At 33.0% G+C, this 72,089-nt stretch overlaps 2 protein-coding genes across 4 annotated transcripts; one reads left to right on the forward strand and one right to left on the reverse strand.

The window, feature by feature from the left end:
• Nucleotides 1–12,175: 12,175 nt before the first annotated feature.
• LOC110997903 (lachesin) lies at nt 12,176–53,573 on the forward strand. Of its 2 annotated transcripts, XM_022266272.2 has the most exons (11): nt 12,180–12,403; nt 22,910–23,028; nt 24,790–24,896; nt 34,641–34,848; nt 37,065–37,226; nt 43,237–43,365; nt 47,911–48,085; nt 49,423–49,532; nt 49,762–49,824; nt 50,362–50,532; nt 52,433–53,573. In XM_022266272.2, the coding sequence occupies exons 2-11, from the start codon at nt 22,950–22,952 to the stop codon at nt 52,525–52,527; spliced, it is 1,299 nt and encodes a 432-aa protein (XP_022121964.2). In that variant the 5' UTR covers nt 12,180–12,403; nt 22,910–22,949; the 3' UTR covers nt 52,528–53,573. The 2 variants fall into 2 exon arrangements, with proteins under 2 accessions (XP_022121965.2, XP_022121964.2); XM_022266273.2 differs by lacking the exon at nt 50,362–50,532 and having other exon boundaries at nt 12,176–12,403.
• Nucleotides 43,530–45,943, reverse strand: LOC123690017 (phospholipase A1 VesT1.02-like). 2 transcript variants are annotated; one of them, XM_045632419.1, is made up of 4 exons: nt 45,245–45,438; nt 44,870–45,022; nt 44,572–44,722; nt 43,530–44,241 (listed from the first exon to the last, which is right to left on the reverse strand). In XM_045632419.1, exons 1-4 carry the CDS (start codon nt 45,354–45,356, stop codon nt 43,569–43,571), a joined length of 1,089 nt encoding a protein of 362 aa, XP_045488375.1. In that variant the 5' UTR covers nt 45,357–45,438; the 3' UTR covers nt 43,530–43,568. The 2 variants fall into 2 exon arrangements, 1 of the variants encoding a protein (XP_045488375.1); XR_006750861.1 differs by lacking the exon at nt 45,245–45,438 and adding an exon at nt 45,602–45,943 and having other exon boundaries at nt 44,143–44,241.
• Nucleotides 53,574–72,089: the final 18,516 nt, after the last annotated feature.

Below are 72,089 nucleotides of genomic sequence, written 5' to 3' on the forward strand. Positions count from 1 at the left end.
ATATAGAAACCTTCTTCAGGGTATAAGAATAAATAAATAAATAGTACAATATTTAAATCGGTCCAGCCGTCTTCGAGTTTTGAGCTAAGCAACATATATTATTTTATTTTATAGAGACTTGTTGTATTTGTACTTCAATTTAAAAATTAATATCAAAATTAATATCAGCTTAACATTCCCGTTGTTCCTGTGTGAAACTATCCTTCTTTATCATTAATTGTGAGTGTTATTTAGTTTGAGTAAATATAGGATATAAAGAGATATATAGGTACCTATATCTACTGTTAATTATATGATATAATGATACTGTGATACCAAATCGATTTTTCAATGTAATACATAATTTATGATATATAATATTATTATATGCGATAATAATATTATATAGTAAGTGGTAGTGTAGTGGAGTAGAAGTGAAATAAGTGTGCAAGTGTCCTCATAATAGTGGACAGCGTGTTTTGTATATGTTGCAAACTTAAACTTCTCAAAATCATATTCTAATTAAAATATTTTACAGAAATTTAATATATTTGTTTGTTAATTATGCGATTGACTGTTCAATATGATTTAGGCCTAATTAAATATGTTTTCGTGTCAAAACCGAAGCATCGCGTAACAAGTCACGTATCGGTTTTACTGGCGGCTCAGCTGCGGCGCTCCCGAGCAATTGCAAAAAAACACACTTTAATATTTCATCTCTTTTCATCCTCATTCATAAGGGAATCGATATATTTTAAATTCTAATTCGACCAAACTCAATGCCTTTTACAACAGCAATCGATTCCGTTGAATATAAAGTGGCTGAGGCTCGATTGCTTCTCTCCCTTGAGAGTGTGAGTGGTGTGGTGAGTGGCGAAAATTAACTTACGAGTCAAACGTTTCAATGCAAAAAAATCTAATAATATGTGGTCTGCGTTTCAACTTGTATGCAGTATGCTAACTATGTATTAAATTAAAAATATTTCTTTTGAAATATGCTTTTTCAATTTTGAAATAAATCCCTCGTGAAGGCAAGGCCCGTATTGAGGGAGTTGCAATTACAACAGGAACCGCTCCAATCAGTGCTCCACATTGCGATACCAAGATATTGTTCCTCAATTATTTTATGAAAAAAAACATAAAATTAATTTGATTCAATCATGACTTTTTCCATAAGTGAACCACATGTTTTGATATTCAATCTGTCATAAAATTATTATTAAATATTAATTAGTTTCCGAAATGTGCGTTGACAACTAAATATAACATAACATTGAAATAACGATCACAATGCCGCGGTAAACGAACAGGTTGCACTAATTGTCTAATCTCTAAACAATGACCAATGACAACAGAATCGGCGGAGTTCGAAATATGCTAGTTTCAATGCGGAAAGGCTGAAACATTAATTTTGAACTGTGCACATATCATGTGAAACGTGTTTCGAATTTGAATGTGGCTGACCGATACATAAATGTAAATAAGTTCGATAATGCCAGGGGTAGTTATGTCTATATAGGGTTGGTACAATGTTGGCCCAGGCTGGCCGGACTGAGCGCGCTCATTTCGTATTCCCGCTGCCGTCGAACCGTACTCTATCGAGCGATTCAACTGGATTCGGTATTTAAAGTTCGTGTATTTTCTTAGGATATAAGAAACGGACTAATATTTCGTATCAAACAAAATCAGCACAAAACACTTTAAGCCGACTATTTATATGAAAAAAGATATGTCCAAAAGTCAACAATATTTATTAATCAAAATATCGGCGCCATCTTATTTATGTAATCCTTTTTTATACACGTATTATGGCATATTGATTTCTTAATGCCGCTTCATTTTGATCCCCTAAAAGGCCCAACCAGGATGATAATATAATGATTACCATAACCGAATCCGTTAAGCGGTTGCTTAGCATAAATTAAGTGAGAATTCACGTTGAAATTTACGAGTTACATTTGTATGAATACACCATAATTTAGTCGGTAGTTCTGTGAGAGTGACTGTTACGCCCCGCTCACGTAAATTGTAAAATATAGCAAAATGTTATTTCAACCTGAAGGTGGATTATTGCGGTAACGAGAAATTTCTAACTGACATTGCGAACGGATGCACGTACAGAGATCCCGATGCACTTAGTACTGGAGTCTTCGCCTCTAATGTAGAAGGCAGTATTTCGCCATTCTAGTTACTGGAAAGTAACCCTTGTTGTAAAAAAAATAGGGTTCGCGTCTTAGTCATACTTTCACAACTTTTCATCTAATGCCCCCGGTGATAAAGGTTGTAAGATTACAGAGTGGCTCTCGGAATAGCATCTTTATGGGTAAGAGTATAAATTGTGATATTTAGACGAATTAGTGCGGAGCGTATTCTGCTTTTAAATGAGTGGAAAAGTGCCTTGGAGGTCTGCGAGGAGGAGAGTCGACTCTAAATGCGTCGAGAGAAAGAAATTCCCATATACGAGTATTTATTTAGTTAGTTAAGGCCTTTTACCTATAATTGTAAAAACCCAGTTTCTAAAAGCTGGTTATATCATTTTTTAATTAAAAATATAGAAATTATTATAAATAATTCGTCATTTTGACGTGTACGCTTTTTATTTTTATATCGTCATTTAGTATTCATTAAGTTTATAGGTTACGTTTTGTAGGTTCTTATTTATGAAGTATTAGGCTAATTAAATTAAGAATATTATACATTTTAATAATACTATAGAATATGTGGTAATTACAAGTCACAATATATTAAAAGAGTGAGAGTTACACCGTAAGGAACAAAAATTGCAAATTGAAAATAATTTGTTAGAAATTGGGCAAGGTTGCAAAAGGCTTCCAAGGCAAGGCCGACTCATTCATCAGTCGCCACGGATTAAGCACTGCTGACGCGCCCTGGATAGTTGGCACAGTATTTTAGATGAGTGAATCATGGACGTCGTTTGCGGGCTCAATGTGTGGCCGATATGTGTTTCGTTAAATTTGACTTATAAGAGAAAAGTAATTGTTAGTATATGTTACTTTTAACAATTAGTTTAATAAATACACGAAACTTTAGATTATCTTTCTCCTTGTGCTTGAGACGATGTAAGTGTCTGGAAATTATTTAGTTTGGAAGTCTCTACAATAATAATAACAGAAAAATAACAATGTGGACAAAATATACAGAGTAATAGAAGCTTATGTTAATAAATTCAACAAATTATTACGCACACATTTTAATCCGGTGGTAATTAATATTCCTAACAGGTGTGGCTCTCTTTTGTCGGTCATTTGTATTTAATATTATCACCTGAACTGTGTTATTCGCTTGTAGCTTTAAGCTTCTATAAAATATGTTTTAACATCGATTCTACATCGCGTAGCAAAACGCTCTGAGCTACAGCTCTGTGGGCTACGAAAGGGTTACGATTTTTCAATTAATACTAGTCATTGGTTTCTTAAATTGTTTTACTATAACATATTTAAATGACATTCAAATACGAATTCGTACCAAAGGACCAGCATGTTATAATATTGTAGCATTCACAGTGATTGGAAAATTGACCCAATTACTGAACATAATTGCTAGCCAGGTGGAGCATTATTGGGCCTTAACGAAAATTGCGCTGCCGCATTATTGTGTGTTGAATTATCGTTATAATTATGACATACATGGTTTTGTAATAATTTAATGGGAGCAATAGTACCTGGCAAATGTTAAAATTATTATTTTATATGTTTTTTAAGCAAGAGCCATATACGTTTATAAATTTAAGTTAAATCTTAGTTCGTTACTTGAAGAACAATTGAAATATTGCAGAATCTTTTTGTTTAATTTTCTTTTTGTTTAAAACTGTTTAAGTTTTACAATGAGATTTGAACGATAGCTACGTTTAAAATACTCTTGTTTCTTCAATCTATTTGAAGATTGAATCAGCATAATAACAATAAGTTAGTAGATACGGTATTGACGTCAGGGCCCAGAAAAAGGCGTTCAAAAGGATCTCCATCTTAGTCAGGAGAAGACACTTGAAACGCGTTCGTCAATGTGCACTCAAGTTATTGCTTCTGAGGCGACCTGAAACCCTTGTACCACGAACGCAAAGAAGTTTCAAAAAGCAAGGTACTGTCGCTTACAAAACAAGTTGTTATACTTACATCGCGGGTTGCATAGGACTTAAAATTTGCGCTCCTTTAAGAGTGAGCATTGAACTTTCAATAAAATATATTTTACATGTGAAATGAAGTGTAAAATAAAACTTTAGCTGCGGGAGTGGTTGGATGTAAGTGCGAGGATGCATTATGCAGTCGGTGTCGATAGAATTACTGTAAGTCTGCATCATCATAAACTAAGTTTGGCTAATGCGAGGGAGTTTTGCGACAAATCTACTTTAAGTTTTGCCATTTATTTTCTACTAGGGGTAAGTTAAAACTGTGAGGTACCCTAATCTTCTTTGATAAGTTAGTTTGAGATGAGCTATGTAGTAATTATAATATATAAAAGGCTTTTACTATGCCATCTTATATACTACCGGATTACATACCAGGTCTGCCTATAATGTACGTTCACGTATTTAATGTGCAAATAGAAGCTTCAGCTATGGTTCGAACGCAGGACCTAATGTTGAGAATCGCTCTCTTAAGAACTTGGGTAACGCTATTCGTAAATGAACAGCACACATAAATAACACATAGCCTTACTATATTTATTAATAATTACCAAACAATGCCTCCAGTATCAAATACAGTTCGGCAGAATAGTGATTCATAGCGATAGGTGAGTGTAGTCATCAATTTGAGACCGTTTGATGTCGATATTACATCTCGCAAGTCAGCTTCTCTCCACAAAGCGGGTCTTAAACAAAAGCCTCCATGTCCTGATATTCTGAGATGAGATATTGAATATAGTTTGATTTGTATTACCTTGTGTCTTAGAACTTGAGTGTCTCAAAGGAAATTCTCCAATTATTTGTAAATTAATATTAATTATTGCCGAAACTTTCTATATTAGGTAATGTGAAATCATTTTCTAATTGTTCAAGCCTATTCTTATAATTGATTACGATTGCGATACTAAATTGAAATCATAATTAACGTTCTCGTAGAGCTTCATTATTTACCTAAAACATTTATTTCTACCAGAATAAATTAATTTCTATTTCTAACGTCTGTGTTGTAGTTTGTTTTCGATCAATGAAGTTAACGTGATATCGATTAAAAACTCTTCATAATTAACAGAATAGGATAATCGCTAAACATGTGAAGGGATCACGCTTAGTGCATAAGATAATATCAAATATATCACTTTTATTACATACGCCCTTTGCCTACATAGCATGGCTGAATTAAATTTATTCAATACGATATTTTGGTGTGCTGTATTTTATATACTAGCAGTTAATTTGGTATATTTGCTAAAGTCAGTGTAAGTTAAGTCAAAGTTACATCGTTATTTGGCTACATAATAATGGCAATATGTCATTCTCGAAAGTTTGCTATTGCAAAGTCTGCCCCCTTGGGATAGTCCAGTCGTGGTATTGAACTTCCATCCCACCGAAGTATAAGAGTGATGAAATAGAGAATGTAGTTCACACAGCTACATGCAATAGTTATATAACTCCTGTGATTACTCTGAATATAGATTAGCTTGAATTTGTCTGAAATCTTAGATACGTTATGTATATTTATTAATTTTCAAAAAAGCCGGTATTAAGAAACTTTTATTATTGTGATATTCATACTATGTACGATTACAGTGTATTTAGAATTATATCATCGTATCATTGAGAATGGTTCCACTTAATTAAAATGCAAGTTGGTAGGATAAGATTATATTTTTATTTTACTAAATTAATTTATGTACAATCTCAAGTTAGGAGCGTGTCTACGTCGGCAAAGTCATATCTATATTTATAAAAATATCAAACTATTTTAATATTATGTATTGCAATACATAATATTAAAATTTTATCGATAGATTCCTTGTTCTATTATTGTAAACATAAAATAAATGGGGAGCTACACTTTAAACATGTAAATTCTCCAAATTAATGTCGTAAATAAGATTTTAATTAATTGATAGCCTATTGTATCGAGGCGACAGACGCGGTGCATTCCTGTGGGAACAGTGTGCAATTGTGCTTATTGTGGTTTATACCAGGCTTTTAATTAGACAACTCAATCATTTTAAAAATGCAATATTTTTTTTATTTGATATTAATTCAGTCTACTTTACCAGACTAACACGCCTATATAGTCCGTCTCACTCTAACGCGTGCGGCTGCACCAGTGCCGGTTACGCTACGTCACCTCATCAGAGAGATGTGAATACGCAGTATGTGCTCTGTCCCAGTCTAACGCATCTGCGCTACGTCACCGATCACGACCGACCGATGATGTCGTATTCTTTTGTCCTGCTCAAACGCGTATTGGCCGCACCAATATTACGTCATCGTGTGTTAGGTTTTCATTTTCATTACGGGATTTTTGATTCGGTCGCCGCGCTCAAAGTCTAACCCAACGAAAGCATTTAGGGTTAGAGGTTTATTGTTCCTGCCCCCTGAAAATGATAATGATGTTATATTATACCTAGTGTAACAATGTAATATGACAATAAAATATTTATTGCGTTCTTTAAACCTCGAAAAGCACAGTAGAACAATATTTTACATTCATATGAATCTAAAATAAGCTTTCTGGTTATTGTTAACATATTCCTTTGGTGAATTAGTAATTGTCAAACATTCGCGATATGTAGATGGTATAATGGAGACATACGACTCGCAAAGTTAATTATGCCATGCCAATTTGTTTGTGCACTTAAGGTATATTATGTAATATGAGAAACTATTTTTGAGCACTTCGTCATATTTAGAAGAAATTCTCGTCTAAACTCATTTATATTGTTTATTTGTCGTTAATAATTGTGATGTTAAATGAGATTTAAATTACGGTACAAATTTGAGAAACTTATATGAATATAGCTATATTCTTAAAACCAGTCCAGAATCAGTTAAGACTTTTCAACTTATAATATGTAGTTAAAGTCATGTGTATATGGTATATTGGCTATTTAACTTATAACATTATAAGTTAAATAGCCAATATATGTAATGTAGTTCGGAATATACCTCCACAGAAATGTAGTGGGTTATGACAGGAATGCTCGCGCGGATTATAGTAAATATTCCACTAGATGGGATTTGCTTTAGTTAACGCGCGGTTCTAATTATTGTCATTTCACAATTCGCTACTACTGCACTATTTATGTGGGAAAAAATAATTTTAGTACTAATAAGCTATAAGGGCTAATTTTGGTTTAAGCCGTCTTTGATCAGTTTTTTTAACAAAAGTCACAGGGAAAAGTAAAAAATAAGAAACAATGGTTTTCTAATAATTTTACGTATATTCTTCTTTTCATTACCGTTGTGGACCGATCTGTATGTTTTGCCGTCAGGCTAATAATAGTCAGTCAATTCAGAATATTTACTGAAATGGCACTTGAAAAATTGTTACTAGTTCTTGACCCTATACCTACCGCCGATCTGATCTTGCTACGAATTTTTAGACCTTGTATTTACCCGATTTTTCCTCTACAATTTTGGACTCTATATACGAAAACGTTAATAACTTCAAACTTATAAAAATTAAAATATAATGAGCATAATATGTATAGTTTAACGAGTTAGGAGATTATAACAAAAATGTTATAAATTTCTAATGACAATTACTTTTATCCATTCAAATGATTAACTCTTATACATCAAAGTACTGAGGAAAGAGAAGGCTGATTAATAAAAAGTCGTCGCTAATATGTAGCGACGACTTGTTATGAATTAACAAATATTATGAGTAATAAATTTAAAATCAGCAAATATTTTTTGAAGTTAAGAATACTAAAAGCTGAAATATACTTATATTGAAGAGGGTGTGATAAATATATTATTAACCATTTCGTAGCGGCGGCCATCTTAGATTTACAATGGTACCGAATGTATTAAATTATGTATATTGTCATCAGAATTTCAGGTTACCAAATATCAGATATATCAATTAATCAATAAGAATCAAATTTTCTATTACTACGCAAACGAAGTAACTTTTAAATGGATCTCTCTTAACTGAATGTTCTGAGATTGTTAGAAGACATTTCATTCAAACTGAATAAAATGTTTTGTTATTGATACAAGAGTAAGTCGTGATTTTTGACCGTTTAAGAGAGGTTCTATCACATACTATAAAATTGGAATTTTCATAAAGTTACACACATTTTAGGATACTAAAAAAATTTCTGGCTTTTTTAAGACTTTATAAAAATTGCCATAGCTGTAGATGATGAAAAATAATGGACACTCAATGCACGAGGGTTCGCGAGTATGTTGCCGGCATCAATTTCATTATTAAAGTAGTCCTATAATAACATTTAAAACTAATAGCTAATGTAGTATAATTAAATTTATGTCGTTTACGATAAATATAAATGATTAAATCAAAATAATTTGTCAATTCGGTTCTGAAATAAATTTGCGAATATCGACACTTCTGTTACAGCTTCGGCTCTGATTTGACGTTAATTGCTAACGATTTGGTTACAGCAGCGCTAAAATGTCGCTTTAATATTGTTGAATTAATTTATTGAAGTATTTTGTGTGAGTAGTGCATATACGCAGTGTACTGTAAATGTGTATTTTAAGTTATAATATGTATTAGTTATCTTAGAATCTCCGCCACTTTGAAAGGAAGCGCGCAATGAAAAATACAGCAATATACATTAAATAAATGTCTTCTAGTTGAGTACTTTTTTCGAGATGACATAAAAAACGTGTGGAGCACGTACAGACTCGAGCGGTAACGCAAGTTTGGCTCTGTACATTGAGAGCAAACAACGTATATTGCGAGAGAACGTCGCGGTATTTGCTACAGTGGCTAATGAATAGTCTATGGATAGCCTAACACTAACCAACATAAACTCTAAATTAAAAAAAACTACTTTAACATGCATTTGTCGCGCTCCTAAACAAGACTACTATGGTTATTATTAATACAAACTACAGCAGTTTTCTAATGTTATATCTTGTAAAATAAAGAGAATAAACTTTTGTTTAATAACACCGACTCACTAAAAAATTCCGTTGTTATTCTTAAAAATAGAGTATCATTAACTTTTCTGACGTGCATTAATAGCTCATGGTACTTTATTTCATTAAGTGAATAAAGCAGCATTTTATTAAAACAGTGTTTCGCTGTCGAGCTTAGCAGGTGATATCGACAAATTAGATTGATACAGCAGTACTGTACTGAATTGCACTCAATTGAAATATACGATATTGCAGCCGCAAGAGTTAGCTTCTCTGTCTTTTACATAAATTCATTTGCTTATTCTCTCACAATATTTATATATAGAAAAGAAATCTCTTTAAAATTATACACCAATTTTGTAGTATTTAAAATGTAGGTTTTTACAAAATTGAATGTTTACCTACCATTATTTATATTTAAAGCTATCGTATGATTCTACTTCTTATAGCTGGATCATACAGGTTTATGATGAAGGATGTATAGCATAATTGAGTGGCACATTAGCCTCCAATTCTGAGATAAGCGAGCCTCGGTGAGCGCCTACAATGCTATCTCTCTAATGCGAGCCACAACTAGTGACACGGCCTCAAAAGACGTGTGGCCTTCCCGACCCGAATGGCTACACTAATTTATTACTTTATAAGTTTGTATATATTCAAAGACGAAAGGTAAGCCATCTTTATAGAAATCAAATTTAGAAATGGTTAAATAAAAAATTAAAACAAATTCAATAAGTTTGTTCTCTGTGGTCCCCTCATATCAACGGATTGGCGAAGAGACTTAGTTCTGCAGCTTACGCGGTTAAAAAAATTCGCTCACTGACTGATGTCGATACAGCTAAACTTGTTTATTTTAGTTACTTTCACAGCTTAATGACTTATGGCTTATTGTTATGGGGTCACGCTGCTGATGTCGAATCTGTTTTCATTCTGCAGAAGAGGGCTATTCGTGCAATCTATAATTTAAAATGTAGGGAATCTCTGAGAGATAAATTCAAAGAAATAAATATACTTACCTTTCCCTCGCAATATATTTATGAAAATATTATGTTTGTATACAAAAATAGTGATAAATATACTAGATTAGAACATACGCACAATGTCAATACTCGGAACAAACTCAGGCTGCAATTTCCCCGTACTAGACTATGTAAAGTTAGTAATTCTTTTTTGGGAAAAGGGATACTCTTCTTTAATAAAATCCCAGAGGCGCTTTTATCTCTGCCTTTTAATAAATTTAAGAAATGTATTAAAGAAAAGCTGTGTAAAAAGGCTTACTATAAAGTTATTGATTATCTAGTTGATAAAAGGGTCTGGGACTAGTGCTGGGCGGGCTACCTCTCATTAATTTGATACATTTGTTTTAAATATTTTTTGATGATTTGCTTTTTTAAAAGAGTACCGAGAGTTTTTTACGCCGGCTATTTCTCTCGGCCTACACCCTCTGTCTTCTTTGCCGATGAGTAGGGATGCCTACAAGTTCGAATTGATTGACGTGGAATAAGTGATACCTAGATGATCTTATGTTCCAAAATAAACGTATTTTATTTTTAACGGTCACGGATACTATCTACCAGGTGCCAACTTAAATCATAAATTAATATTATGTTTGTATTATACATCTTTATAACTATTATATTTTTAAATTAATAAATTTGTAAAAAATATGTGTCTCGACTACAAACATCGTGACCAATTAAACAAGGTGGGCGAAAAATTTATATAATAGTTTAGTATTTGAATTAGGGTTTATTATACCGTTAATTAAATGAAAAAGAATAATTTTGAATACTGTACCAGTCACCTGTGGCTTCGACTCTGTGCCATTGTCGTAACGGTTTCACTTAAAAGCTTCAAGCAATGCGCAATAAAAAAATCAATATAAGTCATAACTCTACTAAAAGCTAACATTGATTCTACTAACCGAACATAAAACACAATTAAATAGAATAACAAAAAATATGTAAATGACTGCATGAAACCAGTTTGTACAAGTTGATTCCAGTTTCAAACATTGGTTTTGATTAAAAGCACCAACTGCAGTTCGCGGGAAAATGTGTTTTTAGTGAAAATTGTTGTTGCAATTTACTATTTTACTTTGTCCATGCTTCGCGGCTAAAGTGATGTTATCTTTTATTATTTTGGCGCGAAACTCCCACTAACCGGTTCGTGTGTGCGTTAAGTGGCCATTATGTGGCTATTTTAAGGCAATTCTTCTTTATAATGTTCCTAGATTTCGTTAATGTTATGCATCGAGGGGTTATGCATTGAGAACCTCCTTCAAAGAGCCTTCGAACTCTGTGCACAGGCATGAATGTTAATAACGTAAATAAGCAGTAAGTACACAAAATCAGGTTAAATTACTGTACAGTTAATTAAGCGAAAACGCTTGAACCCTGTGAATTTCATACAAAGGACAATACAATCTAATTATACGCTTACGCTCGGCTCTGGCGAAACAATAGAAATATGCCAAATTATAGTTAGCGTTTATAATCTAGCTAACTAGCTTTTCAATGCTTCTTATTCCAAGGGACCCTGTTTATTTATGATACAATTGTGCTTTTTTTCGGTTCACCTTCGTTTTTTTCGTTTTTACTGCGTCGAATTAATTAATATAAAAACTTAATTAAAACTAGCGGACTTCCACCATTCCACGGTTTAACCGCAATGTTGTTTTTAAATTAAAATAAAGTGTGCATATTAAATACAAATAAAAATATTTGTAACTGACAGAAATTGAAACGGCACAAGATCGAGGGGTTGTTATAACACAGATGTCTAAAAGTGTGAAAGGATCGCCGCAGTACGAAACAAAAGCTCCGTACACTTGATAAAGAAAGTGCAATTATGAACACCGCATATGAAAAAGTGAAGCCGTGAAATTGGGTATTGTGCGCTACGGCTATTCACGGGATCCGGATGGTTCCATCACCTTTGACAAAAGGCGTAAAGGATGTTACCGCAAAATGTATCCAAAAATCGAGGTAATGGAGCGCGGTGCAGCCCACTGCAAGGGTTGAACGACCGAACGCATGCGCGATGCCTTTTCAGGCTAAATTACCCAAAGACCTGTCTTAGTTCGCGCTCATTCTAACTGCGATCAAATTTCGATCTTACTATGTAACCGCCTGTATCCTTTGCCGCCAGGCGCCATGTTCCACTGAGGCAGCCGCCAGCCGGCGGGAGTCACAGTTCGCCGTGAGGCTTCGATCGTTTCGCGCGTGTCGTTAACACGAGCTTTTCCGCTTACTTAAAACTTTCGAAACTTTTTCACGTCGTCATCAAAGCCAGTGTTCTTGTTGGTGAATCGTTAATGAGAAAACTTAATGGATTTTAAACTGTGCTTGTGGAATGTTAACATTGTTTGAGGTATGCATTGATTCGATATTTATATAATATATTTATATTTAGGAATTTTAGGACGGTTTAGGTGAAGGGCCCATAAGAATTTATTTATAATTTACATGATCTTTATATATATCATTAAAATTGCCCTTTAAATAAAATTGTAAATAATTTATGAGTTCTTACAACGATTTCGATACTTATTATTATTCGACATATTTACGAAGAAATTAAAATATAAGATACTGATTCTACATATATATAGATAATAGAAAATCATCTAACTTATAAACAACTGCGCTATTCGCAAATAAGATATATTTAAAAAAGTTAACTATATAGTTAAGAATTAAATTACAGCCGTCAAAAAACAATATAATTATCATCGAAAATGCTGCGTTAATACAAAGAAAACAATTCATATTGGATTGTTTTTAATATAATAAAAAACAGCATTTTCTTCAAATTATGTTAATTTCATAGAATTATAGGTTTTTTTAGGGGGCAAACGGGCAGGAGGCTCACCTGATGTTAAGTGATACCGCCGCCCATGGATACTGCCAATGCCAGTGCGTTGCAGGCCTTTCAAGAATCTACCTACGCTCTTTTCTTCGTCGAATGTGTCGAATAGGGTCGGAAATACTTCAGCTGAATTATAGCCGATTTCTTTTCAAATCATATTTTGCTAAACTTGGTCAGCGGAAAAAGGAAGATAACAAGATAAGACATTCAAAACCTAACTTACCTTATCTTGTATAGGATCAAAATATGTATCCATATTGTTTCATTGCTGCACATTTCTAATCTTCTGGTGATCTCTTCAAATCGCTTCAGGCATCGTCTGAATTGCTCAGTGTACATGATTAAGGCTACTAAAAAAGATCCAGGCCTATTTGTTATTCAATAATTAAAACAATATTTTGATGTTTAACAAGTGTACATTATGCTCCCTATATGAATAAACGTGATTTTGACTAATGATTTTAGTTAGGAATATATTCATATATTCAAACAATTTACCAGGAGTACAGACACACACAGCCGTTTCAAGTACACAGGCGCTGATTAAAGATTTGAGTTGGGGCCTGGTGCTACCGGTGACCTCGGAACTGGTGCTTCTCTTCAGCTAATAAGTATCGCAATACAGCGAGGAACCAGTGTTGAAGATACACTGCCACAAAGACTAATCTTCTTAAATTTGTTTTAATATTCCATTTATTACTTTTGAACTATTATTATTATTGCTATGTAGGTAATTAATAAACTATTTTTTTATTATTTATTAGAAACTACACTCAAGACACGCATAGCGTGCGCAATAAATCCAATTTTATAAAAGCGTTCTACTTGCTAAACAAATCTCCAATTTTGAAAATAATTATGCCACCTTTGAAATGAACAAAATGTTCAAGGCAATAAAACATTGACGCATTTATAGTTTTCTTTTGTTTTGGTGCTGACTTCTGTAATTCGATTTTTAATCGTAATATTGACTCAAGGAAATCTAACATATATTTACGTGTAGTTTAAATACCCTTAAAGCTAATTACGTCTGTTTATCACGTAATATATATAACGTGGCAGATACTCATGGATATTATTAGCTCTGACAGACACACAATGGCGGCAGGTGAGTGCTGACACACCAGACACAGCTAATGCATTTGAGTTGTCCCGATTTAATCAAAGTGCTTCATATATTTTGGGATATTATATAGCTTGATAAATTTTTGCTTAATTGAGTAACCGGAATTCGATAGGTACGGACGATGTTCGTTAGGAGCGATTTTTTTTTCTTTAAATATTAAAAACAATGAAAATATTATAAATACTTTTGTATTTCAAATAATATGAATGTGTTCTTAAGACTAAACCATTTAGTTAAAGTTAAAAAGGCACTGCTAGTCTCACATCGCATTCAAATCCAGAACAGTATTATTAAAAAAGTAAAATGTATAACAATAGAAAATAAAACTTTCCGGTTCGACACATGAATCGTACATTTAAAGCTCAAAGCTAGAAAAAGCTTGACAAATCAGTTCCCTCGTGGCTGAAAGTGAATGGGTCGGCACAATACTGCCCGCTTCCCCCGAGGTACCGACATTTGCTACAACTTCTAAGTTCACTCCTCAATTCGAAATTCGTCTATCCGTTCATTTACATGACTTTAAATATACATAATATGCACGAAATATTTGTAAAGGATTTTCGAGTATACAATAGCTAACTCTGCTGTGACCAGTGCTCTCTGACCTCGAAAGAATAGTTCTTGGAAGTTGAGCATGGGAAGCATCATTGCAATGGTAAAGTGTATTTGAGCATGCTAAGGCCCACAAGGGCTACAGCGCCTATATACTGGCTTGGCCTTGGCTGTACAAAGCCATTGATGATGTTGATGTTGATTGAGTATATAGTAATCTTATGCTATGTGCATTTTACAGTTTATTAATTGCTTTAGTAAGCTATTGTTTAAATGTCATTTTTCCCACAAATAACGCAAACACCGAGTCGTTATTTAATAATTTTATGTGTAACTAAATGTGTATTTATTTGATGGTGAAGCGTTAATAAAGAAGTAAACCACAAAGACTTTCTGTATTTAAAAACTATTTAAATATAATACAAATCAAGGAATAATATTTTTACTCGAATTAGTATAATATGAGATATTAAGGTTCATATCTTTATAATAACTTCCTACAATGAGTTTTTTTTTGCTAATTAAATTAAAGATAGCGTCTAGCGTCGAAAAACTGATGAAATTTTTTTCATGTTCAACTAACAGAGGTAAGATTAAATTTATCGTTGAGGAATTTAATATCATACACATGATGTCAACACTGCGTCAGTGAGGGCATGGGGTGTGATTACTTTCTTACTATAAAAGCCTTATCAAGTTGAAGTTTGTAAAATATTTCAACAAGTATTTGAAATTATTCACATTTTAATAAAATTACTAATGTATCGCCTTCTTCCACCATCTTGGCATGAAAAGTAGTGGTTCAGTAATTAATCGGAAGCGTTAAAAAATTTGTCGACCACGAATGAATAGCATTCACTTCGATTCAAGTAGAATTTCATTCTTGTGGCACTTGACCGTATTTCCACATAAAATGCTTCTGTAATTGAGAAAAAAGCTTTGAAAACTTTCCTTATCCTCATTTACCGGGATCCTAACGACTCTAAACTCTTACAACTTACGTCTGACCTGGGAAAATTTACGCTCAACTAGCAATTTACTTGTCGGGAAATACAACATTAATTCTACAGTAACAAAAGTTAAATTGCAATGAATATATTAGATAATAATATATAAAACATCAAATTTTCAGAGGAATATGAGCACATGGCGAGTGTTTCATAGTAATTTGTCTTCTCTATTCTGATTAATTCATCAATGTCACTCTGAAATCGCTGAAGATAATTAGAAAAATTGTAGACTTGTTATGAAATTAATAACAACTTATGGATTACAGTTTATATCAATTATTTTCACTATTAGGGAAGTTCATAATTGATATCAGTTTTATAAAAACATTTTTAACGCTTGACACGATAAAATTTTGGTTGTCTGTGAAGTCGGTTTGCAGACGATACTAATACGTGATTACGTCATAAGAAGTCTGTCTTCGTTAATTCAATTTTTTTTACTTTAAATGATTTTTTTTAACTTACCTTGGATTTTGCAGAACCCAAAAATATTCTGTGGTTTGTTAGTCCAGTTATCTCTCATATTGATCATAAGTTAAAAATAATTCGGCCGAGCTACATTTGAGTCTTGGCCTAGAATCATTAATTTTCCATTCATTTCTTTCGATAATTTTAATTTCAAAAAGTAGGTATCAGTTTTCGATCTCTGACATGTGTCGTTGATTGTTGGTATGTGACCTGACTGTATCCTCACCATGTTTAGGATTGATATTCGGTCGCGTATATTGGGCGTTCAAAAAAGTAAAGTTAATAGTTTTTTATTTATTAAAAAAAATATAAATAAATTATATATATAATTATAATACTAACGCGAAATTTATAATTGTATGTATTTAATAATATTTAAAATAATCCAAGAAAGATGCCGTTACGTAAACAAAACAGTGAAAGTATATGTACGTCTTACTTACTTGTTTTAACTTCAATGTTTGCTTAATCGAGTTATTCTTGCTTCGGTTTTAAGTACGAAAGATAACATGGAAGTGTAATACTTTTGTTATATTATAAAAGCTTTGTGTTTGGCAATACTCATTATAAAATACTTTTTAAATTATGGATTTCTCGCTTCTGTCTCTGCGCGGATTATAATAATACAATACGATTGTTTCTACTGTCTAGAAGATATTATGCATATATATATTTATATTAAATCAATTTATCTTTTGAAGATAACTACTTTTAAATACATTCCGTAGATAATTGGCATGGAGACACTCGTGGGAACTGACTTTTTTTATATTTTATTCTGAAGAAATTCAAAATGAGAAGATTAGTACTAGAGGCAAGTAATATAACGTAGACACTAACAGTAATTATTATGTGACGAAATACCGTCGAGTTTAATCAAGGCCCAGTCTAATAACGCCAGAGGAACGACCGTCCTAGAGAAGTGATTACGAGCTTACACGACTACTATACAGGCGACTTACTCTAAGTAGCACTACGACACATAAGTGGGTGCTCTGAAATATACGATAGCTGACTTTTTCATTATAATTATTTGCTCTGTGTTATAGCGCAATTAAATATCAAACTATAACATTTTTATTCAAGTTAAATAGTAGTCAAAAGTCAGTTAATGAAATTATTATTTAAAGAAAACACTTTTTTAACGGATTGAAGCTATGTCTTATTATAAACTTATACATAGCTTCAATCCGTTTTATTACATACGCTTATGTACGTATCATTACATACTCTTAACCAACCGAAATTACTTGCGAAAGAAAAAAGATTCTTCCCAAAATTGGTACGCCAAGCCCTTGAAATCAAAAAACACCCCAATTTCAATAGAGAAGACGGCCTAAAACTATCAAACAACTGGGATTCAATAGTATCCAAATTAGAATCTCAAGACAAATAATCCGCGAAAATAGAGGACACTGTGAGTAATTTCTGCAAAAACCCTTCATCTTTTAGTCGATATCAACTCCGGGGAAATAAATACAAATAATATAAATTTTTATACAGCTGTGATACTTCAGTCACTGTGACCCACGCTGTAAAGCACGCAAAACGTAGACAAAATTTTAAATGATGTAAAAAAGTAAGTTTTAAATAACACTTTAATCCGTTAAAAAAGTGTTTTCTTTAAAAGTGTAAAAGTTATGTTATTATAAGACAATACTATGTGAAAGTATTATTAAAAAATGATACATTGCGAAAATATTAAAAATTAGTTTCATCTAAAACTGTTGAGATGTAATAAAGGAATTTCCCGGTATTGCGGGAAAAATGAAATATAGCTGACGTGAGGTGGAAGCGGCGCCATTTTATATTTCAAACGGGACAGCGGACTGCCTCGAAATGAGCAATTATTTTTATTGGTCATGTTCACAATTGGTTTTGTTCGTGCTTGTCGTAGTAATGTCCGAACTGCAACGTTGTGCCATGGCAGCAGCATAATGTTGTTAAATAACTAGACAATGATGAATAATAGCTAAGTCATATTTTAAATTCAATCAATTCCTTATCATGTTTCCAGATTTAAATCAGGATCATAATAGGTATTATTTTACGAGGTTAAATAATATCTACATAAAATGGAGGTTATCTACAGAATTACAGGGAAATTATAATTTCGTTGAATTGTGTCTGCGCCCAATTCATATAGAATTGCTATTGTAATTTACAGAAAAAAGATAAAAGCTAGATTATACTGTATTTTAGCAATCATTAATGTTTTGAATGCTGCGATTCGTAGATTAAATATACCAAGATTAGGATCTAATATTAACATTTGTTTTAATTTTATTTAATTCAGATTGAATAAAACGCTCAATTGTCAAATTAATGAATGCATTACCTATTTCTTAAATGATTAATGAATTCAAAAGAATAATTTTACTTGAAACGCAAAATATAAAAATATAATGAAGCGTTTCCTCGCAGCAAAGAAAACAGTATTTATATTGCTCATTTCCTCACAGAAAAGGGACATTTAGACAATTTCACGAAACGGGGTGTGGTGTTTTTCTGTAAAAAATTATCATCGCACAAAATAAGAAGTAAATCGCAAGCAATTTTTCTTTACTTTTACACGCAGCGACAATAAAAGCTGACGGGCTGGGACAATCCTCCGTATATCATTGTTCCTCGCCTTCAAACTTTTAATGCGTAAATAACGTGTACGACTACATGTTGGACATTTAATGGTATCGTTTATATGTTTATATTATGGTATATATGGTTCAAAAGTAATATTACAGTAAAGAAAATCTGTATTGATTTTTTTTCATAATTGTACTTATAAACAATGTGTATGTACGAGCCAAGGTACATTTTACTCACACATGCTTTATAAGCGTGGCGATTACTCAATTCCTCCAAAATACAAATTCAAATTCAAATTCAAAATTTATTTATTCATGTAGGTAACAAAGTACACTTATGAACGTCAAAAAAAGAACACCAGTTTAGCCAGACGAAGGCACACTCTTCTACATTGTATTAATTTGTTACATAGCATTTAACATTCAATTGTTCCGCATAATATGCTCTATTATTTAAAGCACCCCGATGACTTAGGCACCTACGGTATCATACTTCTTTGCATCGACAATTTTAAAAGGTTAATTAAACAAATGCAGGAACGAATAAGCAAATCGTTTATATATCGTCGCTATTCTTGTGCACATAAAACATTTATACCCATGAAAAACTCAATGAATCTGTTTATGAATACGTGGAATAATATGGAATCAGCTTAATGTATTAAAATCGTTTGATAAACCCATTCAATTGCACGTCCTAAAAATCAATTTACGCCTTAAAGGTTTAATGGTTACAAGCGTTAGTACCATGAATCTCCGAGTCATGGTCGTTATTACCCACCGATCGAACTCCTAATAGCATTATTTACAGAAAATCACGTCTTTATAAAATTTCAAAAGCTCTCCAGATATCGAGAGCGCTTCAGGTTTTCCAATGATTAAAGCTTGTATCGATTTTGATGTTACATTGTACTTCTTTTATTAGCTAACAGATTCTCCCTATGTAATTAATTAGTTCAATATTTTAAATATTTCAATATATATTTGTAGATGACTGTTAATTACTTACCTTTCGTCTTGTTTCATCTGTATTTCGTGTGCTTTTTTGAATTTCATGGTAGGTAATAGTTATAACTTTATGCTAATTTCAAGTAAAAGGTCAAAAGACAGATCAAAAGGAAACAAAGGGATATGCTAGTTAAAAACGTAATATTTACATAAATATTAAATCTTAATATTTTAATTGATTATGACAGAAGATAATACATTAAAGGATAAAGCAAAAGTCAGAAGATTTTAGTCGGAAACGGAACATGTAGTAAATGTAAGGAATTCAGAAAGGAGGTGCGGTCATATTGGGAACAAAAAAATAAATTTTGTGTGCTTATTAAGTTTAGGTTTCAGTAATGAATAACATTCAACAACACGAAATTAAACTTTTTAATATGCTGACAGACAAAGAGAATAGAACACATGACGCGATATATGAGAGGCAGTTGACAATTGACATAACCTTCATCTAACAACTCCCAGTAGTGAATTCACTTAATAATTGGCCGAACTCGATGTTGAAAACAGATAATGCCGATATTTTACGTCGATTTAGCTAATGACCTATAGTTGCAAAATTGCACATATTACAAAAACCCTTTATTCGAAATTAAATATTTTATATTACATAAATCCAGTTTGCCTCATATCATAATTATTAATTTCAACATTGTAACTGAAATTACAAGTTGTTGTGTATATATTCCTAAATTACCACACAGTTACATACTGATACTCTGACTTAACACTGACCGACTTGAGATCGGTACTTGTAATGACCGATATCTTGCAGCCTTAATTTAAACGATTGAGATGGGATCCAAAATTCACTTTAAAACCACTCCTTGTTGTCAAACGTTCCCACAGGAATTCAACAGTGCCAATTCGAAAGTTGTTCATAAAACAGAGAACGTGGAGACGGACATTTTTTTATACTTAAACATGTTTTGTCTATCAGATAGTAATACTTTTTTGGTTTATTAAAAAAATATAGTAATTATTGTTAATCGATTCTTCGTAGGTTTCAGAACCGATTTAATATTCTTTAGCGTAAGATAAACATCCGATACCACACAAAGGTATTATCAATAAAGATTGTGGATTCAGCCCGCGGTCTCGGAGCCATTTTGTGCGACAAATCTCATTCTCGCGACTGCGGACCGAGAGCGGTAAACATTATTTTGCAAGTATTTGGACAAAACTCTTTTTATGCGTATAGAACATAAGTTAAATGATGATAGGATTTTTCTATTTATTTTAATAAAACTTAATAATCTATCAACTTATTGGAGGAAATTCACTACACGCTTATTTGCGCATTAAAACAGATTAGAAATAAAAAAAGAGTGTGTGTACTTTTGTTTTGTTATGTACACGCGTTAGAATTCATGCTTTTTTGGAGTATGGGAAAAAAATAAATAAAATGCAGTAGTGATTAACGATAAATATTAAAATTAATCAATATCATCATCACCGTGATATATAAAATTGATTTAAAAACACAAAAGGTACTTAATATTTATTTATTCACACTTACACTAAATATAAAAATACTAGAACATACAACTTGAACATAGATATCGATTTCCATGCCACCTAGACCTAACTTTACTATGTCGAATTTAGGTGTTGGTTAAGCGCGCATCGTAAAAATTCACTCTCATAATTTTTCTCCATCGCGCCAAAAGAAGTATAACTTCAAAAATATCTTACATTTCCACTTGACCAATATTCCCAGGTAAGCCCATCTTAATCAGTTGTATAGATTGATATTTAATTTTACATTTGCAGTTAGAAATATATTATGTTAAGTATTTTATGCATAGTGTACAGACATGTGTTTGAAATGACGCAATAGTTCGCCATGTGATTAAGATATTAGATATTACATATTGTAATGCTCTCGCTGATATGAGTTATTGGATTTAATCCTAGAAACCATGTTATTGCATGACAGAGAATTGATGAAATTAATCCCTGTAATGCGCAAATGATATCTATTCAATACGTTAGTATCACGAGTCATTTGTTAGAAAGCAAACACAGAAACATTCGCGTAAAGAAAAACAATGTAAACTACAATTATTATTATATAGCAAATTGTTATTGTTTGGTTATAGGCGAAAATAAATGGTAATGTTTTGCCTGAGTTCCGACCGCAATGAGCCAACACAAAGGCTCCTAAGTAGCCTTAAACGTTTGATCTCAACGATGGACCGGAGACAGACGTGACCGGCGCAAGTTATAGGTTGTTGTTTTTGTTTTAAGCTAAAATCAACTACGTATTTAAAACCAAAACAGCGATAGAACTTCAAACTGACAAAAGATATAAACATATTTTAACTATGAATGCAACTTCACTAGCTTAACGACTATATCAAATTTCATAAAAAATATCTCAATTTACATCTATATGAGCTAGGCGATTTATAAATTAAGCAAAAAGAAATTGCATTAAAATTTCTCTGGCCTTATTACACGAAGACGATAAAAATCAATAAGTCATTTGTGATCGCTGAATATTATGACTTGTTCTTTTCGGAAGTCAACCCTCGCTCCGTGCTCAGAAATTTGATTTATACGAAGATCAAATTCAATTGTGTCAAACGAGAAATTGACTAAAAATTCAAGTGTCGGCTGAGGCGTTGTAACGACAGATATCTCGTCTCACTTCTCGACGCGTTATACAAATGTGTCAAATATCGCTGTCACGTGTGACAGACAAATTTATTTTAAGCTTTTATCCATTGCGAATTCTCCATATTATTAAATTTTCCACATGACTCTATGAATAGAAGACTAGTAGTTGTATATAGTATATAGGATTCGTTTGTACGTTTAAATTAATAATAACAAAGTTGGACTGTTAAAGACTGACTTAAAAATAAGTTCGTGAAAAAGTTTATTAACGATTTCCAATTTCTGGATTGACAATTTAAATCTAATTATAGGTCAATTTACTTTCTATTTGCTGAACGATGCTTTGAAAAGGTAGCACAAAGAAATTTCCTATAAAGACTGTCCATAGACTTACGTCATATAATACATTTTTTATTATTTCCTTAGAAATTTGGGGTTCTTCTTTAATAATTTCAGTTTCACGAGTTGATATAATAATATCGCGATAAATCTTTAACACTCTATCTGCACTTTGTCTTTAAATATAAGTGCATAGGTTAGAAATAGCATTTGAGTCTCAAATTAACTTTCTCTCTTGCAAATAAACGATTTATTATTATAATTGCGTAAAAAAATATTTATAATTTATTTCCTACAGCGATGCGGTGGTGGCGGTGAGCAGTGAGCGGGCATGCAGGATGAGCACGGGCGGGAGACGCGCGCCCGGCCGGACTGTTTTCATCGCACTCATACAGATCATCACTATTATATGCCAAGGTACGTAATACATTTGGAAAATATATGTACGTAACTTCTGCTGGATATCACTATAGTACATTTGCTACATTGCTAAGGACATTTAAGATACTGCGAACCTTTTATAGAGAGAGGCAGGTCAATTAAAGTTCGCAAATAATACGTGGCAAGAATTTTATTTCTAAATAAACGTAATCACGTGGGTGATTACTTTATCTAGTGTTGGTGTAACTAGATTTCGTGTGAACTCAAAGATAACCCGTTAACAGGTTAACTAACTTTCAGTTACAAATTACTAACTTTTCAAATAAAACCAAGTCAAAGGGAGCACTCTAATGAAGACAATATTTTGAAGGGTGGTAACTTCAGTAATTAAATCTCGCTCATATCTCGCAGCGTGTCTTTGAACAACTTCGTCTATATTAGGTGCGGTGTCAATCAATTCAGGTTTCACCTTAATAGTTGAGACTTTGGAATTTTGTGGTTTGCGGCTTACGTCTAATCTAAGGTCCGTAATCAAAGTTGTATATTAAGCACTGGTTCTAGATTTGAGTAGATTGTATTCTAAAAAGAGATTAGCTAAAATGTAGCAAAACTTATAATTTCACCAGTGTGTCTTTCTCTACCCGCTTTAGTGACAAACGCAATCACCGCGGCGCAAGGATTACGAATCTATGTATACAGTACACAGTGGAGGTTAGCCGTTAGGATCGAGTTGCTCAGGTCTGTGCGTAATATATACAATTATCATATACAATTGTCGACCTGTATTTTTTGTATCTGTCGATTTCAGTCGACAATTTTCACTATTAATTACCAACAAAATGCTTAGCTGTAGATAGGAAATCTATCTAGCATTTTCTTTAACGTCTTTTTGTATTATGTATTAGTTTATGATTATTGTCAATTGTCATGTATTTATTATAGTTATTCACTATATCGGTGAATACTTTAAAAAAGAACTATTCATTAACATTTAATCATTTTCTCTTGTAGAAAATAAGAAAGTTATTTATAAAAAACTTAACAGCAGAAACCAGAAAATAAGTGTTAGAACAAAAATATACACAAGAATCTCTTCTCACTAGCATACTACTCACGGGAATCTTAGAAGGTTGGTCATGTTGACCGGGATTTCTAAGCAACTGGCAAGACCTATATACAATGAGTCTATATGCTTTTAAAAGTTGTTAAAGATTTTAGCTGAACATTAAAAACAAAACACTGTTTGAAGTTAATTGATTCAAATTTGCGGGGTACTAGTACGTACGTAGTAAGTACGACCTGAGTTGTTAATACTGACATGCCTTTAGTATTATTTAAGTAACTAAAATTATTATTCTTACCTGAAGTATTAGCATATATTTAAATTAGTATTTTAATTGATACCTACAATCTTACCACATGCTGTTGTTGGACCTACTGGTCACTGACTTAGGAAGCATGAGACAACAGCATTTTACTGATTAGTGCTGAAGAGCATACAATATATATTATTCTAAAACAGGATGGATACATTAGGATAAGGAGGAGTTCCCTAGCAAAACAAAACATCATCCATTTCAGATATTATTGTTGCATGTTTAATATGTTAATGTTACACAATATTTCATGAATAATGAATCAAGAATTACTACTACTAGTAGAAAATGTTGACATTCTAAAATTTTGAATGTCTCCATAGTGGTTATTATTATATTATAAAATTAATTGTGTCTGCAATCAAAGTATTTTTTGTTAGTTTTTATGAATATAGTTATGTGATTTAATGTACTGTTTCAGTTCTGACGGAGGAGCCTCGTTTCTCGGAGCCCATCCCGAATGTGACTGTTGCGCTCGGTCGTGATGCGAACTTACCCTGCGTAGTAGAACATCTTGGCAATTATAAGGTAAACAGCTTCTTATGGACTATTGTAGCAATGCCCTTTATGCTATCGTCAATTACAACAAAATTTTACTTAATCAATAATTACTTTAAACATTTGTTGAACCTAAGTGAAGATTGTAGTTTAGTGCAATATATTGTCTACTGCCCTTAATGCGGATAAAGAAAAAGCTGTGATTTCTCAAAAACAGAATTATAAAAGATAATAAAGAAATATCGCGTTTATTCACAATCTTCTAAGTTATATTTTATGTTATTTCTACTTTATATACCTACTACTTATGCTTATTAACGAAATTAAGTTAAAGTAAATGTAAATATTACCATATTATTACCTATTAGAAACCTGTTTCTTGATCGTCTTGCTTTTCAACATAGGCCCCCCCAAGTGTTCTTTGCTTGCTTTCCTCATCCGTGTCGCTCCTGCCACTTTTTTAATATAACATTCCCATATACGATGTTGCAAACGATATCTTACTATTAATGACTTGTGAGTGAAATAGCGTGGAACGTATTATAAAACTTATATTCATAAGGTCTCATTCAAATTCAAATTGCGGGATCTCATAAATATAAGGAAAAAATCCATTGAACGAGTGGTTTATTGAAACCAATAAATAGCACTTACTAACCCCGCAATATACATTCACTATTGAAATTGCGTCGTTATTCAGATCACACCTAACTTATTGCAGATTATAACAATACTGTTTTATTTCTCCACGCGTCGAAGATTAACTTTTTATTTCTTTTAACAATTGTTGCTTTATATATTTGTAACGAAACACACACACACTTTAATCTAGAATCAAAATTATAAAATTATTGCATAAGGTAAATCAATACTAATATTAAAAAGGGAAAATATTTATATTATATTTTAAATGTCTATAGACTATTTATTTTTCCAATATTTACTTTTATTCTATTTATACGTTTCGTTTCGTTGCACAAAACAGTTCAATTAAAATATTTGTACACAATTAAAAAGGACACCTGAATCAGCTAATTACAGTTAGTACGACATTTTTGGATGCGATGTGGACAGCTTATTCTTATTTAAAGGAAGATAGAGAAGAAGATTAGCGGTTAGCGACAGGAAGTGAATTCCATAGCCTCTGTGGAGGCCCTTAGATCACCAAGAAAGGAAGAGTTAGCTCTCTTATTACGTAGATATTAAATAGCATGGTAACTTTTCCAGGTTAGATTTCTTAATCACTTCATTTTCTCTGTCCCTATGTCCCTTTGTATGCTTAAATCTTTGAAACTTCGCAACGGATTTTGATGGGGTTTTTGTATAGATAGAGTGATTCAAGAGGAAGGTTTATATGTATAATAACATCCATTAAATAGTGGAGAAGTACTGTTATTTTTGAGGTTTCTAATGTGATGTCGTAAATAATTACATTTTTTCCGCTTACATTGCTAACGCAGGCTGAAACTTACGAGTTTTATCAAAATAATGTACTAAGTATTGTACACATTGAAAAGTCCGTGATGGTATATGTCTATCTCTTATGGATAACCCACATTTTTATATACCACGTTCACAGGTTTTCTGTAGTGTATTTAGTATCAGCATTGCTCCCGTGCGAAGCCGGGGCGGGTCGCTAGTTATGTATAATTTACAATATTGAATTGCTAACCTAAGTGCAACCAGGAGATCCTGGATTTGGTTACCCGCCGAAAAATTAAACTGCAATGGCAGGATTTTATCTATATATGAAGCCAATATCTAAAACTTATAATTTATATATATAGAATACATCGAATATAAGGATAGAATAATTGTTAACATTGATCGCATTCGTGTGTACTCTACCAAAATCTTCATTAAGCCAATTGAATATTCTCTGCAATGAGCTCGGATGAGCTGTTATAATACTTCTTGAGACATTACTTGAGAGTGTAATAACATCGCTACTGTTTTAGACAAGTGTGGTTTGAGACTTTAAATTTCTAGACCGACTAAATTAAGATCGCTTTGTTTCAATGTTTATAATGCATTATGTGCATTTTGGGACAAGTCAACCATCAATTGAGGTGTTTTTGTTGCAGCAATGAAAAAGACGGAGCAGTCCATATGGTGATATTAAAAGTATACACTCGAAGGTCCTAAGTTTTTATTTAATCGTTCGCAATAAATTGTGTAGTTGAGTGAAGATTTCCCAGAGGAAGACTCGTCAACCAGCGATCATCTACTCTAGACGTACCTGCTTATACAATTTAGACAGACAGACTGACTTTCCACTTTCCTTACGGTGGGTGCGATTTTTTTAAATCACACCCACCGTAAGTTAATATACTGCCATCTTAAAATTTTGGGTCTTATGTCCATGCTCTTTATGAGGTTTAAGTTTTTTGCTCTTTGCCTGTTTTACATTTTTTTCTTCATAGTTTGAATTTTCGATGTTCTTATATAATTGATCCGCATCAATTGTGTAAAATTTGTGAAGCCATATTTTCTTGTTTATTTTAAGTTAACATGCTATTTTAGAAGATATATTAATAAGAAATAATAAATATGTTATTTTTTATCAAGAAAGTAGGTACTGTGATATTTTGATTAGTAAATTTGTGATTTAATACGCATCACACCAAGCAGTTCTTCATTGGACTGATGATGTTATTCATCGCAAGACTGATCTGCTGACTCAAAATACCCATCTTATATTTTAAATACGAGCACAAAAATTGATGGGATTTCAGAAATGCGATATTATATTTTCTTAGTTGTGTTTTTAGTTTAGTGGCCAACCGTAAAGGACCCAAGTGAATAGTAATTACAATGGTCCATATTGTTAAAAAATGGCGAATAAATCAGTGCTGTATTGTCGGTAGATTTCCCTCGGGTTGAACGGGGCACTGAAGCATCTACATGTTCACTACTGCTTTATTGTTTTATTCATGGCCGAAACTCGTCGGCTTTTGGTAAATCTACGATAATTATTTAGAAGTTTGAGTACGCCTGGGTTTCTAGAAGCTATATCCTCCAATCTACCGTCTCCAGATCTCCAGATTGACAATCGCCAACGATTGACAACTAATAAATTATGTTTGTAACTTTATCTTAAAATCATAATGATTGTGATGACAGTTGACCTAATAATAGAGGCTTGAAAGGAGTCCATTGGAATATTTGAGTATAACCCAAAGCTATTTTGCAATCTGACTGTAAAGCGTACGTCAGTTGTTCAAAACTCGATCGAACTTGCAAATAAATTCCACGTCTGGGTATCTAAACGGTACGGCGGTGTATTTAATGCTGAAACAATTCCATGTGAACCTGGACGTAGCAATGCAGCCAATTAAATTATTCATGAGCGTCGGACGTTGTCGTTTAGATAATAATTACAGATTTCCGCTTATCCGTTTATAATTTAGCTTTAAGCTATTTTAGGCCGATATTTGCGCGACCTTTCACAAATATTTGACTATTTATCAGAGTGAAATTTATTGTATTTTTAAAAATTATATATTGAAATTAATATATTGTATTTTATCAATATTTGAAACTTAAAACTTATTCAAACACCGAGGTGACTTAAATAAATGAATAGCAGAATAATTAATTGTATAAATATTCTGGTTGGATCCGAGACAAAAGGTGTCAAATTGCCGCTTATTCTTCGCTTTAATTGTTCTTTATAACAAGGCATAATTAAATGTATTGAAACGCTGCTATTGTACTTCACACCACATACTGTTCCAGTCCCCATTCGGACACGAATTTGACCCATTTGTTCGTCCGTCGTAAACCTTTCGATATAATTGTATGCATCTTGCGGATTAAGATTTTTTTTAAATTTAATTTTGCCCAAAATTTTTTTACGTTTTATTGGATGTTCTTCGTTCTACGTAATCAATAACCATAATATTCTGTCTGGCGATCTTTTATCTTAATATATATTATAAATCACGTGTCACTTTGTTTGTCCGCTATGGACTCCTAAACTATCGAAGCGATATCAATCAAATTTGCACACCGTGTACAGTTTGATCTAACTTAAAAGATAGGATAGCTAACATCTCAATTTATACTCACAATATTATTTTATTGCAAATATTTGTTTATTATTTTATACAATTCTAACAGATGGCGCTGCGTTAAAAGTACCAACGTTTCACATAAGTTCTCCTACCGTTTCCCTTGAATAGTTTACTACTATGTAAAGTTACAAAAACCTTAGCCCCAGCAACGCTTCGCCGAGTCTGCTAGTTAGTATATATTATTTCAACGGCAAGGAAAAAACGAAACTACAAACATATATTTAGCCTCAGATTTCTGTATCAGTTTCATGATCATTTCTTTCACCGTTTGTGCGAATGTTAAATTACAGACACATAGTCCATCGGTGCCGGGGATCGAACCTTCTACCTTAGGGATGAGAGTCGCACGCCGAAGCCGCTAGGCAAACACTGCTCAAGGCTGCGGGAAGTCTATTTCTAACATAAATATGATTTGTACTAGTTTATTAACATAACTCCAGCTTGTTATTTTTGAGTTGTAATTGATTAGAGCGAAACTGCCAAAACCGCAAAGCAGAGCAGGGTGATAAGTTGTCGGAGGAATAAACAGGGTGTCAAATTTCACCCCTGCACTAATTAAACCGGGAGGGAGGGCCTAATTCACGCGAATGGGGCGATACACATTTGTTCGCGACCATCCAAACTGTGTACGTTAGCTAAATAGACTACTACTGTGTTGATAATTGCTTGTTTACTCGCCAATAAATGTCAACAAATAATACGAGTACTCATAGGTTTTTATTTTGTAATTCTCAACATTTATTTGTGTGTAGCTGTGCAATTTCATAAAATTTGTAAGCGGCGGATACATTTGTTTGCCCAAATTATAATTAGGAAAGGATATATAATTGAGGCAGAGAAAGAGTGAAAAGGAAAGTGCTTACCTGTTGAATTGTACGCGGCCGCCTGGCGAGAGCTATTGGGTTGACGTGGGCTGAAGTTAAGTTCTTGGCTCAAGAAACAAAGCGCCCTCTGCCCCAGCTAGAGGAGAAATTGAAATAAGTCATTGTATTGAGTATGCTGATGAAATAGATGAATTAAATATTTATCCATAAAAATTTAGTAGAATTTCACGCGCGGATATACTGTAACGGGACGTCGTATATACATATTGAAGGCAAACAGCTGGAAAATATCAGAGCCTCGTCTAGGATTATTTATCTGTTGTTAGTGAATAAAAACTGATCATATGAAACATGCATGTTGTTATCTGTAAATACTATGAATTTTAACATAATGGACAAATCCTTAGAGCTTTTTTCAATAAATTTATCAACACACATAACATCAACAAGAATATCTTAGTTAAACGCTGTTATGTATTGTTTATGTATTTATACACGTGGACCCGATAGACGGTATCCTGTACACACATCGTAAATACAAATTTGAAACTTAAAAAGCAAACAAAAAACTACTAATTACAAATAATTTGAACTATTCTCGATTCCGTTTAAATACTCATCAAGATCCACCTATAAATTGTATTACGGCTATGTTGGGGAAGATTCGATCGTCTTGGTCGTGGCATAGTTAATGATAATATAAGCTACTAGAAGATCGTAATAAAAATACCAAGCGATCAACTTCAAAACTTCTAATTGTTAAATTTTCAATCATACTTAACCGTATATAAAATTCCGTTTAGCTGTCGGTTAGGTTTTGTCATACCATTTTTAACAAATGCACGGCTAGACTGATGTTTTGACTGATACATTTTTTGTTTTTCAGTTTGCTGTGATTTGTTATACCACGTTTTATGTCACGTCACATCATGACGACTTTCTTTCTATATATATAGATTGGCACGAATGATTAGATTAGAATATTAAATGCCTGACTGAGGCTATGTACATACGCCTTCATTTAGGAATAAAGAAGCTTAATATAAAATGAAGTGTCTTGTTGTAAAATGTCTTAATACTACAAGTTTCTTAATCATAAACAAGTTTCATTAAATAAAATTACGTACGACGACAAAGTTTGGAGACTCCCTTAAACAAATATTGCACTGACGGAATTAACTTATTCATGAATATACCACGGCACTAATAATTTGTTTTATTTTATGAGACCTATTATCTAGAAACTGGCGTCTCGTAAATACTTGAGCCACTCGGAATTTTAAAGTAATTGAAAGGGTTGATTTTACGCGCGGATTTTCACGATGATATGCGTCTTCGGGGGGTCGTAACAGGCTTAATTACGTTTTTACTTAACTCTCGCTGTTTAATTATACCCTGGCATAGAAAATTAGATCGCTTCGTACTATTTTTTATAGTTCACAAAACGTTTGTAAGTATTTTTAATTCTAAATGTTAAATACATTGTCAATGGATAGAATTACACGTATTATCAGACTTCCTGTAACAATATAAAACCATATACTCCGAATTATAACGATCTGGCGACTTCTCCGATAATGTGACATCCATCTTTTGTTTTCTCTAACGAAGATATATAAATAGCCCTAGCGAGAAACAGGGCTTTATCAGAACTTTGATAGAGTTTTATTTTATTTCCATTCCTTAAAATTATACAAAACTAAAAGGGTAAGCTGGATACCCATTTATTTCCGTAGAATCGATGGAGTTCAGGTAAAGTTATATTTGATTAGGGTATGCATCGGCCAAGTACCGAAACGGTGCGAGCGTTTTTATATGCCTCCTTTTGGAATTGCCTTTGAACGTTCGTGAGCAATTTAACGGAATGAATTTCGAGTGTTATCGTTTTATTAATATGTTAAGTGATATACATAAATCTTTTGCTTTATGGCTATATCATATTTATCTTTGGTGTTATTTTTTTATGACGCAATTTAAAGTGCCTACTCATTTTAATGGTGAACATTAAGTTATTCTTTCCGGTTAACTCCTGATATTAAATATGAGGTAGAAGTTTTTCAAGTCTTCATCAGTAGGTACTAAATTACAGGCTTTTCAGAATTCTGAGCATGAGATCTCGTTTTAGAAGGAACTTTATAGTTAGTTATAGGTTGATTGAATTGATTAAAGGCTGGCAAACAAAGATAATGATGTATTGCCGATTGGTTGCGTTTGTGAGTGTTTCGGCTGAGAGCTACGTTCGTTACGTGTTGCGGTTTTACGCCTGTGTTTAGGATTAGATTTTGCAATACACTTTATAAAACTTCAGTAGAAAGTTTATTTAATGACTTTTTATACTTTAGGAGCTGAAAATTATAATATTTAATTATTTATTTGGAACCGATATAAGCAGAATTAATGTTAGAATATAAGAGAATTTAGTGCAAACACATGGAAAATAGAAAAGAGAGCAAAAAAACCGTCCTACACAAAATATAAAATTATTAAGTTTTTTCTTTATGTTATTTGTTTGTTACCACGATAAAATAAACTGGGAAATGAAAATAGAAAAGTTTATTTAAAGTCCCAAGATTAAATTGTCAAGACTGTAAAAGTTATAAACAAGAGTACGCGTAACCACAATAAGTCGGCGTTAGAACACAGACACATTAGCGAGTTCGCGAAGTCGCGGTAATGCGGGAGATAAAGGAATTTCCTCTTAAGTATGTGGCGAGAGGCTTACCAACTTACTTAACTCCGGTATTCGACTTTTTGCCTTTATAATTAGGTTCAGCCATAAAGCAAGAAATCAACAATATTGTTCGATTTAAAAACCCTTGTAAATAATTCGTAGCAAAACAGTGTTATGTTGGGTAAATGTGAGAAAATTTATGTAAAAAATCTAGTTTAAAGTAAAAAGTTTTTGGTTTTAGATTTCTATTTCTTTATTTTTTTTTTATTTCAAGCTGCACCACTGGGCAACATTGACTCTGTTCTGTATTAGAAAAAAGAATAAGATTAAATAATTTGTTAAAACAGATAAACGTATAAAACGGTTTATTAAGGTCGTTAAATATTCACGTAGAATATTCGAAGATAGTTTTCATAATTTTATCATCATTTTGCATACATTTTGTGCATAACCTAGTTATAGCGAGCGATGTCTATATGTGACATCGAAGCCACTTTGAGCCACATTTTGTATGCTGTTAAATATAAAATATTTATTTTCAGTTTTAAGGTTTTATTAAAATTTTGTTCGTTTTATATGCGCTTTAATATGCATCAGAGCGCATATAACCTGTTGCGGAGCGAGCCTCAATATTTCTCTTCCATTTCCGGTGATAAATCGGGCGTAAAAAGAAAATATATATTTATATACATAAAACATAACATTTAAACGTTTTTAATCATACTTTCTCCGTATGTTATTAGTGTGTTTAAGACTCAAGTAATAAGTATTACAGTTTAGTTCTCTTTATAACTGGAAGCTATTACGATGCGATTACTTAGTGAGGAGTGCTCGTAAATTGTGGCCCTTGCCTCTGCGCTCAAAACACTCTGGATAGACGTCATTATTTTACTCGAAGGAACATTCATTACTGTGTGCTCGGAATTAGAAATAGAAGAGCTCTGCTAGCTCTTACTGAGAAAGCAACGTGTTTAATTATAATTTGTTACCAATAAAAGACAACTTGATTAATTTATATACTGATATAACGATTGAAGTTTATTATTAAAACATTCGTTAGCATAAAATATATTTAAATTGGCGAGTCTGTTTGAGCATTTCTCCTTGCAAGTTATCGAAGTGTATTAAGTGCTATTAATATCCACGTAGCATAGCAAGATGTCCAGGATATAAATGAGGGTGCTTAGCGACTCAATATTCGAGCTCCAGGTGATGTTAATGGCTGTATAATCGACGACGGAGCCATTAATTCTGCGCCCAGTTCCCACTTCCTCCCGTAACTCATGCACCAACTTCCGAGCCGTAATAAACTTCTTCTCGACTATGCTCTTTGCTCTTTAATAGATCTGAATGTCAGCTATGCTCATCAGAATTCCAAATACCTGTTTTAATTTACTCACCGTAAATGGATTTATTAATATATCTCTGCTAGAATAAGTCATGACTCAGAACTTCCCGCGAAGCAATAAATTTTTAGAGTTAAAGTGAATTCCACAGAATCTCGATTCGGAATTGACACTAGCAATGTAGATTGTGGAGTATCGCAAAGATAGAGTAGTTGGGAATCCTCATAAAATATGCAACGTATTGACTAGCAGCGCCCCGCAGTGCGCACTGCGACACTGTCTGCGGTCGCTGGCGAATTTAACGACACTTACAGACAAACAATGGCTTTTACTTGTTTAGTTTTAGTTCGGATTAGATCGGACGAGCGGAGTTATGTCCGAATTAAGGCTCGGCGTCTCCTCGCTTAACTTAGGGTGAATTAGTCATAGTCCCAAAATACTGTACAAGTTTTTAGTAATTAGATGTAGTTAGAGCATTTATTATGGTACACCATCCTAAAGTTTAAAACATTTAAGTAATCGTCATAAAACATAGAATAAAAATTGATTATTAAACGTAGCCAATGCAGGACACTTTCACAGTAACAAGACTGACGGCGAAACGACTTAATCCTATAGTAACCTAATAAATAAATGAAATGATGCTGAATCCCGATTTGTGACATTTATCTTAGAACAAAAGTCATTTCATCACGTTCACTTGTAGCTGAAATTCAATTTCCCAAGTCATGGTCTTACTTAAGTGTAACTTTAATATCACCTTAGTATGTTAACGTTTTCCATTAAAAAAATAATTCCTTAATTTTTTGTTGTATGAATTGGTCAATTATAAGGTTTGAAGCTGAATTTTGTTGCAGGTAGCATGGATTCATATAGATCGTCAAATGATTCTAACCATACATCGCCATGTGATTACTCGTTTAGCGCGCTTCAGTGTGTCGCACGACAACGCCATGACGTGGCTGCTGCACGTCACACAGGTGCAGCAAGAGGACCGCGGCTACTATATGTGTCAAGTTAATACCAATCCGATGATCAGTCAAGTGGGCTACCTACAAGTTGTCGGTGAGTCATATATTAAATAGCGAAAAACCATACCAAACTTCATCAAATTTCTCAGATCATACATACTCAGTATTTATATTTAATATTATGGAGGTACTTTTAATAGATTATAATCTAAGCAACATCTGATTTAAATATTTAATTAGTTTACCATAGATGTAATGACTACGACAGAGATGCAACTGCTAACTAGCAACTTCGTTATCGATCGAAACTATCTTACAATAATTGTGTAAAAATAAATTTGGTCACGCAACAATTTCAAGAGGATTCAACTCTCTGGAAATCGCAGCCGAACAATATATATTTAACCGCATCGCCAACTTTGTAAGGCTATGTGTAATAAAAGCTGCAGCTCACCTCGCATTTAGAGCGTTCCAGGTTGAGGCCGATTTTTAGCAGCAGACACACTTTCGCGTTGCTCTAAAACCACGAGCCGCAATTCGGAGCCGCTCACTTGGTTTAGGAAACTTTTAAGTGGCATTTTTTTATTTCGGCATCGGGTCAGTTTTATGCATTTTTTATTCCGTCGGAAATAGGAAGGTGCTTGAACGGAAGCGGCCGGTCGGGAAGGTTTATAACAACGATACAATTTTCTCAAAACTAAAATGGATTTGATTTCTAAGAGCTACCGTTATGTTTAATATAATGTCGACCTTAGCTGTTTATTTCGGATACTTACAATGATGTTTGGTTGGTTCTTTTTTTATTATGTCAAAGTCTCTTTCCCACAATAAAATACGATAACACCCGTTTATAGTATAAAACAATGTCACTTGGTTAAGTAGTTTGAGACATACATAATTATATACTTAACATGGACACACTCGCTCACACACAAACACACACAGCACACACGCAAATGCGCACATACACACACAAACACGCATGCATAAAATAAGTTCATAGATATTCTTTTTAGAATTATTAGAATTTGTATAAATGAGGGAAGTAGTGAGTCAACCCCAACACAAGTGTGTCTGACTACTTACGGGGGTTGTCTCATACTCATGTATTGTAATGTAAAAATTTGAGAATCAATAAAAAAAATATTTATTTTATTATTTATTTGTGTGAAAAGTTAAATATACAGTTTTAGTGAGATCACAATTTTGGTTTTAATAAAGTTTTACATGAACTCGGGAATTCGAAAATAAGTTAATGAATTATAGCTGAAGCAAGGCCTTCAAGGTGCAGACGAAATTTGAACGAGCAGAGTTAAAAAGAGTATGAACTGTGCGAAAGGGAAAAGTTGGCAGTTTCAAATTTTAAATTCACGCTCGCGGACCAAATATTTTGCACACGTTTGAGTTTCACAGTTTAACTTAATTTGCTTCAAGAATTTTAACAATATTTTACTTAACGTTTCCTCTGAAGTTATTTACAGTTGGTATAAACAAAACGCTACATTAATAAAGCTACCAAAACTTATCGAGGCATAATTGTTGTTTGGATTTTTTTTTATAGAACAGGGGGCAAACGGGCAGGAGACTCACCTGATGTTAAGTGAGACCGCCGCCCATGGACACTCTCAATGCCAGAGGGCTCGCGAGTGCGTTGCCGGCCTTTATGCGAGTATATTTAAAAAATAATATATTTTTGGGTACGTAACTCTGTCCTGAAATACTCAAACGAGGCTGTATTCTCGCTCTACCATTTCTATACATTCCTCTGCGATTGGAACCAGGTCATCAACCATATTCTTGTCTTTGATGCAATATATACTGTATATTGCATATACTCGTATCAATACTTTTTATAAAGCATATTATCATCTCTTATACTTGAATTTGTTATATACAGCTTGAGCGACGTAGATGAGATGGTTGTATTATTTTACACTGTAATGTATGATAATTTGGGTGAATTTGAACCGTGGTTCAATCTATCAATATGCAGAATTGTATACGAAGGGATTCATTAACCAAACAAAAAATAAAGCTGAAACAAACCGAAACAGTGTGGGATGGTTGTTGTTGTTAACGGTCCCTTTTTATCGTCCTTTGGGTTAACTGACAAACGTTCTATTTGTTAGCACCTATGATAATTAGTATGTTTTTTATTATTGTTACGTTTTTCCTAATTGATAAATTTTGTACTGATTATGCATTCTTGTTGGGTTAACAGTTGTGACAGGATGGTGTTTTATGTCATTTATTTAAAAGAAGTGATGCATCATCTTACTTTAGCTGACTCAGAAATTTTGCCTCCTACAGTTCCTCCCAACATCCTAGATGAGGAAAGCACCCAATCAGCTGTAGCTGTGCGTGAAAACCAAAATATAAGCCTGGTATGCAAGGCTGATGGTTTCCCCACACCGAAGATAATGTGGAGACGGGAGGATGGCCAGCCTATCTCCGTGGAAAGGAGAAAGAAGGGTAAACAATTAAGATATTATGATTACTTTACATTTTTGTTTATATTTCATATGAAAAAGAACGTCTGGACATAAGTATGGTATTATTTATCAAATTAATATCTGCAGCTGAGCTTCATCATCGCACAGTGAGGCAGAATACGAAATTCCAACCGTATCACCTCGATATCCGTCGTTCCTCAACTGAGCGTTTTTCAAGACAATTTTTGCCACGCGCCACCGCTTTATGGAACCAGTTCCCCAGAAATACTAAGTTTTTCTGAACCAATTCAACTTAGGGTCCTCTAAGTAAAGACCGTTCCAATTCTTTAAATGCCGCATCACTTAACATCAGGTGAGCCTCTTGCCCGTATGCAGCTTTAAAAAAAATGAATAAGCTTCAAATTACATACGCAATGTGATTATGAAGATAAGGTACTCTCAACAAAATCACTGAAAACCGTACGATTTAGCCGAACAATAAAATTTAATGAAGGTGGATGAGCACAATGTCCACTTGTGGTCAATGACTTTGCGGCTGGGACCTGTCACCCTCACCGTCACACGCAGTATTAGTAATGGGACGGATTTAATTATACTTTCGCATCCAGGTTAAGCGATTCTATTGTTTAATTGTATTTGAAATCAAATATTCTTATTAGTACATTATAACGACAGAACAAAATATTTTGATCTAAAAAATACTTTTCAACTGTTCACTAATTTTTCTTACATTGAAAAAGATCTAAATAATAAGAGTAGGCAATCATTACTGAATCGCCGGACTTTGGATTTACGACCTCGGGGTCGTTGTTTAAAAACTACTCTGACGTGACGAAGATATATACATATGTATATATTGTATAATAACTTAGTCGTCCAAGTAAATTATTAGAAAACTAGCAGATTCAGCCAAGCGTTGCTGTGGCTAAGGTTTTTGTTATATTACATAGTAGTAAATTAATCAAGGGAAACCGTAGGAGAACTTATGTGAAACGTTGGTACCACGACACGGACCTAAACTAAACTACCTTTAACTCAGCGCCATCTGTTAGAATTGTATCAAATAATAAACAAATGTTAATGTTATCGTAATTTTAGTAAGGATGCCTATTTTTTTTGAAAATGAAATATAGCCTATGTCACTCAGGAATGATGTAGCTTTCCAACAGTGAAAGAATTTTTCAAATCTGCCAAGTAGTTTCGGAGCCTATTCAATTCATACAAACAAACAAACAAACAAAAAATCAAACCTTTCCTCTTTATAATATTAGTATAGATAATAAAAGCGTTTAGCTATAGTAAAAAACGAAGACATATTTATTTATTCTTGAAATTCCCGTACAGTAGAGACATAAATATAAAACAGCAGGAATTGTATTTATTCCTTTGATGTAGATTTAAACATTATCATAATAAAGCAACAGAATATGAATAATATTAAATAAACAACGTTGAAAAATATTATATACAGTTACTTTGCTCTGGCTAAAGTTGTTTTAGAACTGAAATAACACAACAGAGAATTCTAGATTCGCTAAATTATTTAGGTTGGGTATGCTAATCGATGTTACCTTACATGGCAATAATTGAATTTAAAAAATCAGCTACAACGTCTTTAGGTCTTGGCCTCAGGTCTCTGAATCTGTTTCAAGATAATTTTTAAATCTAATAGGCAAGAAGGAGATCAGCCTCCAGTGCCTGACACACGCCGTCGACTTTTTAGGTCTAATGCCGAGATCTATAGAGCGCACTTTGACTTAGCTCAAACTTTACTAAGTGTACACTTAGCATAAACTATGATTTGGTATTTATAGACATTTTAACGGTAAGATTAAGCTAAGCACAAGCTAAGACAGAAAATGACAAAATACAAAGTGATGTTTCATTTCACGGAATACCTTCTTTATTATTCTTTAAAAAAGTATAACAATAACAAATATTTAAACGTCTAAAACGGTACACATTTATTGATATCTATTTATTTTATTATTGCAATAACTAGAATTTTACAAGTTTACCTTTAGAAAAATTATTTAAAAGTTAAATGACATAATTACAGAGATGACAATAATTTTTTGTTATGTAGAACGGATCGCATTGTTATGACAACTTGTATTTACAATTCAAAATTTTCAATCGCTTTTTCACTTTTGCTGTTTCTGTTTGTGTGAGCTGTTACAAATGTTTAAACTTTAAAACAACGGCTTTGACTTGGACCTGGACCTGGCTTTATCGAAAGTGACATAATGGAGAATATAGAGAGAGTTCTATCGTTAATAGAAATAATAATAATACATTGAAAGGGTAGGAACTGCAGCCGATATGATTCCCGAATACCAAAAGTATATGTTCGGAACGAACACAACCAAACTGAAGCTAGGACTACGGTCAAAATTGACAAATACCATTAAATATAAATATTGCTTGTGCTGTACTGCATAATATAGGTATAGAGAGATGGGATGCTTATGACGATGGTGATCTTGCTGATCAGACACCAGAAGTTGAAGAACACAGAAACAATGAAATATATCCTACCGGTCTAGCATTCCGGCAATCTGTGATTGCCCAATTTAACTACGTTTTTGGTAATAAAGAATATCAAACAAAACTTATTGTATTTTAATCATTTATTTTCCGATTCTTTTTTTAACTGTAAAACTTCTAATGATAATTTCTTTTTTTGTTGAAGAAATTCTATTTTAATCTGATTTTTTAATTTTAAATGTTCCATTTCTATCTCATATTTTCTTTTGTTGTTGTCTAACTCTTGCCACAGAAATTTTTTTTAAGGTTCTCAAATGAAAGTTTATTTTTTCTGCTTGCTGATTCACTTTCAGTGGTGACTTCAACACTGGTTTCCGTCAACCCAGCTTCTTCAGTCCAGTTGTGGCTTGTTCCCGGCTGATTTACGCTCTTGCCCTCTTTGGTCTCCAGCTTTCATTATTATTGTCATGATCAGTACCAGCTAAAAAAGTAAACAGTCTAATAAATAAACATTTAGGAATGTCTTTTATTGGCTAAGATAACCATTAAATTTTTGCCGCGGGCTTATACCTAACTAGTGAATGAAGTGTATGAATCTTTGTAATTAGCTTACAGCATATTGATATTTATAGATAGTGTATGTTGGTGGATTACTTACAGTATGTGACACGTTAGAGTTATTAAATTACTGCACCAACTGTACGAGCAGTTGCCTCTCAAATTCCGAGTAGGGTTTCTGTTTTGCCCATTTTCTCCATTTTTTTGTGCGCGAGTCCGGTCCGAGTGAGAATAGCCGTGGTCAGTCGTTTAAGCAGGTACAAAATCCGTTGAGCAAGCAGGGCCGTCACGTAATAAGAGGTAGAAGATTAAATATCTAAGATATTAATATTTTTAGACAAACGAAAATAACAGATTTGAAGCGAGAGTTGAAGTTAGTTTGAATTTTGTTGTCAACATATGTCACTGCTATAGGGCAGATACGACAAAATAAAAAGTCAAGTAAAAGATATGATGGCAAAGTAAATTTTGGGCCATTATTTTTGTTAGGCTTATAGTCAAAGTTTTTGGTAAGTCGTCGATTTCGTGGACTTAAGATTAAGCTAAGCCAACACTCCGAGAGATTCGTAGTTTGCTCTATAAATACCAAATATGACTTAACTCGAAAGTTTAGTCTGAGCAAAGTGTAAGTGCGCTCTATAGATCTCGGCATAAGACATGTCGGTTTCCTCACGATGTTTTCCTTCACCGATCGAGCAAATGTTAAATGCGCACATAGAAATAAACTCCATTGGTGCACAGCCGGCGATGGAACCTACGATCTCAACACTGCTCATAATTGAATTAAAGTTAACTTAATAACTGCTGGTTAATTTTCATCGAAACTGAAGCTTAATGTATATTTACGATAAAAATGCCTTACAATTGTATTGTAACTTCTTCCAACTGTTCTCTTTTCCGTCAAATCGTAACGTAGGCTTCAAATAATTAATCCGTATTGTTTTTCAGACTTTCTTCCATAAATGATATATCTGTCTCAGACTTCCATGATATTTCAGTCAATAGGATCTGAGATTGTTTAAACTGTGACATTTATTTAAAAGCCTTATTACTGTACCGGGACTTATGTAGCAACTAATAATTCTTTTCAAGTTGTCTATTGGTGCTGATCTAAAAATATCTATCTATGACATCATCCTATAGCTAAATCCGATTAGGTTAATTATATATACGCTTTTAAAAAATGCATACATACAATTTTTACAAAAAATATATACACAAAAAACAATGGCGATAGCAAAAATTCTTTAGGTTTCCGGTATATAACCCTTTAATATCTTTGTTTATATTTACAATATACTGAAGTTTTTAAAGAGTATTATTATCTTATATCATAGATCGCATATATCATATACAGCGAGTCCGTCTTCATTTAACGCAACTATAAATATTATTGTAACTAATACGAATACATTTATCCAAAACTGTTAACCGACCAAAAATCATATTGGTATTTTGTTTTGAAACTGTACATAATATAATAAATAACTTATTCTCCTGTAGGATCTGCCAAGATATTCCAGGTCACATGACATAAATTTGAAGAATGTGCAATAAAAGTGATCCTCTCCCTAGAAAGAAAAATTTAAAAAATAAAAAGTTTAAATTCTTTATGGTTGAATACGCAAACAACGCGGTGGCAAATTGCTAAAGTTATTTTGTTTTCACGATACACCAGTAGCGATAGGAGTCCCATTTAAGGAGCTGGGTTCGAAGATATGGAATATTTTCTTTGTTCACCGGATCCAGCTCCTACCAATTTCCACGGTTTAGGCATAAGTCTCAGAGACTATTTTTTTAAAGGGTTTATGGAAAAAAGTACACATAAATTGTCACTATGTCTATAAATAAAATAATATTTTATAAAAGATAAAAAAAATTGCATGAAAAATTGCAGTCACCATTATATAAAAACTCTTTGATCAGAGCTATGATTTCCGCGATCAATTATGCCTAATTATGACGTCACACGTTTATTTATCCCCTAATTACGGGCCGCGCCACCGCAATCCTAATGACCCGATGTCAATACATTTCAAACTACCGTAATATTGTGATTTCAATTAAATTATAAAGTTCTTAATTACCTTTAATATATGAATAATTAGATATATAAAAGATAATTGTTTTTTAATACAGAATTTGTGTTTTAATCTTTGCTATTCATAAAATACCTAGAAGCAATTTCCAAGAAAGAAATAACAGTGACAATTTTTACAATATACGTAGCCGTTTTGTGCAAAATTTATTATAAACATCGGCGTTTCCGTAGTTGACCGACATATACTATCAATGAATTTGAAATGGTCTTAAATTTTCAACCAAATTTGTTAAAAATATCTGTATCAGAAAATAGGGTTTTTAGTTTTGCCTATTACATCTATACCGTTGCACTACAAAAAAATAGATATTTATATAAAGGTTGCATCCGATACCGATATATCTGCGATACTTTGGGTTTGCCGATACAACGATATTTTTCAAAATGTTCAATTTTACAGTTTTCAAATTTGATAATTCCAAAGACATATATTTTGATACCCATATTATACGGCTTTTAAATGAGTTCTGTTGCATCTGAAAGATTTTTTTTCACTGCAGGTCCTATACAGACAGACTTGCGTAATCTTAATTTCAATTATAAACAGTTACTTCTACTAACCTTAATTTTAATTATAAACTTAATTCTTAAACTTAATTAACTAAACCTTCAATCTTATTCAAAGTTTAAATTTTTAATTAAACTGCAACCAAACTTATGTTTACATAACTTATATTTATTTTATCTTCACTGAGCATTGGTATCGGTATCGACAATAATATCTCTATAATAATATCGGCCTCGGTATCGTTTCGGAAAAGGACGTATCGATGCATCCCTACTACATATTTAACAAGTATCTGTTGCTATCTTTATTAAGTTTAAGTATAATTCTTTTTAATTACCGTATTGAAATGTTTATTAACACTACTTTTTTACACAGTAACCGTGTACGAAGGAGACACTCTTTCCCTGCAACGCATCAGTCGCACGGAGATGGGCGCCTACCTTTGTATAGCCACCAACGCCGTTCCGCCTTCCGTCTCCAAGAGGATTATTGTAGACGTTGAATGTAAGTGGAATGTTTTATATATTTAATTGAAACTATAAACTTAAAAAAACCTTATTAAATATTTTCAGTGTAATTAAACTCAGGTCAAATCATCAGGCTAATTGATTTAACCTCAAACTATATCACAATCTCTTTCATTAATAATGAAACAAGTTTTACCTTATATACTTGTATATTTTAGAAATAACTTAATCAAATTCGAATTACGCTACATAAACATCTTCAGCATTCACGTCTAGCATATATTTTAAGAACGGTTCGTTTTCGGGTTTGAGGCCCTCTTCTCCGGCGTAATACGGATATTCCAACTTAGTAGGCAAGTAATAGATACCCGGTTTACTGAAATCCGTCAGAGGCCCTGCTAAATTCGTTTCCTTGTTGCCGTAACACCTGGCGTATCGGGCATCTTGTACAGAATCACACTTCACTCCGATGAAGGATTGTGGATATTTTAGCATTTGTATATAATATTCGACCGCTTTTATATGGCTACACAGAGCCAAGCATGCCGGATCCACTGCCGGACCTGGTTGATATTCACCACCGTTGACATAAAAGTCTACTTGTCCAAAAGCCCTTGCCATGCCGAACATGTCGATATTTGTATGTATGACAGAGACTCTTTCTGCGTCTTGACTCGAGAAGATTTCGTCCGGCACCTGGTTCCGAAAACACGGTCCGGCGGGATCTAAACCGGTCAATTTATACGGTTTCTTACCCGTTACAGCGAATAGGTGTTTGGCGGCAAAACTTATTATATGAGCGCCGATACTCATTCCGACCAGTTCTAAATTTGCTATATCTAACCCGTTATCGACTAATTTCACAAGAAGTTCACCAATTTTGAGACCGACTGCGCGAGACAAGCGGACTGATCTGAAATTAATTCACACACTTATAAAAAATAAAGCAATTAAAAACGAGGTTTAAGTGTTAATTTCAATTATTTTACTTCTTTATATTTATTAAACGACTTGTTAATAATTTGCCAAACTTTTGGCGATGCATTTCGTATATATTTTTTCAAATGATATGTAAACTTGCTAATTTGAAATATTTATAGATTTAATATTAATTATTTGAAATATTTACAGCTTGCAACAGACATGCATTGCATCTGCTAGTAGGTAAACAGTAAATTTCACAAGCATTTTTTAAGGTATAAGTACGACAAGTAATTTATAAAGAAAAATAGTAACGACATACTTTGGATAATGTCGCGAGAGAACTGTGAGTGTTTCACTGATTAGGACATTGTATCCCATGTTAGAGTAGAGGCTGGCGATTTTCTTGTTTAAGGGATCGAATGTGCTATCGTAGTATGCCTCTGCGTAGAACACTGTCTTCTTTTTCAAATCTGAAATACAATTATGGTACAATTTATTATCGTTTTGTTCAACAGGAATGCAACTGTTTATAATTAAATAAATAATTTATGTTAATAAATCTAATGCACCAGTAGCTTAGTATTATATAATTATATGCATGGATAATGTGTACTTACCAAATGACTTGTCTCTAAGAATATCCGTAAAGAAAGACTCGATGGGATGGTCTGTCTGTATTTCAAAGCCATGTTCCGAAAGCGAATATATCCTTACTTTAAGGCGATTTAAGGTCTCTCTTGTGAACGTTGAGTTTTTTTCAACACCCGGGCCTTTAAAAGATACATTTTATGAAAATCCAGTATTGATTTACTTTAACTCGTTTTGAACACGTTAACTCACGACATATTTCTATAATTTGTTAAATATCATATTTAAAGAACTAATATTTATATTTTACGTTTTTAGTTTAAAAAAAAATACAAATATACAAATCTTTCTCCTTTATAATTTGTAAGTATAGGTATGAAACTATTTATTCATAAAATACTCACAGTAGGGTAGGAAACCGGCCGAGACGCCATTATCAGGGTTAGGTATTCTATCTATGAGACACTTCGCAGTACCCATCAGCGTTAGCGTAATAATTGTCAGAAATTCTTTCATTTTAAAAACAATATTTATTTCGAATCACTATTTGTTATTAACTATGACGAAATACAGCCGTTTCGCAGCACTGCCAGTTACTTATTAGCCCATAAATACACACAAAAGGGCGGCACAACGATATTTATATTATATTTAAACTTTTTGCTTATGCGTTATAGAAAAACTCAAGGAAGAAAATTCTATAAGATTTATTTAATACGCATATTTACAAGCAATAAATTATGAAATCATAAATGACTTACTTGAATGAAAGTCCTATGGCCCCCATTCAGCGTAGAAAACCAGCCTGATCGGTCCTGGGTGGCTCTTTTAATTTCTCTCGACAACTTCCCAGCTTCCTTTGCCTCTGCAAAGATGCTTCGTTGCCACGTGTGCTTTGGGGGGCCACGATTCCTTTTGACCTGAGATTCCGGTCTAGGGCTTGCTTGGCAATATGCCTTGGATCCCTCCGAAGCCTATCGCCCGAACTCATTTCCGTTTTATAGACCTGCCAATTGACACCTCATAGCATAGCTCCCATAGCTGATGGTTAGAGATATTCCTTGGAATATTTTGAGAGAATCTCTAGGCACAAAACATGAATGCGATAACTAAAGTTAACTATTTTTATAAAAAAAATGAATGGTAATTCAATAATAATTAAATACGCTGCTGGAATAGAGTTTGAAAATAGCATTTTTTTTAATTATAAAACTGCTGTTAACATTATAAATTAAATCTTTACTTGATCTATATTAAGAAAAAAAGGCTGGTATTATTTTGGAAGAGGTATATATTTGATCTACCTAACTGAAATTCTCATTTGTTACACATACTTTTAATTACGTCATATTTAACTTATACTTATTAAGGGTTTTATCTGCTGCGACTTTAACTTTCAGGTGGCCATACTCAAACGTAAACTATGAATTTAAAAATATTACTCAATCTAATCAAATTACGATTAATGACTGAAGATTGCCATACTGTTTTCTGTTCCTGTTAGAAAACCGCCCGTGCGTGATAGCCTTATTCCATCCTATTACAAGACGCAGCTGTATAAATAAGACAGTGATAATTGAAAGATAATATTTCCCCAAGGTGCAGGACTGAGATTGCCGACGCTACAATCAATTCTTCAAGGAAATTCTTATAAAAACAAAATTAAAAGAGTTCGCGTAAACAAAGGCGACTCTGCGATACTTTTAACTTGAAATTTTAACTTGAAATTTACAAGATATACACTTTTACGAGCTTTTAATAAACGTGTATTATGAAGACATAAATGTGAGAAAATATAATCATTAGTAGTACTTAAGCACTTACTTAATGATAAATCGAAATATAAATAGAGAACTACAACTCAAAATTGCTATAGTGTAATTTCATAAAAAATATGGCTTTGAAAGCGGCAAATGTAAAAACCCCCGGTACAGATCCCCCGTATTCAAATGATACTGTAAAGCCTTAAACACACATCCGCATAATAATGAACCCCCGACGGTCTCGCATTACGTGGAACTTTATAAATATTTTAAAACGTCGTGGAATATTTAATCGCGACGGACGTACCACTTGCTCGAAAATTGCCACATAAACTGGCGATGTGAGTAATGCTCTCAAACTGTGGATTACATTTGGGATCACTGCACGTTACGCAGTTAAATATTGACTCAAACAATTTGATTTTTAATTAAATTGATTTTATATTAAATCATAAATATAATCTTAATAATCTATTGTTAAGAGTTAATGATGAGTTGTGACGGTGTTTTGGTTGTCAGCGAACTAAAAGATATCGATGGGAACTCAAACAGTTGAGGAACCCGTGAGCAGTCGCCAACGCTGGGAAAAGTTCGTTCAATTCATCAATAACGGGAATTTATAAATTGCTTCCTAGTTCCCGATAGTTTATTTTATACTCTGGAGCCCGTACGTTGTCAGGTGCCGTTAAATAATATGATTGATAACCGATCGCTTTAACGTGTTTTGTCCATTATTTACACAACTATCGTAATTTATAAAATTAATATTCAATATAAGTTATATTTCAAATTTAACAGCTTTCTTTGTAATATGTCCGTCCATCTTTTTTAATTATAACCTAAACATAACAATGAAATCAAATATACAGTATAACAATAATTTTCTTATACTGTAGTAATAATATATATAGTAATAATAAAAATAATTAAAAATGAATAAAAGAGAATATTAAAACAAATTTAAAAAGTTTCGTCAATGTGGCACTGACTGTATTGCGATACTTTTTCGTTGAGCAAGGAAAGCACCAGCCATGTCGTCACCGGTACTATCTGCCAGGCAAAGATCAACGACATGCCATCCACCCACTTGCCATCGTTTCTTGCGATGCCTGTTGGCTCCAAAATGGCTGGAACATTGACGGAGGCAAAAGAGTGGCGTATTATGTCTAGTTTAGGAGGAGGGATATATTTTACACACGTACTGACATAATATACGTTATCTTCTATTCAGTTTTTTTTAAGTTACTGATAAAACATTTTTTAGAAAAAAATTATGTTTTCATACTGAATGTAAATTCTTATTTCAGTCTCGCCTATGATTTGGGTGCCTAACCAGCTGGTAGGGGCACCGGCTGGCACTGACGTCACGGTTGACTGCCACACCGAGGCTCATCCCAGAGCAATCTCTTACTGGGTCTATGATAACGTAATGGTTCTTCCTACGAAGAAGTACGCCATCAACACAGAGGAAAACTCATATCGGTGATTTGTTTAAATATTTTTATACTTTTAAATTATAATAGGTATCACCTTATTATTGTGTAAAAGCCCATCTTATCTAATTCTAAGAAAAATAAATAATTTAGGCCATTCCATTTACCAGTAGCAGAGATAGGGATTTTATTATTATTTATATTCTGAAAAAAACCCCGCTATAGCTTAAATTACTAACTTATTAATAGACATACTTTGCCAATACCTCACAAGGGAACACAGCAATTCGATTAGCTCATAGAACTGAAATACCTAGTTAACATACCATTACTCAGCCAATTAAATCACTAACTCGCAGTAGTAATCGACAACGCTACGGATGTTGATTAATTAATTTTATTATGTTTCAATAATCGTTTACCAATATGGACATTCTTAAAATATTTGCGTCGTAGTAATTTGCTTGTCTACCTAGAGTAACTCAGGTGCACCTTACAACTCCTATCTTTACTTATATGATAATATATAGGAGATTTAGCCTAGATTCAACATTTATTTATATGGTACCGGTGTATCAGTCCTATCCAAAGCAGGTTCAAATAAAACACGAAACGTTAAGATTGCACGAGGCTTCGTAGCCGATGTTAATATTGAATGACGCGGAGAGCGATGCCACGTAAGCTGCTGTTTTATGTATTGTGCTTGAGACTATAAATCTTTTTACAAGTCACTAGGGACTACATCACCTTAAAAGATTTTATCTCTCTTTAAAGTCCTTACGTATGGAGGTACGCGCGCCGGGTACTATCTTAATGCAAGTTTTATATTTATTATAAAATATAATATTATCTCTTTTGAAAAAAGAGAAATAATCCTCATCTGACCTTAGAAGGTCAAATAAGGTTAATTTAATGAACTTGAATAAAATTAATTAATAATCGTGTAAATTAATATGCATGAAGTGAATTCTGGCCGATGTACACGGCCAAACAATAAGAAGTGGTTGGCAATGAAGATATGAAAATTTTTTCTTTGAGTTAAATTACAAATATAAGAACCTAATAACGAGTTTGACCTACTTTTACCAAATTCACAGCTTGAATCCGTCAAGCCATGCTTCTATAATGTTTTTAGGAATTCCTTCCCACTCTTCTGCAATTACTGTTTTTAGCTCTCTAACTCCCTCATTTAAGCGGTTTCACTGATCTTACGTGTCTCTTTAGAACATCCCACACATGCTCAATTGGATTGACGTTGTGACGACTTCAAGCTACGTTTCAGCTTCTTACATCTACTCTTACAGAACGGTGCGGGCGAGAATTGTGTCCATAAAAATAGAATTGAATGCTGTAAAAGTCTGTTAATGTAATAAATTGCTCGCACAGGGCCCACATGAAGCTCACGGTGCGCAACCTTCAGGGAGGTGATTTCGGAAACTACCGCTGCATCTCTAAGAACTCCCTCGGGGAGACCGAAGGCTCTATCAGGCTCTACGGTATCTGCTTTGTTGTTTCAATTTATGTCTAACTATTATTATCAAATTTATCCTCGTCATATAACAAAATATGTGAGCCTTCAAACTGTAAATTGGGAGAGGAAAAAATATATGTTATAATTATAAACTCAGATTGCTTCTGAATGCTTATGTATAATCAGTTAAATATGTTTTGTTTAGATCTATACAATAACTTCTCTAGAAAGTGTATTTATATATTTATTTACAGAAATTCCTATGCCGTCAACGTCACCAAAGGCTACCGAGATGAAAAGTACAGCGAACAAAGAAAGTAAGTATTACTAGAACATCACGAAATATTACTTGATCAGATTAATAGTATGAAGTATCCCATAAATATATATCATTATCATAACAGAATATGCTAGAATAGTTTCTAATGTTTTTTATATTTCATCACTCAGAATATAACAGACCAGCGTAGGCTGTTTGAGTTATTTTTTGTCTCAACGTGTACTTTAATGTAAGTAGTGTACAGGATAATGCGGCTCTTATTAATCATTATCAAAGCAATATACAATAAGGTTTTTTTATTCTTTTGCACGCATCACATTATATTTGGTTATCGAAATATTATTTTTCTTTAATACAATAAGTCTTTAATCCAATCACACGAGTGTTTTAATACCTAGTTACGTAGTTTTATGCCACTTTATCTTATAAAATGTGGCCAGACTTATCAGAGGCGAAACAGATATGTGAAAATTGGAAATTGTAAAGACCAGCAAAAAGTATTAATGTAATCTTTTTTACTATCTCTAATGTTTTTGTAAGGGCGCGTGTGGTTAAAATAAAAGAGCGTTTGCAGGCGTACGTCGCACGAACGTAACGCGATCTTCGGTTCGTGAGCGTGAGCGTGAGCGTGAGCGTGAGACGGCGAGCGCGACGGAGCGGCCGAGCGTTGTGCGCGCACAACTCGACCGCGCGCCTGCGCCCGGCACCGCTCACGTCTACCGCGCTCATCCGCACCACGACTCAGGTACGCTCCTAGCGGTAGACTCGATTGTCCTAGAAGCGTTTTACAATAACGCTATTATATATTTTGTGGTATATGGTACCCTGGACGATCAGCGTGGTACTAAATCATCCTTACCATCAGTCATACATATGCCTCGGAGACTGAAAAAGTATGATTCTATGAGGTAAAAATTTATGACCAAGATAGGTATCACTTTTCTTAAATACAGCCTTCACGGTTGCTTATGGAAAAAAATTATAATAGGTATAATTTCGGAAAATTTCCTGTCATTAATGGCATTTCTTTTTGTTTACGTTTACAAATCTACTTTTTGTGTATATATACATACTTAGAAGTATGCCTATTTCCATATAATAAAAGAAATTGATACAATACAAAAAAAATATCAATAGTTTTATAATAAAAAAAATGCTAAACTTGTAAATCATTGTAAAGATCCTCACAAAACAATGAAAACGTGAAAAAATATAATGCAAAAGCTGAATATAAAGAAACTGAAACGATCTTCAATAAAAACCCGAGTTTACCTCAACATTTTCCACGTTTTGTATTCTTTGTTACGATATAGTAGATTATTAATGCCGGCCACCGTCACAGCGCGGAGACGACACCGCCAGAGTTATATTATGAGCATATTTACATACAATTCTTTGTTTATTTTACATAAAAAACGTATTAAATGTGGCTAAAATGAAAATCAAATCTAAATGAATATAGCATTTAGTGCGATTCTGAGAGCAAAGTACGGCTTCACTCTCGGCAATATTTGACGCCCGTGCTGATTCGTGCGAATCACTAATACCGCATGAATCGTTAATACTCCTCAAACGTATAGGCTTCATATATTTGATTTGGAGTTCTCGAGCTAGGTGTGCGGTCGTATGCCGATCCAAATAGAGATTAAACATTCAACGAGTTCGCATACACACTTAACCCTTATAAATATTCAGTGCAGAGCCCGCACAATCAATTCTGCAACTCTCGAGCTTAAGGAAAAACTGTTTGAATAGCCGAATAATATGATATCGCGCATTTGAATAAAATATTTAGGTACGAAGAGAATGAACCCTATAACTGTGCAAATATCAAACAATAGACTACAGTTAAAACAAAGTGTACTGTTATCTTGTTTCGATCAGCCCGTAAATTTCGACTAAAAATACTAAGTATGTTAGGAAGAGTCGACTATATATAGGCCAAACAATTAATAATCAAAAGCGAGTACTCGGACTTGGCAAAGAGTATTATTTATCTTTTGGGAAGAATATTAAATTTGTATCGGACATTAACGACCGCATATGAATATTTGAAAAATTTGTGCTAAGCTGCAAGCATCGAGAAAATTCTGAATGCAGACGCTAGACGCATTCGAGCGTCAATGATAACGCCTCTTTGCTCTTAACACTTTTGTTTTTACTCCTGTTTTTTTAGCGCCATTTGATGTCATACGACGTGAAATCGTTAAGTTTTTGCCTTTTCATTTAGGCTCATGGCTCAATAGTTTTTGTTAATTTCAGACCTCTCTCACATTTCCTAAATAATAAACACATTTAATATTATTGACGTCACCGTCACATATAACTTACGTCACATACAACAAAAAACGGTGGCCTTGTGCGAAAGCGTATCATCGTGGTGCGAGAGTAAATCATCTCATTAAAACACCTTTTTTATATAAGTACTAAGGAATAATTAAATAAATAAATATTTTAAAGTTATGTTTAACTTTTGTTAGTGCATACGTTAATTATAAGAGAAATTGGAGCAAAAACAATTACGTAACGGGTGTCTGTGATTGGACTAGGGATGTTGCGACGACGTATCGCGTCATTGTTCCATCTTTCATGCTACTTCACATCTCCGCAGGATTTTTTTTAATCCTTATTTTCTCTTGTTTCAGGTTCGAACAAGGTGCAGTGTTGGCGACAATCTTTCCTGGCTCTCATTGTTCTTGTCCAGATAGATTTCTTTGCCGATATCTTAATTTGCACTTAAAACATTTTCAACATGTTGATATTCCGTATAATTTTTATTTTTTTGTTAATTTAGGTTGTATGCCATTTAAATCTGATTAACAGTAAATATGGGGTATTCTATGTGTGGAAATGTATTAGTAATCAATTTTCGAAAATTAACATATCATTAAACCCCTTTTGTGAATATTCCGAATAAAATTTTTATATTATCAAAATCAAATGGTGTGTAGTTTTAGGGAGCTATTTTCATATTTCTCTGTATTCTTTTATTGATAGTTTTGGTCAAAGCTTTAGTAAACACTGTGTAAGTGCAATATACAAATATATTTTAAATAAGATTGTTGAATTATTGTTGAACAGTAAGAAATTAAATAAATGTAACTCATATATGATTGATAGCAACGTTTTTGCATAGTATTATTATTTTTTTTGTTAAATCGGCCTGGTCAAGGTGGCTTTTGTTGTCTTTAGTCAATTAATTACTAATTAATTGTGAGATATTACATTTATTGCTACTTAAACTCCCTTTTATATAATTATCCTTCAATCGTACTTTATCTAAAATATAAATAAATAATTGTGACGGCCCGCTTCGCCTTAAGTGTAAAATGATAAGTCCGATTAGATCTATACGTGCCAAAGATAACTTATAATTTATATAATTATAATCTAGTTTAATTATATATTAATATCTCATTAAGTTTAATTGATGTAATGCGTGCTGACTTTGCAATTACTTCAAGTGTTTAATAGTTAAAACAACACTTTTTGCATATATCATAACCGAGTAATAGTATGTCAGCACGTAATGGTAATAAAATTAGTATTCAAAGATTAGTTAGTGATTCTCGAATGTAATTATCGAAGCTTGCCCTTCACGCTTGTTCAATGTAAATATAAATTAAAAACTAATGCACATAAGAAACAATTAATCATATCAATTCGTTGATTTACATAGATGTAATTAAATGTACAAATTTTTGTTTATAGAATGTATCAATAGGTTAACTACGAGCCGTATACGGCGTTGGATGTAAATAAAGTGAAATAAATTAGTATAAAAGATTATCAGGTTTTAATATCAGTCCCGCTTGTGATGCATTGACATTCGACGGCGGAGAGAAGGGATGAAGGGAATGAAATGGATGAACGCGTGATAACCCTCCAAGTAATTAAAAAGAGCGCACAATCTTATCGAGTGGCCATTGGCGCGCTGACGGACGTTATCAAGCACACGGAATCCATGGAGCACTTTAATTGATTCCCCACTTTAACGTCCGACTGCGATTCTCTTTGTCTTTTTCTAATCGAAATTCAGGTCGAGTTGGCAAGGCGCTAAGGAATTTTAAAGAATGCTATAGAATAAATACTTATTTAAACGTCTGCGAGAAATAAGGATCTTTATAATTATTTATGGCGGCTTTTGCCGCGCAACGGAAATTTTCACACGCCGCTTTTTCGTTTATGCTTAGATTTATGGCAGTTGAACAAATGTTTTCGAGACGTCTCAGTAACCACCTTTATTTGGACGTAAGCAATGAAATTAAGCTTTGTATGGGGTACCGTCAAAATTTGTAAAATATAATCTTTAGATAATACTTATACATATAAATGTTATCGAAAATCTTTTAAAAATATGAAAACTTACTCGGATCGTTCTCAGCTAATTCTCGATTCAAATTAAATTTCCTGCCATTTGATAAACTAATATTTGACACTCGAAGTATTCAAAGTTCGCTAACAACTTGGAAATGTTCGACCTAATTCACTTTTATGAAGAAAGAAATTTCGTGATGAATTCTAAGTGGCGCGAGCTTTCACCTCTGTCACAACACGCTCCCGTTTCAAACTTTTGAACGTCTTAAGAATTTGATCTTTTTAACTCATGGTAACTTACTGGAAACTAGTTTATACGTCTAGATGATATCGCAAATTGGTTACGTCCATTCATATTTACAAAAGCTCTTGTTTGACGTTAAAATGTTGATAATTTTCGACTTAATAATTTACTATCATAGGTGGTCAAAGGCTCCGCTTTAGTACAAAACAATCTTAATAACCGGACTGCGCAATACTTGTCCTGCATTTATTTATCCTACACCTTCACAAAGCGAGTTGCAGTAAATTTGGCTTGGTTTGCCAACATCTCGAAGTTAACTAATTGACACCACAGCTGAATAAACCCAAGCAAACATTTATAGTTCAAATCATTTCAATACAAGTCTCTGTCTGAACAATATAAATTTTCTTGATTTTCTCTTTCTTATTAGAGTTTATTTTTTATGATATAACATTTTTTTACGCGATCGAATCGAGCAAAATGTTAACTAAATATAAACAAGAAAGGCACTCTACGAATTTCAAAACGAATAAAGCTTCCACTAGAAACTTGAAATGTTAAATAAAGCCAGTTACATAAGTAACTCGATAGCCGGAAGCATTACAGACCTTTCAACGAAGTTACAACTAGCTGAACTGCAAACAAATGGAAAGCAATTTATGGCCGAACTTTTAATAAAAACACTATAAATAGATATCATTATTACATATTATTTAGGCTCATTATCATTATTTAGGCTTTCAAACAATCAATATTAAAGCAAAAATATAACATGCATTTATATTGTTCCTAACTTGTAGTCTATAATGTCTATCATCAATGATAAAATCGTTACGAGGTTAAAAAAACAATTGCAGTTAATATGCTATGCATCTCTAGTCCAATAATAGAGACACAACACGATAATGTCGGCGCCAGTGATGTTTGATATTACTCTTGTGACGAACAAACAATTTGAACTATCTGCTTTGATTAAAGCTAATTGCGATATATTAATACTTAATTACTTTTCGCTTGAAGCTATTCGACTTAATACAATCTTGATTTCATGTCAAAGCACGTCACCATTCATATTATTAATTATATATGGGATTATAAGACAAGTCATTTTGTGTTTTAACAGAAGGACATAAGAGTTCATATCGACAAATAAATGTTCTCTGTAACCCGTGTCTTTACTTGTAAAATTTCACGCACGGTTACCATGGACGAGTAGATCAAGGTAAGTGGAATGATGTGGGTTGCTCGTGTTTCCTGCATTTTTTTCCGCTTTAGATCCTTTTATGATGATGAATGGTGGAGCAGGTACAATATCTTGTAGCTTATTTTTTATTCGATTAACAATTCCTATATTCTGGAAGTAAATAAACAGTGTCGCTACAACTTTTTAGATCTGGCATTGAGAGTTCTGTATGTTTCTAGATTTTTTTTCAATAGGCAAGAAGGTGACACTTTCTGTGCCTTACGCCATCCACTTTTTGAGTCTATGACTAGAAATCTAGTTTGTCATATTTGACATCGCTCACAAGAGACTGTATCTTGAGATACGAACTGAAAATTGGCCTAAGTCATGGTTTCCTAACGATATATGTCAAGTAAATCCCTGACTTATAAGCTAATTGTTTCATATTATTTCAGCCTCAATACCAGTCTTTGACACTTGCGCCAGGAACTTTCAACTATTTATTAATAGGTATTTAGGAGCAAACTTATGAATAGGTAAGTGTAATTAAGCGAGGGAAGACAGCACAATACACTCCGCTTCTGATTTGAGTATTCTCAGACTCCATTTACCGCATCTGAGCCAAAGGGATATTGTAGATCTCCCGATACGATTCTGCCAGAAATTTATAAATGATATCGTCATTTTTTCTGCCTCTGCCTCTATTTGTGTGATTTACAGCTCTGGGTCTAAATCCTTACTACTTTACACATAGCAAATGTGGTAATAATTAAATATCTGAAAGCGATCGTGTCGCAGTCGTGGTGTGTAATGAGCGAATATTAATATAGTTATAGCGATAGTCAATGGACGCTCGGGAGTTAAGTGTAGCTGTTAATTCAACATTGATTTGTGGTCGACCGATCGGCTCGAGTTTATTGTGCTATAAAATCTGTGATCTATGAATTACTAAAACATTATATCCTGCGTTAGCTGGAGGTGGAATTAATGATAATGATTTTAGAAAGTTTACAAGAATCAATTGTTCATGGATGATTATTCTTAGTCAATACACATGCACTTTTAACATGTTCCCATTAATCACTATAAAATCTTGGGGATACGTGACTCAAAAATACTAATGTATCGAAAACGTGCAACTTTGTATTGCAATATCCCATCTCCTTTTGGTTTTGTCTTCCTTGTATCTTAATTATATGTTAATTGACAAAGCCTTTTCCAACCAATTCTTCAAGAACAGCACGTACCACTTCTAAAAGACCAACAGGGTTGGTACTAAACGAAAACACGTTTATAAGATTCCATTCCTACCAAGAAAAAGTGAAAAACCGGTCTATAATTTCGTACAGTATTTTTCCATCATCCTTTAACTACTGAATGTATAATAGTCTTAAATTTCTCTGTAGTACTATCGTGTAAATCTAGAGAATCAATTAGTGCTATGTACGCTCTTATGAAACGTGTAAAGTGAATCGTCATATTAAAAAATAACGCTTCGTTTATTCTAATAAGAGTTCAGACAATACTTCATGTATAGTTTATTCCGCGTCAAAACAAAAAGCAATATCAATTCATTGTTGTTAAGATGAAGACACACGAGTGTCAGTTATCCGCCGTGACACGGGTTCACTCTACCATAATAACACCGTTATATTTCATTTTTAAAAACGATACTTTATTTTCCCGAAGGCCTGCTTTGTCTCGGTAATACAACAAACATATTTCGGCGCTTTAGTTTAATTTAACTATACATGTTTTACAGAAAAACACTGTAAATGAATAATATTAAATAACTTCTAGTAGTTAAATTGTTTAGAAGTCCCTTTCCACTCTAGTTTAAAGTACTATTTATAAGTTTTACAAGCATTTTTAATAATGTTCAGGACATGCAAATTCGGGTGAAGTTTTCCAATAAAAGTTGCTGCCTTGTTCTAGTGCGCTTTATAAGCGAGTTGCAACGTCGCCTCGCACGCCACAAACGACTAACATTTATATTAACCATGAATTAATTATTGAAAGTTAACGACTTCGTGGAAACTCAACAATCGATCAAATCTGCAAAATTTTAAACAGCGTAACGCTTATTACTGCTATTACTTTATATAATTTATGTAAACATACATGATTTTTTAGTAATAACTATAATATGGTTTAACCTTTTTGGTCTATAAAAACGTGTGCGGGAGATATTTTTACTCTTATAGAATGTTTACTCAGAGTCCAAAGTAAATTATCTCATCTATTACTCTCGCATTTCAACGGGTCGTATATCCATCACTAAAATTAACTTAACTATTAATCTTATTAGTTAGCATTTTTATTATTATGTTAAGTAAATTAATAAACATTAAAATAATATGTACATTTTTATGACTTATTTTTAAACGCTGAATACAATAAACGTTGGTACCATATTTGTGTTTTAATATGCAGGAGAAGTATTTTCGATGGCGAATAGAGTTGAACTCGTATAGTTTTAACTGGCGGAATAAAATTCCCGGCGTGCAAACTGTGCACTAAGGGTTAGGACACGACGACAACGATATATAAAGAAAGCCTGTATTCTATTAATTAAATTGGAAGTTTTACTGTTTTGATACACGCTTACTCGGAAATATCTACCGATAGTTTTTTAAGAAACCTTAACCACCAACCTACCTAACCTAACCGAGACTTACATATAAATAGTGAATACATAGATATGTCTGCACCAGGGAACCTTAGGTAACATACGGAGCCCTACGGGTAGGATCAAAGGTCAAAGCTATCGGGCAGGCTCACCAAGCTGATTAAAGGCTTGAAGTAGTCTTCGTCACATTGAGAATTTTGGCAGAGCAATATTCAATTCTGATTTATTTTTGTAAAACAACATCTACTAACACCTGTCCACATATACGTGATATTATTTTTGTGATAATTTCAATTAGGATAAAAAACCATGTGAGTTTTATCAGCACTTGATCAGTGTTCAAATAATATAATATATTTAAAATAACTCTTCAACTTTTAAAAGTTAGTCTTGTTGCTGATGGATGTTCGAATGAGTTTGCTTTCAAAGAGGCTCAACCAAACTATCTCATCATATTCACCAGTTTATACCAGATTTTCAGGCTTTCTACGGGACATTGTGAGAATTTAGAAAACTCGTCGATAAACAGTTCAAGTCTTTTGGCTATCCAATGCATTATAAAAGCAAAAATATTTTTTTAATAAGAATTTACTAATATTGTTTTTACATTTACTATAGTTATTTAAAACAGAACTAGATTATAGATCTCCTAGACTTAGATAGATATGCTAGATTTCCGCTCCGCTCAGCAAAGTGGGCACAACCTCGCAAAGAGCGGGACGTGTCGTGCGTTACAAACACGAGGTACGAAATTTTATCGTCGACATCCGTTAAACAAATAGCGCTAAGTAACTCACACGTCAGCCAATAACTTCTCTATTTGTTTCTCTATACCTTGAGAAAACAGGGCAATAACAAATGTTACCTTTAAACTGTGCATAGACTCTTTTCTTTTTACATATCATTAGTATGTAGACGAAGTCTGGTCAGTTACGAACGGTTACGAGTCATAGTAGCATTACTTGCTACTGGGTCCAAAAATGACCAAAAATAAATATCTTATTGCTAAGCTTGCTTTATAAATGGAATTCACAAAAGTATTTTTAGTACTTCTGAATTATGGAATTCAAAGTCTTGGTTTAAACTTCTCGATGAGATTATTTACTGGCTTTCATCACGCGACCATCCAGAAGACAGACAAGGTCTGCGGCTTCGTGACTGAAGTTTTTGTTTTAATCAGAATTCTTACAAAATCTAAACAACTTGTTTACGTGATTGACAAATATATCGCGGTTCCTCATGGATTAATCTTAATCTATCTACTAAGTACGTTTATGTATGTAATGTATGATATCAATAAAATAGTTTATTGTTTCAGATTGATTAAATTTTATTAATCTTGTCTTTGATAAACTCTCATTGTTAGTTACATATAAACATAGATATTTAAATAATAAATAATATACTTATCAATAAAATCAGTAGAGTATTTTGATTACTGTTTCAATTTTAGTTAGACTAAACTTATGTTCTCCGTGTTATTTTTAAAATAATATGAACAAAGAAATGTTCTGTAATTATAACAATGACCCCAGGTGTATATAATAATTGAAATGTTAGTACGGGAAACCGCAGCTATATTAGAGATATGTACATGCGTTATTAATGCACGGGTCAGGCATATTACAGCCCAAACTGACAATTTTAACTGCAATGAATGATAATAATTGTTCACGTTAACATTATATACAAACCTATGCATTTTGACATGTTTATTATTTAGCTTAGCCACTCACTCGCTCACTTGATGATTAAATTTTGATAAATTAAATTCTCATGACTTAAGACAAGTCATGAGAATTTAATTATCAAAAGTCAAGTCAATCAATCGTCTTGGATTTGCGGTGAAATGAGGATTACTTTATTTAAAAGCCTAGATGGCTGCCATACTCTGTGGTATTTCAACGATTGTTAAAAAATATAATGTTTCTGATTTCAATAAGTATAATTATTATTGAATTTTCTGTAATATGTCCATGCATTTTTGATAATCTATTGTATACAGTTTTTATCTTTTTATCATAATACATCTATGTAATCAAAGGCTTGTCGCCATAAGTGAATTAAAAACCATAATTAGTTAATGGGTTAATTAGTTAAAAACCATCGATGTTTAACACCGGATATGAATTCTCTTGTTGGTGGTGTCATGTCGTGCCTATAACAATGTCATGTGGATTTAGATATATCAATTAGATATATTGTTAGGCAAATAAATATTCCATGCATAATTCAATAGCAAATGTTTCTACTATATTATTTAAGTGGTATTTTGAAACTAGCTTCCGCTCGCAACTTGACCTACGTGGGCAGCCGTAAGACTATTATGGAAATTTTTGTAACATCTTCAACAAAAACCTTTATTTTATTTCATATACTTATTTAAATTACAATTATTTAACCTCGTAGGAACCACTAGCTAAATTAGATAGACATAGACATAGAGAAATTAGGAGGACTGTTTATCTCATTTTAATTTATAAAGTGACCTTGAACATGTAGATATTTGTCTGGATTTAAACCAAGGTGCATTATTGTGGCCTAGCTTATTCGTATTTGATAATAATAATAATATTTATTTATTGTAGGGATTATACTGTTTAATCCCACCATGTTATCGAAGATTTCACCTCGGAATAGTCGCGCTCTTAGCGCGTAACATGCACAAATTATTCTGTTGTGATAAAGTTATTGATTAACCATCACTACGTCGGGAATAATTAATCATCATACTCGGCATCATGGGTGATCGTCCAGCAATTTTAGTATCTTCTTCACCAAGGGATTAAACAATACGTTCCTAAAAATATATTTTCTCCTTCCAACAAATATCCAATTTGGTACAAACATGACAAATCTTGGCTAACCTAATATTTTAGAATTCTAATAATATAATACGAACCGGGAGCTCCCGTGATGGAAGTGTAAATGCATTTTTTGAGTGCATCTCCATTTTAACTGGTTCACAAAAGTGACTCGTGGGTTTTTTTTTTACCTATTGAAAACTATCACCCAATATCGTTACTTAGCAATTTTAGTAGTCTTCGATAAAAAAAAACATGTTCTTATAAATAAACAAAGACTATCACAAAATTTAGAAAGACTTGAATAACCTTTGTAATAATTATTATGGACAAAATATAATTATAGAGGAATCTTGGGAGGAGTATTAAGAGTATCTATAGCGCTAAATCATCAACAACATGAGCACACCCGAATTTAGTATTTTATTTATTTTTCCATTCTAAAGTTTTGTAAGTGTCAACCATTTTTGTATATATGAATTCCATCTTTGGCGATGTTAAGTTTTGTATAATTTAAGTTAGCTGTGTGGAATAATTTTTTTTATTACGGATCCCTAAATTTATTGTTTGGCGTAAGATGATTGTAATGGCGAATTTTTAAATCAGCCTAATAGTTTTGGAGCTTAATGTATACAATAAAAACAAGAATTTTGTATGTTTTGTTTTTTTCTCACACAGGAAAAGGACTTTAACTTTGTGAGGTACTAATGTCTAGTTTTCCTACTTTCTAAATATAATAATATCAATTTTTTTGGGAACATAAGATCATCATGGTATTGGTATAATTATTCCACGTCATTAAATCGAGCCTGTTGGCATCCGTACTCATCGGCAAAGAAGACAGTGGGTGTTGGCCGAGAGAAAAAGCCGGCGTAAAAAACTCTCGGTACTCTTTTTAAAAAAAAGCGAATCATCAAACAATTCTACAATATTTAAAACAAATATAGCAAATGAATATTAATAGTATCACATATAAAAATATACACTACTAAATATACGGACTACACAATCCGATTGCGAAATAGTATCTGCGACGTTTTTAGCAAATATGAAATCCAGTGCAGCAATGAGCGTGACCAAAACAAACGAAATTACATTTGCAACTGTTGACTAAACAAAATGAGAACAGTTATTTTTAATTTTACATTATGGAGGTGATGCTCGCACTGTTACTACTCCAGTTTCCCTTTACAACTTGTCCACCGCACCGAAGTAACCGACCCGTAATCAGGTTAGAAGCATATAAGACCACACTTGAGAAAGCGCCCTGTAGAGATGGTAGATGCTTAAAGCTGAATAAGGTATTGCAGAAAGAAGACACAACGACCAGCACCGCACCACCTACCGTCGGCACCAGAAGACTCACAACGACTCCTTTAAACGTCTCCATAGATATGGAACGATGCGCTGATGTTGCTAAGTGTAAAGTTAATATATGGTATGAATAATGCTTTTATTTTTTTCTCAGTGCTTCGAACGTGGCGCTGGTAACAATTGCCTTTGCTCCGACTTATATAATTAATAAAAATGTGATCTTCATTAAAAAAAATACGTTTATTTTGGAACATAAGATCATCATGGTATCACATATGAAGGCTATCAAGTATCATAATCTTATATCCTGTATTTATCAGAAATTAAAGTTGATTGGTTTTCGTAATTAATAATTATTATTTACTCATTTGATTATTATTATCACTGAACAGGCAATCTTATAATTGATTGACATACATATCTTAATTCGTAGTTATAGTATATTTTTAGTAATACATTTTAGGATCTAATTTTTATCTTTTTTTTTAATTTTCTACGATTATTGATACAATGGAGTTTGTAGCACAACTTATGTATTGCACTATATGATAAGATTACTCTTACGACAGTCATTAAAATACCTTTAGAGTAATTTTAACAAAATCACTTTTAATCTTTGATTGACATATCCTACTTTTTTCATTCCCTTCCTTGATCCTTTGGAAGCTTCGACACGTCTTGCTGCTCGCGTCATTTTCGTGGAGACGCGGTAAAAAACCTGTCCATATGAAGAACGGATTTACCCTTGTCAAGTTTCAGACGGGAGCTGTAATAACTGAGGCCAACCGAGATAAAAGCAATTCAGACCATTTCAACATTACTAGTTAGCAAGGAATTCTTCAATTGTAAAAAAACACTATGATCTATCGACAAAGTGATAAAGCTCGTTAAGATTCATGATTATTATTCAATACAGTAAATATTCTCACAATTACTATATAATAAGTTTGGTATACAATAATATAATTATATATACCAAATTGAATGGGAATGTTCAACGTTTATCTGGCAATCCTATTATGCTAGGTTTTCCTTGTAAATATCGACACATAGCGATGCCTTTACAAATGTAAGTCACTCTGGTGGAAGGGTTATTGTCATATTCAAATTCCCCATGAAGCTTCTTTTTTATAGTTTCTTTCGCCGTTGCCTTATTTAGGTTATTCGTTACATTTTTAGTATCTAATACATCAGGAATACATCCAAATATATCGTCTTCGTAAGAATCTATACCACAGATTGGCATATACGTTTTATACGGTTCTGATTTTCTAAAATTTTGTTTAAATATAATCTTCGATGATTTAGTTATTGACCGTGGTGTTTTAAATTTAATCGTATTGACACTAAACAAATAAATCAAATACAACAAAATTGTAAATGTTCGGCTATTTCTCATCACGTGTTTAGATATCGCAAGCAAACGAGTAGTTTTAATCAGACATTCCTAAGTTTATGATTGAATTTTATTGATAAAAAAAAATGATTTCTTGATTTTAATACACAGAATGAATATACAACACAATAAAAGTAGTTTCCTGTGTAATTACTGTATATTATTATTTATAACTTATAGGAGTAGTAAGTTTCTTAAAATCTTCTTTCTTTTTCATGATATTTCAATGCACTTCAAAGAAGGTAAATAATATGTGTTAAATGCTCAACAACTGCCGAGAAAAGCAACTGTTTTACCCGTATCACCCGTGACTGACAGTCGACCGGGACATAATCAGCCCATGCTTGATGCTCCGTCTCATTTTTGAACGTCATATCCTACATGAAGTTCTTCTATTTTTAGAAATTAGGGTTTATTTTAAGAAAGCAACCTTACAATTAAACAATAAATAGATACAGTTTAAAATTAAAGCACAGAGCGATTACAATAAAACAGTGTCGCAATTTTGCATCCGGCTAAGAGCAATCTATTTGCTATCCGCAAAAATACTAATATAATGATTACGTCAGAACATATGATATTTATAAATTGCTCTTGTTTGATTTATAGTATACGAGTAGATAATGGTTATAACAATAATATACTAACATATCTATGTTATTGTAGTTTATCTTATTAAAAAATATATAACAAGATCATCTTCAAAATAATTCTACACTAAGGTTCTGGACTTATACTTTTTCATTCATAAGGCATCATACTAAATTTTTTAGGCTTCAGTTTACTTATACTGTATTGGAGTATAAGAAAAACTGATATACGTACTTACTGGGGGCTGTTAGTGATTTGTTTTTGATATATGAAGTATTGGAAACCTCATATTATGATGATAAAGTTACATTGAATTATGATCAGGCGATACGGCAAACTTGAGAAGTTAGAAAGTGCAAACTATGTATCTTGAAACTTGCATTTTGCGTAATTGCCTGTCGAATATACCTAAAATAAAACTTAAGTGATGGTTTGATCTTGTTTGAAAACTACTAGGAATTATGGAAAAACTTGAAGCCACCTTAACATTTTCATTATTTTTATTAAGATATATAGATAGAAATAAGTAGGTTCTAAGTAATTGTCAATAATTTGCTTTGAGTATCCCAGCGTGCAAAGGCTATATAGCATATAGCGATATACAAATATATCAGAGTCAGAGATCTGTTTATTAAAAATAATTATAAAAACACAGCGGCGCTGTAAATAGGGATATTGGTGATTAGTCAGTCAGTGAGAGCCCAGGGTTCAAACCTATGACCTCAACGGGTCGAATGTACTACGCTAAACTGATGGAAGACCGGAATTCGTAGAGACAATTATTTTCTTCGCTTTTATGGATTTCGTCCCAACATATTAAATCAGGGTATAATTAATAATAATTTAAAAACCATAAATGAGACACCAAGTAATCTAAATTTTTCCTTTTAGATTAAGATTGAATTTATATTAAATACAATACAATAATTGTAAAATCGCATTAATTATGATAGCAGTGGTTATCTCTAATTAATTAATTTGTAAGTACGTTGAATGATAAAAAATATAAATTTTACTAACAAAATGTACCTTATGTCTTGTTTGGTTATCTGAACGTGTAATAATAATCTTTTAATCTAGATTGACTTGTAATACTTACATATTTGTATATGTCGTAAACAATCATCGACGCAGCAAACTCGTGTCCTAACAGGTTCCGGGGTAAGGCTCGTTGAGGCATTGAAAGATGGAAGCTCGAATTTCTTGCATCATTTACATATCGTTTCTGTGTCTTAAGTGCTTTACAGTATTTTAAAACAGGTCAATGTTGTCTTGTCTGAAAAGCCTAGCATTAATAAACAAAATGTCACCATATTTTATAATTTAACTAGTCGAAGAGCTATTCTTACTTTTTTAGTATAAGATGTATATAAAATTACAAAAGAAGTTGTAAGTTTGTATATGAATTTCTATTATGTCAATAATTAAGAAATTATAGCTGCTTACAATTTTTTTTAAATGCTATTCACGTTAAAGTTTAAATAACTAGGTAATAACTTTGTAAAATAATACACTACATGCTACAAGCTGATTTACAAAATGTAAAAAAAAAATTCAAATAAATACACAAGTGGCATAAGTATTTTTATTGCTCTTACGCTAAAACCTTTTCTTGATTATTAAAGAAAGTCATCAAGAGCACTTTGTTTCTCAAATCCCTCAATTAGTCAGCTAGAATGTTTAATACAATGTTTCTCGTTGAACTAATAGATGTTGAAGAAATATTATGTTTGTAATAATAAGGGCATAATATAAAAGAAAACATTACTAACATCATATTAGCTTATTTTAAAAAGTCGTATAGCATATTAATGTAATTAGTTCTTCTGTTATAAGGGAAAATCTTTCACGTTAATCAGTCTTTCTGTCTAAGCATTATTTTGGCAACCACAGAGTGTTTCAAGGAAAATTTGTGAATATATATTTTGTAATTATTTATAATTTGTAAATATTTACAAAATTTATTTATGGGTTCATCATGATCGTTTTTAATATATTCTTACCCAATACATACTATACCATACATTTTATACTTAATACGTTGAGAACGGTGTAACTACTAATTTAATGATTGATTTAAGACGAAGTGAAACTCATAGGCCGTGCGGCGATATAAGTACTTAGGGGCTCTCTCGAAATCTTGAATCGAAATGGCCCTAGTTTTTCATAAACTAAAAAAATATGTTTATACAGCACAAACATATACAGTATTTACAATATACTCAATCTACATATTATAATAATAATCAAGTTTTATAATGATTTATTTTTAAAACTTAAATAGAAGATTAAAACAAATTTAAAGAGTTTGAGTTTCCCTGTGTCAGTGTACAATGTACATTTGCTATGGAAGCAATACCTCGCTATTACCATACTTATTCGTTGAGCGAGGAAAGCACCAGGTCTGTGGTCACCTATCTACCATGCGCCAGGTTACTTCTATTAACGCCCGCGCAAAGGGAACAAAATCGAAGTTGGAGGTGACAGATGAAGCACATATACCTTTTCGCGGGTGGTGAGACGGGGCTAATAAGTGTCACATTGAGGGTTTGACTCTCACTTTGTTACATCTGGCCAGTAGCAATAGTAGCAGTTAGACATTAACTATTAAGCAGACACAAAAAGACGCTTCGAAACTTTAGACTTTTAGAGACGAAACTTCTAGAGCAATTATGAAAGAAAAATACAGATTGTGATAGATACCAAATAGAAACCAGACACCAAAAGCAATACAAAATTACAATTAATATAAATTTTGCAAAATATAAAATATAATTATTCACGCTGGCCGTTTCTAGTCTAATAAAACTCACACGTCATGTATTTAAAATAAATTGTTTAGATCGTGTATTTATTGAATTCGCGAGGTGTATTCCAACTCCAGCTAGTCAAGTTTGTCGCGAGTTGATTTTGCACCTTACATAGAGTTGAGCGCGTGGTGCAAACCACAAACTTACCCAGATTAATTTTATTACTTATCTTTCAAAGTCGGACAACAACAATGGATTATAGCGATCTATTTATTTGGGGCAATGACTCCTTATTTCCTATGCAGTTTTAATTGTGCAATCAGCTATAGAAACTATTTTATATAGCTAATACTGCAGTTCGGTCTTGAGCCTAGTATTTCACCTCGCTTCAAGTTTTTCAATGCGTGAAGTAGATAATATTTTCTTCTGTACCTCCAGTTTCAGACACGATGCTTAAGAGCTAAAATAATTTAAAGCTGCGTCTCAATTTATACAAGTTCCAACTATTAGATGGTATTCTTACATTTCTAAGCCTAACGAAATCGTTATATTAGCCATGACAATGTGTGACAAGCATCTTTGAGGTCACGATGTAATGAAAATACAAAATAGTGTCCATTTAAATCTTTTATTCTTATAACAAAAAAGTATGGAAATTGCGCGGAAAATAAGAAAATTAAAGAATACTTAGCCACCACATTAAGTAATCCTGACTTTTGTTACGATAGCAATTTTTTTTCCAATTCGATTTTCCAATTCTAACTTTTTTATGTAACCTTATGGCGTTTGACATAATGCTTGCTGCAAACATCGTCAAAGAGAATGTAAGAAAAATGAATATTGTTGAAAACAAAAGCTTCGATCGCAGTTTATATATTTGTAAAATACAGATAAAATAATTAATTTATGATTTCTAACAAAAAATGAATTTCTTATAGTAGGGGAGCCCAAGAGGGGATTTCGGGATTTACTCAAGCGCGGCAGATTAATATACAGGGGGATACCTTGTACCCGGTTAAGTACCTCCACCAAATATGAGGCCCATATATAAGGCCGCCCGTGAAGGATACAGGATCAGATTAGTAAAAAAAAATTGATCATCAGACATTCTCGAGCGCGTCAGATTAAGGTAGTGTGAGTTAATCACATCCTAAAAAGTGTATATTCCACTAATCTGACAATTTGAGAGTGACGTAAAGAGAGGGGAGAGCAGCAAAGTTGTAAAAAAAAATCGTCATCTTGACATTCTCGAGCGTAGCTAATTTTTTTTTTATTTTGAATGAAATAATTCAAGAATATTGAAAAATATATGATCTGACGATTTCCGCAAGCCGAAATAACAAAATTTCGTCGATAAAGTTCGTGCGATAAACGCGTGCAGCTGCGTGATGCCTACATTTCCTTCTCCGCGTTTCCCTCAAAATTAGATTTCATGTGAATTTGAACCGATTCGGACCAATAGATTTTGAGAAATTTTGAAAAATCTAAAAAAATAACAATTTGTTTTTTTGAAAGTGTGTTTTTGCAATAACTTTTAAACGGCTTTATCCATCAACTTAAATAAACTAATCCACCTTTAAGCTTGAAAAACGACGTCGATCGCCACCAAACTGGTCAAAATCGGTTGATTTGTTCGAGAGATATCGTGAACGAAAGAAAACCGAAAAAAGTGTTTCTATCACATAACTTCGACATTTCATATCGGATTATCGTTTTTGATGAAATTAAATAATTAGAGATTAAAAAATGCGTCGATCGCCGTCAACCGCGGGAAAATTGCTTGATCCATTCAAAAGTTATTGGGGTTTGAAAATTTCAAAAATAGTGTTCTATGAAACTTCTATCAGACTTTCGAGCTGGGAGAACTCAAACGCATAGAAATATTATTTCTTTGAGCTCAGCGAGCTCATAAGTACAATTTTAAGCGCCCAGGAATGGAATTGCAAGGATGGCCTTTAGGGTGAACCGTTTTTCTAATATTTTTTTTGTCAGATCAGGCAAATCCCTCTAGATAATCGTCAGATTATGAGACAGTACGTTTAGAATATAAATCTGAACCATATATATCTTAATCTGACGCGCTCGAGTATTTCAAAATGGCGAATTTTTTTTGCACATTATAATAATGGCTGCGAGTTTGCGTCAGATCGAAATCGTCAGATTATTGAATGAGAGCTTTTTTTTGGTGCATTTAACACCCCCTTAGAAAATCTGACGCGCTCGATTAAATTTTTTTTTTTTCATTTTTAACCCTTACGTACAACCACCCCCATCATGCAAATGATCAGATTAACATACGTACATTATTAAAAATACGTAGGACATTGATGCTATCAATATCTGACGCGCTCGAGTATGTCCATGCAACAGTTTTTTTTTACATATTTAAACATCTATAGCCGCTTTCCCCACCGATGAAAAGGTATATATCATATAACATTTTATTCTTCTTATCATCTAAGCTTTGCAACCCAATAGGTCTCCACGACGCTCGAGTAAATCCCCATTTAGCATCGTGGGCTCCCCTACCATTAGTGCATATCACCGTTAGTTCAGATGTAACGCCTAATATTGAAATGTTATATAAATATGGATTTTTTTTGTTTTGTTTTGTTACATAACATTTGGTATACTTGGTTATAAAGAAGAATACAATAGTTTTTTTTGAATTTGCAGATGACCAGAAAAACAAACAAAGAATGATGTATAATATCATAAAGCATTAGAATAATAAACACTCTGTTTATGAAAATATTTTTTAGTTACCAATTCTAAATCCATATTCATTGTTAATACAAGACAATGTCTGTCGGATCCGCTAGTTCGTTATAATTCTGTCTATTTTGTTCGCAGTTTTGTCTGAATTAAACCCCATCGTTTAGCTTTCATGTCGGCAAGGCAAGTTTTATTGTAAGTTGCAAGTCAATTACTCCTTGCGAGTACACTGCATAATATACGTAAAGCTGTGACGAACTTACGACGAAGTAGCATTGAAGCTACTTATTGTGGCGCAAGCAATGTTTTTAAGTTGAGGCATTTAAGACAATAGCTTACATTGTTTATTAATGCACAACAACTACTAAGCAATGTATATTCTTTGAAATTGATGTTGACTAAGCTAAAAATTTAAAACTTTTCGAGTTTGTAAAATATTTCATATTTATTATATGTAGTTTCTATTTTTAAAATATATACTAATCGTGAACCGATTCACGTCAGAAATTTATCTATATATATAAAAGAAAGTCGTGTTAGTTACACCACTTATAACTCAAGAACGAAAGAACAGATTTGAGTGAAAATTGGTATGGAGGTAGCTTAGAGCCAGGAGACGGACATAGGATACTTTTTATCCCGTTCGACAGCGTTCCTGTGGGACTTGACATGAAACGTCAGTCACTATAAAAAGTGGTATAACAAATAAGAATCAGACTTGGAATAATAAAACGCAAATGATAGCTATGTAATTGACGTATAATGACAGCTATGTAATGACGTATATATGACAATTTGATATTTGTAAGAAATCAATATTCAAAATATTTCTATTAAATAAATACGTTTAATTATTTTTACAATTTACAATTTAATTATAATGATAGTGCTATTGCCCATTCGTATAAACAGTGAAGAGAACTATAAAACTCGGTATTGTCGTATGTATACAGTTCATCCAAAGAATGATGAATGTTTCTATTTGTTGTTGTTGTCGAATGACGCATTTAATCGAGTATTGGAACGGGAACGTGAATATGATCACCAGGAATTAGATTTAGTAGTTCAAACGAATGTACCCCTGTTGAAATACCAACAAAAGGAAGTTTATGATACTTTAATGAAGGCAAACGATGATGAAAATGGTGGTTTATATTTCCTAGATGCCCTTGGTGGAACTGGCAAGACATTCCTCATGTCATTAGTTTTAGCAACTGTTCGGGCGAGATCCAACATAGCGGTTGCAGTTGCTTCTTCTGAAATAGCAGCCACATTGTTAGAAAGATGCCGTACGGCTCATTCAGAATTAAAATTACCGTTAAATCTTCAAACTATTGGAGAACCAACGTGTAATATTGCAAAACACTCAGCAATGGCCAAAGTTTTAGCGGCATCGAAAATCATCATCTGGGACGAATGCACAATGGCGCATAAACGTGCATTGGAAGCACTTAACCGAACATTAAAAGATTTACGCAATGAATCGAGATGTTTTGGAGGAGCAATGATTTTACTGTCTGGCGATTTCCGCCAAATACTGCCAGTAATTCCAAGATCTACGGCTGTCGACGAAATAAACGCTTGCCTCAAATCGTCAAATCTATGGCGCTATGTGACGAAACTGCAGCTGACAACAAACATGAGAGTTACATTGCTTACTGATAAAAAAGAAGAAAAAGAATAAAGATGTAGATGACCTGAACTACATAATGGTATGCGTTTGGTGGTTAGAAAATTGAAGAACAATGTAATTTACGCTACGATAATGATAGGAAAATTCAAAGGTGAGGAAGTTCTTATTCCGAGGATCCCGATGATCCCAACCGATATGCCGTTTGAATTTAAAAGACTTCAATTTCCGATACGTCTTGCATTTGCCATGACCATCAACAAATCACAAGGCCAATCCTTAAAAGTTTGTGGTTTAAATCTAGAACATTCATGTTTTTCCCATGGTCAATTATACGTGGCATGTTCACGGGTCGGAAGACCATCAGCGTTGTTTGTTTTTGCGCCTGATAATAAAACAAAAAATGTCGTGTATCACATGGTACTTAAGTGAAGAGCAACCTATGTACTAAAATACAGAAATAATAATGAATGATTAATGTAGGTATTTAATTTTTTTGTATTTTTTCCAATAAAAAAACCCAAACTGCTTATTTATTGCCATTAAGGCGGAACAAAGTTCGCCGGGTCAGCTAGTAGTTTTATAAGATTCTTAAAACAATCCCAAATATACAGATAACAAAATAATTTTATAAACAAATAACAAAATAATTATAGAATAAATTTATTTGGCACTTGCACATTAAAAAAGTAGTTTATCGAATATATCAAATCTTGTGTTTTTATTCTA

This window comes from Pieris rapae, chromosome 19 (assembly GCF_905147795.1).
Source record: "Pieris rapae chromosome 19, ilPieRapa1.1, whole genome shotgun sequence".
Lineage (NCBI taxonomy): Eukaryota > Metazoa > Arthropoda > Insecta > Lepidoptera > Pieridae > Pieris > Pieris rapae.

Excerpts from the sequence above, each read along its gene's own strand:
- LOC110997903 (XM_022266272.2), top strand. The coding sequence starts at position 22,950 with ATGAGCACGGGCGGGAGACGCGCGCCCGGCCGGACTGTTTTCATCGCA. Across the intron at positions 23,029-24,789 it reads CATCACTATTATATGCCAAG|TTCTGACGGAGGAGCCTCGT; the intron begins GTACGTAATACA and ends GTACTGTTTCAG. Across the intron at positions 49,533-49,761 it reads AGGCTCTATCAGGCTCTACG|AAATTCCTATGCCGTCAACG; the intron begins GTATCTGCTTTG and ends ATTTATTTACAG.
- LOC123690017 (XM_045632419.1), bottom strand. The coding sequence starts at position 45,356 with ATGAAAGAATTTCTGACAATTATTACGCTAACGCTGATGGGTACTGCG. Across the intron at positions 45,023-45,244 it reads GGCCGGTTTCCTACCCTACT|GCCCGGGTGTTGAAAAAAAC; the intron begins GTGAGTATTTTA and ends TATCTTTTAAAG. Across the intron at positions 44,723-44,869 it reads TCTTAGAGACAAGTCATTTG|ATTTGAAAAAGAAGACAGTG; the intron begins GTAAGTACACAT and ends ATTGTATTTCAG.